Source organism: Lagenorhynchus albirostris, chromosome 15, assembly GCF_949774975.1.
Source record: "Lagenorhynchus albirostris chromosome 15, mLagAlb1.1, whole genome shotgun sequence".
In the NCBI taxonomy this organism is placed as follows: domain Eukaryota; kingdom Metazoa; phylum Chordata; class Mammalia; order Artiodactyla; family Delphinidae; genus Lagenorhynchus; species Lagenorhynchus albirostris.
The window spans coordinates 28,662,017-28,733,319 of record NC_083109.1 but is presented as its reverse complement, the minus strand read 5'-3'; the positions used below and the strand labels follow the sequence as shown (position 1 = coordinate 28,733,319).

Below are 71,303 nucleotides of genomic sequence, written 5' to 3'. Positions count from 1 at the left end.
AGACTTCTCCCATCCATCTGAGTTATCTTGGTGGGACACCAGTTAAGAAGGCAGAGCAGAAGTAGAGGACCTGCCAGTTCCTGGCAACAGCTTCTCCCACAGCAAATCTGGGTCATGTCTGAGGGAGGATGCTGATTGAGGCATCTGGCACCCGAGCTCTGAAAAAAGCACAACTGGGCAGCGTGTCAGAATCAGCCCTTGGCAGCACAGGGCAAGGTAGAGGTTAAGAGCAAGGGCCCTGGAGTCAGACAGACATGGTGCTTATGTGCTCAGGGAGTGGACAAAGTGACTTAAGCCCTCTGAGCCTTTGTTTCCTCTTCTGTATAAGGAGGTTAATACCTGTATCGTGGGTGTGGGTAGCACTGAGTGTAGTGTCTGACACTGAGTAAGTCCTCCACATGGTGAAGCAATTATTAAAATGAAAAAAGGGAAGGGAATGGACGCATACTGAGGGCCTGCTGTGTGTCAGGCACTTGCTCTATACCACGTCCTTTCATCTTCACAGCAGCTCAGGGCCTCCAAGTTACCAATAGAAACCCCTGGAGTGTGCAGTTCAGCAGCACAGAGGCAACCCTGTGAGGTGGAAATTCTCCTTCCCATTTTGTAGAGAAAGAAACATCAGTATAGCAGACACTTTCGGGGCCTCACCCGTATCCTTTTGTCCTCACCACCTCAGCAACTTCCGACAGCTGACACCTGCATTTCTTTGCCCAAGGATTTCCTGTTGCTGTCAGGCTGGGAGGACTGGGACGTTAACAATCCCCTTCCCAGCAGCTTTCAACCACTGACGACTGATGGGCGTTTGTGCAGAAATACCCTGTCTGCCATGACCCAGGGGGATAACCCTGAGGTGTCAGTGCTGCACTGTCTCTCAAAAATTCCCAATGGGATTAAGCTTCCTATCTAATAAGATATATTTATCCTTGTTACAAGTGAAGAAGTTCTCACCCTTTCCCCAAAGCGAGGAGAAGCGTGATCCCCATGTTCATGGTATCCATTGCTCGTTTGGTTTTTTTAAACTTTATATTGGAGTATAGTTGACTAAAAATGTTGTGTTAGTTTCAGGTGTACAGCAAAGTAATTCAGTTATACATGTATCAAGTTTTTTCCCATTTAGGTTATTACAGAATATTGAGCAGAGTTCCCTGTGTCCATTGCTAGTTATATTAATTGTTCTTCACAATCCCATGGAAAAGTCTGTTACCTAAAGACCGAATTGTAAAATTAAGGTTAAAATTTTACATAAGACAAAAATAAGAATAAAGTAGCATATAAAAATAAGCACAGGGACTTCCCTGGTGGCACAGTGGTTAAGAATCCGCTTGCCAGGGCTTCCCTGGTGGCGCAGTGGTTGAGAGTCTGCCTACTGATGCAGGAGACACGGGTTCGTGCCCCGGTCCAGGAAGATTCCACATGCCGCGGAGCGGCTGGGCCCGTGAGCCATGGCCGCTGAGCCTGCGCGTCCGGAGCCTGTGCTCCGCAACGGGAGAGGCCACAACAGTGAGGCCCGCGTACTGCAAAAAAAAAAAAAAAAAAAGAATCCGCCCGCCAATGCAGGGGACACGGGTTCGACCCCGGGTCTGGGAAGATTCCACATGCCACGGAGCAGCTAAGCCCATGCACCACAACTACTGAGCCTGCGCTCTAGAGCCCGTGAGCCACAACTACTGAGCCTTCATGCCACAACTACTGAAACCCGTGCGCCTAGAGCCCGTGCTCCGCAACAAGGGAAGCCACCACAATGAGAAGCCCACACACCACAACGAAGAATAGTCCCCACTGGCCGCAACTAGAGAAAACCTGCACGCAGCAACGAAGACCCAACACAACCAAAAATAAATGAATGAATAAATGAATTAATTAAATAAATTAAAAAAACAAAAAAATAAGCACATATATATAACAAGCAAAGAGAATATATGCAGAGTTTCATGTTACAGTCTTTGGCTGTAATTGGTCATGAGCTCACAGTTGATGTCTATGGCTTCCTTCTTTGCTACATATTCTTCATTTTCCTTGCTCTCAGACAGGACCTGAGCTAATTAAAATTCTTCATTTGATGGAGTGACCCAAACCATCCTTCTCAAAGGGTCTGAGTCCCCGGTTATTCTACTTTTTGTTTGTTCATTTGCTATAGTTTTACCTTAACATTGATGACCCAGAAAATCCACTGCATTCTAGACATAGTTCTTCTTGTCCCCATTTTTTAGCTGCAATCCAATTTCCTCTTGGTTATCAAGATCAATCATTCTATCCTGTAAATAACCCACTTCCTGCTGTTTGCTTCAGTGGCATAAGGAGCTCAAAACTGCCAGGTTGGGCTTCCCTGGTGGCGCAGTGGTTGAGAATCCACCTGCTACTGCAGGGGACACGGGTTCGAGCCCCGGTGTGGGAAGATCCCACATGCCGTGGAGCAACTAGGCCTGTGAGCCACAATTACTGAGCCTGCGTGTCTGGAGCCTGTGCTCCGCAACAAGAGAGGCCGCGATAGTGAGAGGCCCGCGCACCGCATTGAAGAGTGGCCCCCACTTGCCGCAACTAGAGAAAGACTTCACACAGAAATGAAGACCCAACACAGCCATAAATAAATTTAAAAAATTAAAAAAAAAACAACAAAAAAAAAGCTTGCCAGGTTAACAGTATCATTCAATGGAACTGTTCTTGTGTCCTCTGGTTGAAGTATTCCCACCCTGGAGACTAAGACCTCCAAACCACCAGAGTTCAAGGTTCCTGAGTTGGAAAGTATGTTATTGGGTATCATAGTGAGAGGAGACACTTCTACTTCTATCTCTTTATTATTTATGGTTCTTCATAACCAGGATCGGTGGTCTCTGATTCAAAGCACATACAGTATCCTGTAAGACAGAACCCATTCCTTTCAGGATGTCGACTTACAACTGGTGCAGTAACTGAGTCTCCAGCAAGCTATTCCTCCTTCCAATTAGTCCAGCCACTTCCAGGTGATAGGGTGTGTGGCAAGAGCAATTAATTCCATGGGCATGATTCCATTTCTGCACTTTCTTTGCTATGAAATGAGTTCCTTGATCAGAATTAATACTACAGGGAATGCCAAGATGGTAGCTAAAGCATTCAGTGAGTCCACAGATGATGATTCTGGCGGATGCATTATGGTCAGAGAAGGCAAATCGATATCCAGAACATGTACCTTTTCCCAAGAGGATGGATCTCAGCTCCTTCCAAGGTGGAAGAGATCCAATGTAGTCAACCTGCTACCAGGTGTTTGGCTAGTTTCCCCAAGGAATGGTGTCTATTGGGAACTCAGTTTGATCTCTTCTCTTGATAGATTAGGCACTCAGCAGTAGCTTTAGCCAAGTTGACCTTAAGGGGAAATTCATGTTGTTGATCCTATGCATAGCTTCCACTTCTGTCTCCATGACAACTTTGTTAATGGACTCATTAAGCATGCACTGGGGTGGCTTGGGAAAGGGGATGACTGACATTCACTGAATGCATCATTTGGTCTACCTGATTATTAAGAACCTCCTCTGCAGTGGATACCCTTTGTGGAGGCATTCATATGGGCACAAATATCCTCATGGTGTGCGCCCATTCTGAGGGGGTCCATTCATCTGCTTCTTCCCTAGACTGCTTTTTCACCAAACTTCCAATTATGTTTCTTCTAAGTTCATGACCGTATGGCCAAAATATATGGTCTGCCCATGGATTAATATAGATCCTTCTGGCCTTCTCTCACTCTAGACATAGTAGACAGCCAGATGTATTACTTGAATTTTTGCCCATTGGGAAGATTTTCCTTTATTATTGCCCTTCAGGATCACCCATGAATAGGGCTGTTGTGCAGCGGTTGTCCACATTGAGGTGGTACCAGAATTTTTTGCATACTCATCTGTAAAAGAGAATTGAGTTTTCTCTTCCCTAGTCAACTGGTTATAAAAAAAAAAGCACCCCAGGAAGCTAAAGGCATTGATTAAGAGAAGGGAGGTGATGCAATAGAAGTTGATGTCAAAGGAGTCTGAGCCACATCTGCTTGTGCAACCTACTTGTACCTTCTGGACCTGTGCGAGCTTGGCCTCTTATACACTGTTTCCATTTTATGACAGATTTATATTGCATGTGTGCAAGCTTATGTTTAGATGGGTCAGGCAGCACCCAGTTCATGATGAGAAGCTCAGGCCATATGTCCTGTGATTAGGTGTTCAGTCTCTACTGAGGCCCAGTGGCAAGTCAGAAGCTGTTTCTAAAAAGGAGAATAGAACAGAACAGATGTGGAAGAGGTCATAGATTTGCTCCAAAATCCTAGGGGTCTGTGCTGTGATTCTCCTATTGGTACTTTTCAGAGGCTCCACAGAGCATCCCTATTTGCCATAGGCACTTAAGATATCATTAGCTGTGCTAGATCATAAGGCCAAGCTGGTAGAGTGGCTTCTATCGCAGCCCAAACTTGCTGTAGAGCCTTCTCTTGCTCTGGTTTTCACTTGAAACTGACTTACAGATAACTCTTAGATGGGTCCAATCTCACACTTACATGTGATATGTATCATCTCCAAAGTCCAAAAAAGGCCTACTAAGTATTGTATCTATTTTCATTGTAAGTGGTGCAAGGTAGTGTAACCTGTTTTTCACCTTAGAGGAGATAATCTTGACATACTTCAGACCATTGAATCCCCAACACTTTATCCTCACCCTTTGTTCATATATGTCCTTCTAAGGTGTCTAAAATACTTGTTACTTTCTGTTCATCAGATCCAGTGAGCAAAGTGTCATCAATGCAGTGGCCCAGTGTGATGCTTTGTGGACTCTCAAGACAATCAAGATCTCTGTGGATTATGTTATGGCAGAGAACAGAAGAATTGATGTATTCTTGAGGCATGGCTGGGAAGGTAGACTGTTGTCCCTGATAGGTAAAAGCAAGCTGCTTCTGATTGTCCTTATACATTGGTATGGGGTGCAGGGAGGCATTAGGCATAAGTAGCTGCTTACTAAGTGCCGGGGCCGTGTTGATTGTTTCAGTAAAGATACTACACCTGAAACAGCAACTGCGGTGGGAATCACCACCTGATGAAGTTTATAATAGTTAGGATCTCATTTTTCAAGATCCATCTGACTTCTGCATAGGAGAAACTGGAAAGCTAAATGGGAGATATAATAAGTAACAGTATTCCTACTTTTTTCAAGATTTCAAAGGCATTCATCTTTGCAATTTCCCCAGTGATGTGGTGTTGCTTCAGATTCACCACAGCAGTAAGAGGGGAAGTTCCAAGTGTTTCTGCTTAGTCTTTCCTACCATAATGATCCTCATCCCATTGCTCAGGGAGCCAATATGGGGATTCTGCAAGTTGTCAAGTATGTCTATTTATATAACAAATTTAGAAACTGAGAACATAACCCACAGGGTAGATTTGTGGACAGACTGGGTCTACCATGAGTCTGACTTGAGCTGCAATGCTATCACTTGACACTACAACCCCCATTTTGGACCACAGTAGCATTTTGGGTCCCCAGGAATTAGCATCAGTTCAGGGCCCGTGGATAGTAATCTCTGAAAATTTCTTTTTCCTTCTAACACAGTCACTCTAGCAAATGGCTGCAGGTCCTTTGGGGGAATGCTTAGAGGAAGGTTCACTGTGTGTACCTGAGACAATAGTGCAGAGCCATTCTCCAGTAATACCCCACATCCCCTACAATAGAAGGGCTCTTTGTGTGTGAATTGACATAGGTTTCAAAACTGAGTGAGAGCCATGACTCTTCACAGTCGAGACTGCCAGATTTTTGGCTACCAGATCTAGAATTTTTCCTGTTACAGAAGTCAAACAGTTCTCTAGTAGGGTGCCCATCTATTTCATTCGTAGGACTCCATGATCAATTAAATATTATCAAAGACCTCTGTGGACCAAGACATTCTACTTACTGGGACATTCCCTACTGCCCTTTAAGATAGATGTGCCCACCTGGTCTTAGTTAAGTGCTGCCATTTGTCTTCTGCTACTTCAGGATCCCATCATTTTCATTGGAATCAGGGAGCCTGTATGAATGGTGACATTCCCTGTGGTTGAATCTGTCATTCAAAGAGATCAACCACAGAGCTTTCAGGGACACATGTGCTCCCCTCTTGAGGCCTTAGTCAAGGCAGTGTCTCCTGGGCCTTCTCATGGAACACAGTTGGTGGGTGGGTGTGCAGGCTGCACATGATAAATCCAGTCAAAACTTCTCATGTCCCTATGCCTTTGAATTTCCTCCTCCATATAATTCAGGCATATAAATCCAGCCTCTGGCATCCCAACCTCATTAGATGACACTCACTGCTGGTTCAAGTTTTAGTCAGTCACCAAGTAAGCAGTTAGAGACATCTCCAGGGGCATGAGGTGACACATTAGATCTGGAGTCTCTATTAAGATCAACAGTGTCAATGAATTTGCTCACTATGGTGCTTTTGGTCTCCTTATTCATGAACAGGGGCTGGTTGTCCCTCTGCAGCCATCACTCAGGACCCTGTTCACACCTTAGGTGTGTCTTTAAAAAACAATAATTAGGGACTTCCCTGGTGGTCCAGTGGTAAAGAATCCGCCTTCCAACGCAGGGGACGTGGGTTTCAATCCCTGGTCGGGGAACTAAGATCCCACATGCCGTGGGGCAACTAAGCCTGCGTGCCCCAACTACTGAGTTCATGTGCCTCCAAGAGAGAGCCTGCGTGCCACAAACTACAGAGCTCACACGCCCTGGAGGCTGCACTCCGCAACTGGAGAGAGAAAACCCACACGCCACAAATGGAGAGAAACACGAGCAGACAGCACGCCGTAACGATAAAATCCCGCATGCCTAAGATCCCGTGTGTCGCAACTAAAACCCGACTCAGTCAAAAAAAAAAAAAAGGAAAGAAAATGTTTTTATTGAGGTGTAACTGACATACAACATTATATTGTGTACAACATAATCATTCCCTATTTCTATGTATTGTGAAATGATCACCATTTCGATTCCACATATAAGTGAGATCATATGTGACTTTCTGTTCCACTGGGTCCCCAATGATGCCTCTGCCCACTCACCTGACTGTCCCTGTCTCCTTCCCCTTATGAATCTATGAGGGCATAAAATGTTCTAACTGGCAGGAATTGTAGGTATACATTTGGAAGTTGTCTATGTATACTTATGGCTCATATAAATGATACAAAGAGAGCAACGAGAATGATCCTGTAAGATGCCACCCTCTGCTGCCTCCCCTCCTAACTAGCTCTTGAGTCTGCCCACTTCTCTATCCTCACTTCCACATGCCAGCCCAGGCACCTTCATCTCTTATCTCTTACCTGTAAAGGTGTTCTAATTGTCCTCCAGCATAATCTATTCTCTCTCTGTAACAAATGTGTTGTTTTTAAAAGTTATTATTCATAAACAATAAAATTCACTGAACACTATATAGTGTTCAGTTCTGTGAATTTTGACAAACACACACAGTCAAGTAACCACCACTATAATCAAGATATAAAACAATTCTTTCACGCTAAAATATTCCCCCATGACCCTTGGCAGTCAACCCCACCAACTCCACTTACCCCCTGGCAGCCACTGATCTGTTTTCTATCCATGTAGTTATGGCTTTTCTGAAGTATCCTATAAATAAGATAATATAGTAGGTACTCTTTTGAGTCTGTTTCACTCAGCAACATTCTTATGAGATTCATCCATGTTGTTATGTGTATCAGCGACGTGTTTCTTTTTGCTGCTAAGGAGCACTGAAGGGATGTACAGGGTTTATTTACCCCCTGACCAGTCAGTGGGCATCTGGATTGTTTCATGATTTTACATAAAACCACTGCAAACGTTCATCTCCATTATTTTTTTGGTGTGTGTGAACATGTGTTTAATTTCACCTGGGGAAGTACCTAGAGGGATTGCTGGGCTGCACAGTAAGAGTATTTTTAACTTCATAACAAAGCTGCCAAACTGCTTTTCTTATTTGTTCGTTTGTTCATTTATTTAGATTGAGGCATAACTGACATACACCATTATATTAGTTTCCGGTGTACAACATAATGATTTTCAAAATAGTTGTAACCATTTGCACAGAGCTCTATGAGAGTTCCTGTTGCTCCACATCCTTACCAGCACTTGGTATGGTTTTTTTTGTTTTTTTTTTTTGCGGTACGCGGGCCTCTCCCATTGCAGAGCACAGGCTCCGGACGCACAGGCTCAGCAGCCATGGCTCACGGGCCCAGCTGCTCCGCGGCATTTTCCCGGACCGGGGCACGAACCCGTGTCCCCTGCATCAGCAGGCAGACTCTCAACCACTGCACCACCAGGGAAGCCCTTTTTTGTTTTTTTTAGTAAGAGGGTTCTTTGAAAAATTCTGATTTGATCACTTCACTCTCCCCCTTCACGCTCCTGCTGATCCTTTATTGCTTCTTATTGCTCAAAATTCTCAAGGTGGCCTTAAAGATTCTGTACTTTTGCTACAGTTTTTCCCACTAAGTTCAGACCTGCTCTCAGACCAGGTCCTCACCTGCCCTTAACCCCACACATCAGACTGGGTCCCTCTTATGTCATCATGTATCCATAACAGTTGTAATACGGTCATTAACTTTGTAACTAGACATGGAATATCTGTCTCCAGCTTTAAAATGTTAGCTACATGAGGGCAGGTCATGGTCTTGGTCATCACCGTATCTGCAGAGCCAGAACAGAGCCTGCACATAGTAGGTGCTTAGTAGGAATCCCTTGGGCAAGAGATCTCATTTAGTGTCTCAACAGCCTTGAATGGGGAAGATGATGATTTTCATTTTACAGAAAGGCTCAGAGAGGTGAGGTAAATTGCCCATGTCACTCGGCTGGAGCCCAGATTTGAGTCCTGGTCATTCTGAAGCTATTCCTCTCCTCTCAGTCATCTGGTCTGGAGGCCCTCTGCTCCCAGGTTTACAAATGGCTGGGAGGAACTGGAGCCTAGAGAGGAGGAAGCCACCTGCTGGGAGTCACCCAGAGCCTCGCCTATCTGTTGGTTTTCTCTTTACAGTAAATATATGTATGTTTCCAAAGCCAGTGAACTAAACTGCTAAATCAGCAGGGGACAGCCTTATGTCCCGGGGACATTTTCCTAAGGTCTTCCAGGAAGACAAAACAGGTAGGATGGGCCATAAGGTCTTGTCATTTCCGTAATTTCATTGCCTCCACACGACAACCCTGTATTTTCACCCATTTTACAATGGGGAAAAGTGACGCTCAGGGAAAGACCTGCCCAAGTCATAGCCACTCTGCCATGTTTATCCATCTTAGAGGAGTTACCATGAGGGGTGTTTTAGGAGGAAGGAGGGATGATTATGGTTCTCAGATTTCATCATGCATCAATGTCACCAGAGTGTCTGTAAAGCCCAGATCCATGGCCTCCACCCCCAGAGAGTCTGATTAGTGGGTCAGTGTGGGGCCTGAGAATCTGCATTTGTAACAAGGTGCTGGTAAAGCTGGGATGGGAGCACACTTTGAGGATCACAGCCTTATGGCATACTTGTTTCTTTAGGCTAGTGGGGCCTCTGATGGCCCCTGGAACCCTAATAATAATAATATCCAACATTTTGTTGAGCAGTTACTACATGCTCAACACTGTTCTTATGACCTCACACACAATGACTCACTTAAACCCACAATATCCACATTTTCCACATGGGGAAACTGAGGCACAGCCATGTTAGGTAACTTGCTCAAGTTTGTATCACCTGTAAGAACTGGAGCGGGGCTCTGAACGCAGGCAGTCTGGCTCCAAAGCCCGCACTCATGAGCACCACACTCTTGTCCCACACTCTTTAGTATCTGCCCTTCCACTAAGACTGAGGGGCTAGTCCTACTCAAGTACTCTTCAGGGCACAAGCCAGAGGACATATTCACCATTTGGTTTACAGCTACCCTCCCTGCCCCCAATTTAGTTCCTGGACTACATTTAAATGGAATGCAAACTTTCCTCAGTTCTCAAGGAAGTGACAGTTGACACCTCTGTGGGCATTTGGGGAGCCAATTTCCGGTGTAATGCTACTTGCTGACAACTCCTCAGCTAGATGCAGTCAGCAATTATATACTGTCAGAGGCTTATGAATAGCTCCCCCCTTGGAGTTAGTGGCTCTGGAAGGCAAAGGTGTCTTCAAGAGGATTCTGTAGAGACAAACTAGCGATGACACCAGAGGGTCAGGAGAACAAAGCTTTATGTTGAATAGTGGCCAAAAACAACACTTTTATACTGGGAGGAAGAGCCATTGGCACTCCATGATAGTGCAAAAAAAAAAAAAATGCAGATGTCAACTTTCTTGAGGGTGTCATGAATGGCTAAAAGTGGCACATTTAGCTACATAATCCCAGAGAACATCAGAGGGAAGAATAATGTCAGAACTGGAGAGAGCCCTAAGAATCTGTGAGTAGCCCCTTCCTATCCTGTAAGGAATATGAGGCCCAGTGAGGTCAGGTCCTGCTTAGGGTCACACAGCAAATCAGTTGTCTTGGCCTCCCATCCAGTAAATGGGCTCAGGGACCTGGGACATAAGATGCAGGTCTAGGCAAAGGCAGGCACACAGAAAAGATGGACTTACAGAAGAGACCGGTTTTGCCTTACTCTGTCCAACTTGCATAATCATCAGAGGGGATATTTCTTTCTTTCTTAAATTTATTTATTTTATTTATTTTTGGCTGTGTTGGGTCTTCATTGCTGCGCACGGGCTTTCTCTAGTTGTGGTGAGCAGGGGCTACTCTTCGTTGCAGTACGCGGGCTTCTCATTGCAGTGGCTTCTCTTGTTGTGGAGCACGGGCTGTAGGAGTGCGAGCTCAGTAGTTGTGGTGCATGGGCTTAGTTGCTCCGCGGCATGTGGGATCTTCCCAGACCAGGGGTTGAACCCGTGTTCCCTGCATTGGCAGATAGATTCTTAACCACTGTGCCACCAGGGACGTCCCGGAGGGGATATTTCTAATACACACATTTTTCAGGTTGTTTCCCTGTTTAAAAGCTTTCAATGCCTTCCTCTTGGACAGGATGAAGTCCAAACCCTTGTGGAATGGATAAAGTTCAGGCTCACACGGGGCAGTACAGGGCGTGAACTTTGGAGTCAGAGAGACCTAGGTTCAAGTCTTGACTTTGCCACTTATTAGCTGTATAACCTTCAGTAAGTTACTAAATCACATGCTTAGCTTTCTCAGCTGCAAATCAGGATAACTATAGCAACTAGTTTCACATATTTGAGAGGATGAGATAAGAGAATACAAGTAAAAGTACTTAGCAGAGAGCTTGTCTCATAGCATTCATTGCTACTAATATTACCATTAATTATTCTATCTATGGCGTTCAAGACCCTCCATGATTTGGTCCTAGCCTACCTTTCCAGGCTTATGTTTTTTCCCGCTTCGCTCTCACACTGTAGGAAGGGCTGTTACACCTCCTCAGCGCTAGGCTCTCTGTGCTTTCCATCTCGAAAGCTCTTTATTCTTCTGGCCTTTGAGACTCAGCTCAGGTGTCTCCTCCCCTGGGGAATATTTCCTGACTCCTAGTTGGTGTTATGAGACTTTTTTGTGAAGAAAAAGTCAATCACAGAACTGACCCCAGAGGTTAAGAACAGGAGCTTGGAGTTTTCAGCAGCCTGAGTCTGAGTCCTGATTCTGCCAGTTACTTGCTGTGCGCCTTGGAGCAGGCCTCTCTAAGCTCTGGTTCCTTATGGATATAATTACAATGATGATCTCAGGACTTTTGTGAGATGATCTCTGTAAAGAGCTTAGTACAGGCTCTGGTGCATAGTAAGTACTGAACTACAGTACTTATCAGTTATCATTAAGTAGCTGTTATTTTAACAAAGAGTGAGCTGTTAAGTACCTAACTGTACTTGGTTACACTTCACCCTGGGCTACTGCTTAACCTATAGGTTATATCTCAGGAGCTTTTAAGTGTAAAGCAAGTCTGTGCCTCTGTCCATTTATCTGCCGTCCATCCATCTCCTCACCATCCATTCATCTTTCAACTATCCAACTATTCATTCACCTACCATTCTTCCAGCCCCCATCTACCCATCCATCCACTCTACATCTATCTAGTCACCATCGTCCTTTCATCTACCTACCGTCCCTCCATCTCTCCTCTACTTTCCATTCATGCACCACCCATCCATCTCTCCACAATCTACCCACCATACACCATCTACCCACCCTTCCATCCTCTCCATCAGTATAGGATGCGCAGCCATTATGCTTCAGAACTTGTGAACAGGTAGAGAGAAATCAATGAAGACAGTGGGATGTCATAGAAACATTAGGAGCTTTGGCATCAGATAGACATGAATTCTACACCAGGCCAACTCCATGACCTCTAACGTTATTTTCCTACGAGAGTGTAGCAGGACACTTCTCAAAACACATTTGTCTGGGGCTTCCCTGGTGGCACAGTGGTTGAGAGTCCGCCTGCCGATGCAGGGGACACGGGTTCGTGCCCTGGTCCGGGAAGATCCCACGTGCCGCGGAGCGGCTGGGCCCGTGAGCCATGGCCGCTGAGCCTGCGCGTCCGGAGCCTGTGCTCCGCAACGGGAGAGGCCACAACAGTGAGAAGCCCGTGTACCGCAAAAAACCCCACATTTGTCTGTAACAAACGTCCTTATGTTCACCTGAGCATCCCCTTGGGCTTGATTCTAGGCTGATTCCCAGCCAGAGATGAATTAGTTCCCATTCTTGCCCTGTAGAGCTCACTCCGATGCCTGTACTGTGTGTATGAGCATCAGTGCTACCTTGAAACATATTTTATAGGGGACTCCTTTATAATTGTTTGCATTATTGTTTCGCTTCCCACTGCACTTTTCCCTCTCTCCCCACCTTGAGAGCAGGGACAATTTTCTTGGCCCTTTGTATCTACCTCCATACCTAACACCACATGCAGCTCTCCCTGATTGCTTGTCTACCTCTGTCACCCCGAACGGTCGGTAATAACAAGAATAATAATAGCTGTCATTTACTGAGGCCTTACTATGTACCAGGTTTTCCTCTTGCATTCATTATTTCACTTGAGCTTTACCACAATGTTATTAAGCAGGTACTTTTTCACTCCATTTTATTGATGAGGGAACTGAGGCTCAAAGAAGCAGAGTCACTGGCCCAAGATTACAAAGCTGCTAACTGGCAGAGCCAAGAGTGAATGCAGGAAGTCTGATGCCAGAGCCCATGCTTTTCCCCGTGACACTGCACCACCCCCTCTGCTATCAGACGAACGGATATGACTATATTTATCCCACTTGCGTCAAAGGATGGTCTGAACACAATAAAATGAAATAGCTGGAGAGTGCTTTAAAAAAAAAAAGAAGTTAGGAGTTCAAAGGAAAACATTGCCATTAAACCTTGGGAATTTTCAGAAGTTATTTAATAGTGCAGGTTCCCTGACATTATCATCCAGTACCATCTCACCTCTATTAATACCTCCCAAGGGAATGGTGTTGACGGGAAACTAGTGGTAAGTGGGAGGAAATTACCTGGAAATTACCTTCAAGATCTTCTGGAGAGAAACTTAAATCTCTGCCTTACAGATAAAGCCAGTTTCTGGGAAGTTCAATTCTGATGCCTCCATTTGATGCAATGACAGAGAAGTGAAAAGCATTGATCTTTGGGGGATCTGGGATTCTGGAGACCTGGATCTGCAGCTTGTCAGTCTCCCCTTCTAGACCCAAGTGTCTCCTGGGGCCAGGTCTGGGCTCTGTCCACTTCAGTATTTCTGGTTCATTGTAGGTATTCCAGATCGTGGTGGCAAAGGTTTCCCAGGAAGCACCCTGTGTAAGATGATGCTTATCCTTAAAGTAACCACTGTTGCTGGGAGGAAAGAGCTTTATCTGAACCTGGGTGGGTGGCTACCCCAGAGGCAGTAGGGGAAGCAGAGTTATTCCAATTCAAACCACATTGAATGGGTTCCCAGATGAAAAGGGCTTTCTATTAATCGAAGGACGTGGGGGGAGGGGCTCTACAACTACAGGTGTCCACCAGTCAAGCACCCAAATTCAACAGTTGGAGCAAGACTTCCTGCTGCTCCGTCACACAGCAGACAGCACAAACTGTGATCACCTTATCTTGTGCTAACAAGAAAATAGCAGCACTCATTAGCTGGGTGATAACTTTCCTGTCAAATCAAGAGAAACTCAAGACAATGGAATTATGTATCCATTAAAAAGAACGAGGCAGATGATAATGACAGTTGACATTTACTATGTCAGCAACTCTGATAAGCACTTTGCAGGCATCATCTCATTTAATTCAACAGGCTCATGAGGTAGGTTCTATTATTATCACCCTTTGACAGAGAAGGTGCTTGGAAAAGTTGAGTCACCTTCCCAAATGCATTGTGTAGCTCAGACTCCAGAGCCAACTCCCTTAACCACCAGCTTTTTATTTTGAAAAATTTCAAGGCTACTGAAGACTGGCAAGAAAAGTACAATAAACCCCCATACGTCCTTTACCCAGTTTCACCAATTGCTAATATTTTGCCATATTTGCACTACATTCAGGAAATTTGACATTAATACATTCATTAATACATTCTATACATTATATATGCAAAGTTACATTCTATATTCAAATTTCTCCAACTGTCCCCCAAAGTTCCTTTTTAGCTAGTGTCTTTCCAATCTAGAATTCCCCTACATTTAGTTGTCAAATCTCTTTAGTTACCTTCAATCTAGAACAGTTCATTTCCCCCCTCCCATAATATTGATCTTTTTGAAGAGTCTAGGAGGCTATCTCACATTCTGGATTTGTCTATTTCCTTCTGGTTAGATTCAAGATGTATGTTTTTAGTGGGAATGACTTGGAAGTAATGTTGCGTCCCTGTTAGTGCATCACATAAAAAGACGTGTGGTATCAGACTGGCCCTCATTCATGACGTCAAATTTGACCCTTTGGTTAGAGCAGTGTTCATCAGATTCATCATTGTACAGGAACCCCATCCCTCTGTAAATAAGTAACCTGTGCAGTGATACTTGGAGACTGTGTGACTATCCTACTCTTCATATACATGAAGACTTCATATATAAGTCTATTGCACATAAAGACTTATGTGTACAGACATGGGCTGTGTCCACAGTACATTATTAGATTAAGAAAGCAAGTGGCAGAACAGTGTGGGTAATTACAACCTTCCCTCCTTTGTAAGCGATTATACATGTAAACAATGCCTAGGAGAAAGGTGTTGACTGGGAAGGGCCTGATTGGTGGGGCTGTTTATTTGTGGGAAACCTCAGCTGTGAGTACCTGTGGGCCTTTTCTCTTAGGCTGCTCATTTTTCCCAGAGTAGAAACCTTCCAGTTGCCTGCCTGGTGGAGTAAAATCCTGACTCTCAGAGTAGAGAGGAGAATGAGGCCTCAGCCTTCAGATTATATCTCTTTCTTAACTCAGCCTCTTCCTGATTTCTGGATGGAACCCCCCAAGGCCAGAGTCTCTTGCTTCACGCCTGAAAGACACCCTCTAACATGCCTGACTAGGGGTCCTCACTCAGAGGTCTAATCACTTCTTTTACAGACTTTTTACAAACTTGTCATTTCCTGCCCTATCTGTACCCCATTTTAAGAGGCCCATGACACCTCCAATTCCTGAGCCTTTGGGGGGATCCAGAGCATAAAGCTGATGGCTTTTCTGCTTCTCCACTACCTTGCACAGGGTTCAGCTTTCTTAGGTTGGCTGAGTCAGTCACCGTTTGCCCATTTGTTGCATAATGTCTATGTTTTATTGCTGTTCTCTTCTCCCTCATTCTCTCCACCCTGTGGGCCACCTCTTTTATCTCTTTACTTTAATTGTAGTGGGAATTTGGGAGGGTGCAGAAGAAGTGCATGTGCTTCATTGGTTATGCTTAACCCCAACTCCATACGTTATATAGTTATGTATGGTTTCAATTTTTTATTTTATTTTTTTCTTTTGCTTTTTTGTTTCAATTTTTTAAAATGAGACTTTATTTTGTAAAACAAACTAAAATGTTATATACATAATATTAACATTTAGTGTGTATATGTGTGTGTGTGTATATATATACACTTTCTTTTTAAAAGACACATACAAGAGGCATAATAGTCAGAAGACTTGTGATTTCAAGTGAGAGAAATTCAACTCGAACCACTTTAAGTAAAAGGGAGGATTTATTGGCTAACATAACTGAAATCTCCAAGGTGAGGGCCTGGGAACTCTACAAGCACTGATGATGTCGTCAGGAAGCTCTCTTTCCATCTTTAAATTTCTCTTACGTCTTTGATTTCTTGTTACAGCCTTTCTCCACTGCTCTCCATCTGCATATTTTTCCACCTGCAAAATGGGGCTGTCAGGAAACATGAGTGATGGAAAGGGCTGCAAATTAATGCATTCAGCAAACATAGAAGGTTTCTGAAATCCTAACCAGTAATAAGCATAATTGCTTTTCAAAAATCTACACAAAGCCCCCGCCCCCAAGAACAGTCACACAATAAAGCAGTGGAGAATTTTCAGCTCTGCATCAGGAACTGCCTGCCCTGAAAAAATGGGAAGGATCTGTGTGGATGAGTCAGTCGTCAGCCTTGGTACAGGCTGATCCCTGCCCAGGCCCCAGGGAGCTGTGCCCCACTTGAGGGCTGCTCCAGGCTCCTTGTTCTCAAGGCGGGGCGTTGAGAGTGCTGGCGGAACCGGTCTCAAGGTCACGTTTTCCTACCTTTCATGCTGACTTGGCTGTGTGTCTGTGTCGGAACTCTCCAGCTTTTACAGGCTGAGTGCTGTTCTGCAGGTTGAAGGATGGGCTAGGGTCTATTTGTGCAGCAGATACCGGGAGAATTGGAGAATGTGGTGCCATCAGTGAGAAGCACAGGGAACAGCATGAGGGAAGGCACTGGAGCAGGAAGACGTGCTGCAAGTTCAGGGTCAGTAGGTAGTTCGTGTTGCCGTGGCAGCATCTTTTAGAGTTCCTGAGAGAGTGTGAGGGTAGGACAGCAAACAAATTATTGTATTTCTTTTAGCCTCGGCTTTCTCACCTATAAAATGAGGCAGCATTAGCCCCTGTCCTTATAGATGTTAAAAGCCTGGAAGAACATTTTTCTTTTCATTTTTTCCCCTGTTTTTTGTATGGAAATAAATACTTCGATAAGTCTGCGGAGGATGACAGACACATACTTGCCCTTATCAAGGCATGTTTAAACCACCTAAGGAGATTCCTATGCTGCTGTACAGACAGGGAGAGGAATGTATTCTGCTCCTGAGAGGGACAGAGAAAACAAGAACCAATGAGGTTGCCCAGAAGGTGCGCAGTAAGCCTCTTGCCTGCTTCCTGCGGCTCCCAAGTCTTTATTCATGTTGACAAAACTTAAAAGTGCTCTGTGTGAGTAAAGCTCTTGGACAAACAAGTGAAGAAGCAGAGTAGATTAGGGGATGAAACAAAGACTTTCCTGAAGGGGCTTCCCTGGTGTCTCCGTGGTTAAGAATTCGCCCGCCAATGCAGGGGACATGGGTTCCAGCCCTGGTCCGGGAAGATCCCACATGCCACGGAGCAACTAAGTCCGTGTGCCACAACTACTGAGCCTGCACTCTAGAGCCCACAAGCCACAACTACTGAGCCCACAAGCCACAACTACTGAGCCCACGTGCCACAACTACTGAAGCCCGCATGCCTAGAGCCCATGCTCCACAACAAGAGAAGCCACCGCAATGAGAAGCCCGCGCACCGCAACGAAAAGTAGCCCCTGCTCGCCTCAGCTAGAGAAAGCCTGCGCATAGCAATGAAGACCCAGTGCAGCCAAATAAATAAATAAATAAATAAATAAATAAATAAATAAAATTATATATAAAAAAAACCTAATCCAGTGTTATAAAATCAATAAAAAAAATATCCGCAAAGGTAGCCACCCAGATGTTGATTGTGATTTTCTCTGGGTGAGCAGGGTTGTGTTTTTGCTTATTGTCTTCTTTTTACTTGAATATTGCGGTAGTTTTTAGATATGCCTGCAAATTCTTTGATACCCTTGCCAGCAAAAGACGGGGTCTGTGTCCGCTCCCATTGAATCTGGAGTGACCCTAGTGACTGAATGCCCATTGGAGTGTGGTAGAAGTGATGCTATGTGACTTCCAGTGCTGGGTCAGAAAAGGCCATAAAGTTTTGGTCTAGTTTTTTGGGACACAAGCCTTGGTGCCTTGAGCTTCCATGTAAAAATTCTGAGGCAGCCATGCTATGAGGAAGCCCAGGCCACATGGACAGTCCATATATATGTGTTCCAGCCCCAGCTGAGGTTCCAGCCTACAGCCAGCATCAAAGGCCAGACATGTAAGTCCAGTTACCTCTAGATAATTCTGCCCCAGCAATCAAGTCAATCCCAACATTTGGTCTTCCCAGTTGAGGGTTCATGGTGGAGCAAATACATGCCATCCCCACTGTGCCTTTTCCAAATTCTTGACCCACAGAATGTGGGAGCTTAATAAAATTGTTATTTTAAGCTACTAAATTTTGGAATGTTCATTACACAGCAGTAGATAGTTGAAATATAGATATTTTCTGATTTTCTGTAATGATCAAGGGTTGTTTTATGTTAAAAAAAATGGAAAAGGTTACTCTTAAAATTTTCAGGCATAGAAGAAAATTCATAGCACCATCTGGGAACAGAAATTTGTCTTTCATCTACCTGTTCCTCCAGGTTAGAGGTGACAGACATCACTTGACTCCATATTCTACTGCTCACTGTGGTGGTGGAGGGGGTGGCAATATGATGGAATCAATCCTGGAGTCTTTGTGACCCCTGATATCCTGAATTCTTAGAAGCAGCTGTCTTATCTAATAAGTTACAAACAATTTCAGCCTAGTTGCAAATGTTGACAACTCTTTGAAAAACAGTTGGGACGCAGTGTAGTACATGAGTTAAGATGCTTTTGAAAGTAAGTTTGAAAATAAAAACAAACAACAAAAAATCCAATTTAAAGTGGCTTAGACAAGAAAGGGAATTTATTGACTTAACATAGCTCAAAACCTGAGTGGTAAGTTTCAGGTGCGGCTTAATCCAGCAGCAATGTGATCACCTCAGTTTCTTTTCCTGAATTTTGAAAATTCAGTGGATCTGAGTCTGGTTGGCCCTGATGGGCCTGGCTTTGATCATGTGACCATCCCTGAATCCATCAGTGTGTGTGGCAGTTGGTGGGTGGAGGCAGTAGGTTATCCTGATTGGATTAAACTAGAGATTTACTCAAGGGATTGAGGGTTGGGTCAATCCCATCTAAACTCTGTGAGTGACACATTCTGGGTCTTATTAGGAAGGGGGAAGAGAAAAGTGTGGAGTGAGACACATATGCCTATAACAAGAGACACATGACTCTTTATGCCCCTGTTCCAGTAGCCCTACTTCTAGGGAAATATTCTAAAACACAAGAAAAGTCATATTTATGGAGATGTTCACTGTTATTTTTAAGAGCAGAAAGCCAGAAGCATCCTCAATGTTCGGTCACTCATTTCTTCCACAGGTACTATAGCTCTTTTACAATGGGTAGGCCTTTGTATAGACTCGAGAGACACATGCCTATAATAAGACACAATATGGATGTAACGCTCAAGGTTCAGAGAGGAAGAGATAGTATATGCACAACTTCACCAAGGTAATAAGTGTGAATACTGTAGACACAAAGTGTGCTGCGGGAGTTCAGAGGAGATGCACCCAACTAGGAGTTATGGAATGACAGCAGGAAGTCTTCCCGGAGGAAGTGAGACTGAAAAGGCCAGTGAGAGTTAACCACTCAAGGGGAGTAGAAATGGTTATGGGTAGTGGCAGGGGTGGAGGTGGGGTGGGGATTAAGAAAAATACCAATGCCTGGGTCCTACCCCCACAGGTTTGGTTTCTGTTGGACTGGGGTGGGACCTGGAGAGCCCTGTCATTGTTTAAAAGAATAAGCTGGGACTTCCCTGGTGGCGCAGTGGTTAAGAATCCGCTTGCCAATGCAGGGGACAAGGGTTCGAGCCTTGGTCCGGGAAGATCCCACATGCCACGGAGCAACTAAGCCCATGCACCACAACTGCTGAGCCTGTGCTCTAGAGCCCGCAAGCCACAACTACTGAGCCCACGTGCCACAACTACTGAAGCCTGCATGTCTAGAGCCCGTGCTCCACAACAAGAGAAGCCACTGCAATGAGAAGCTCGCACACCGCAACGAAGAGTAGCCCCCACTAGCTGCAACTAGAGAAAAGCCCACACGCAGCAACAAAGACCCAACGCAGCCAAAAATAAATAAATTTATAAAAAAAGAATAAGCTGATAAGCTCCTTGGGTTGGATGGAACATGAGACCCTCCAGACCATGGCTTAGTGTCAGGAGGTGAGTGCTATGGTGTGGACACTGAGACAAGGAGAGGAGTACATTCTGGTTCTGAAGTGAATTAGGCATGGTGATGGGGTAGGGTGCTGCCAGGTGTTTGTGCATCCTCCCTCCCTCTCTCCCTCCCTCCTCCTGGAGTGCCTATGGGGTCAGGCAGTTCTCAGCTACCGCCCAGCCCTTCAGGACCCCTCCCCTCCCCATGAACTCAAGTTAGATTGTTCATCTGATTACTATTGTTACGAATCTTTTCTTCAACATAAGAGAAGAGCATGGATTCAATCCATAAACACTATGCAGCACTGTACCTCCTATGTATAAAATACCTGGCACTCAACAGTAACTAAGGATCAAAGAAGCAGTTTCCCTCTATCCTTAAGGTTGGGCCAGGGGGATCATCACAGTTAAGAAAAGGGTACCAGGAGGGTGCTAAAGGAATTCTGGGGTGGATCTGTGACCCTCTGGATCTGGGTTTGTTTTCTGAGTTCAAGGCCTGATTCCACCAGTTAGTAGAAGTGTGACCTTGGGCAAGTCTTTATGTCACACTTTTTTTCATCTGAAAAATGGGGAGATTGTGGGAAGGGGAATAATAATATCTCTCTGTAGTAGTAGTAGTAGGAGTAGGAGTAGGAGTAGTAGTAGTGAGTTACTACATATAAGCGCTTTTTGTCCCTGGCACATAATGAACACTGAAAAAGCTTTAGTTATGACGATAATGACGATGATTCTTGAGTGTTTACTCTGTGCCAGGCTTTACATTCATTGTCTTATTCCAGATTCACACAAACTCCAGAAGACAGAATATATATATATATATATATATATATATATATATATATATATATATATATATATTTACCCATAGAGGTGAGAGCTTGGGCTCAGAGACTTCAGATAACTTGCCAAGGTCACACAGCAAGTACATGATGAGGCTGGTATTTGAATCTCCATCTATTTGATTTCAGAATCTAAATCCTTAACCACCCACTATCCTTCCTCCTGTCAATCAGCAGCCCCACCAGACTTTGAATAACATGGGGGCGAAAAGCACGTCTTATTAACTTTCATACCCTCCAACGCTGCACTCCCATTCCCAAACACTCCTCCCAGAGTCGGTATCAGAAAATGTTTGCTGAATGAATTGCTCTCTCCTCCCACTCCTGGCACTTCCAGTCCTTCAAGGGCCTTCACCTCCACATCCTTGAACCAGCTTTGACTAAACACAAAAGAAGGAGTGATGAAAAAAAGTCTTTCTCACCAAGGATACAATTAATCAGAATGCTTCAGTTGCGCACATACCTCTGTATAAATACATATACTTGTATCTATATAAAGAGTAGCACTCACAAAGTTTGCTGGCTCGATGATGCGGTTGAATGGGAGACTGACAGTATGATTCATGGTTCAGGTCAAATTTAACTCTAACCTGTTTGTGCAAGACAGATTTACTTCCAGAGCCCTTTCTGCTGCATAATTGCCTTGAGTCCACCTTCTCCCCAGGGAGAGGATATATTCACATCAGCCCACAGCCTCTTGCTGCCGCACAGCCAAGTCAGATCTGGATTCTTTTGGCTACTTTCCCAGCAGTGTGGGCCCAGGTAAGATCCAACCAGGCAGTCTTTGCCAGCAAAGGAAGGAGGAGTAATCAAAAGCTGTAGCAGGAGGCAGCCTGCCATGAAACCTGGGAATATGAGATGAGAAGCCTCAGGGATAGTGGTCTAGAGAATGCCTCTCGTCCGTCCATCCATACATCCATCCATCGCATCTGGCTACTCATCTGTAAGATCCACCCATCTATCTGTTTATTCATTCATCCATCCATTACAGTCATCCATCCATTATATCCACCTATCCATCACATTCATTTGTCTATCCCTTCAGGCATAAAATGCTTACTGAGCACCTACTCTGTGCCAGACACTGTGCTGAAGGCTGGGGATAAATAGAGTGAATGAGTCAGATACTTTGCCTTCATGGAGCTTACATTCTAGCATGAGTTCAGACAATAAACAGATAATCATTCCAATATCTTTTTAGTCATAGACTCCAAGAAGTGCTATAGAAAAGGGGTAGGTGGTGTTAAGAGATCCTCGGGGATCTGGGGAAATTGACCTAGGAGCCACTGAATGGAGCAAAGTGACCTGAGTGCCACAAGGTGGGGAGAGTGACAGGAGACTGGGTTAGGGAGGCATTGAGAAGCTGGATCACGCAGTGTCTTGAAAAGATTCCATTTTTCCCAGTTGTTCCATTTTCTCTGAAGAAATGGGAGTTTCATAGCTTTTTGTAACAGAAAGATTGTGAACCGTGGAGAAAAGCACGGAGCTAAGCTGAACTCTTGGCTCTTCCATTCTACAGATGTATGACCTCAGGTTAGGCAAGCCATTTAACTTCTCTGAACCTCAGATTTTTCTCCTCTTTCTTCCTTTGTTCAATATTTTTAGATCACCTATTATGTGTCAGGTGATTTTCTGGACACTGGTGGTATTCCAATGACCAAAACAGAACAAACTCACTGAGTTGTTATAAAGATTAAATGAGATAATTCATGTAAAACATTTGGTGCCACGCCTAGTCTATTGTATCTGCTTATTAGATGGTGGATGTTTGATTTTTATTTAAAATTAATCAAGGAACACTTTCTTAATGTTGTTCAGTATATCTGGAACCCCAAGTAAATAGCGGGTAGAATTTTCCCCTTCAGTCCAAGCGTCCCCGTTCTCCTTTTCTACCAACTCAGAAACCTGAGAGGCGTCCTTCATTCCTCTCTCTTTCTCATAACTGATAGCCAGTCAGTCACCAAGTTCTGCCCTTCCTGTCTTCTATATCGCACAGATGTATCTGCTCACCTCCAGGTCCCATTCACTGACATAGTTTGGGGCTCTTAAACTCATACCTGTCTGACAGACATTGTTAATTGCTTATCCAACATACACATTTCTTCCTTCTTCCATTCTAAAAACATTATGATTTTGTTTGCATCTGTAATGTGTATAATCTCAGATTACTCACTTTCTGAGCCTCTTTTCCACTTAGAAGACACAGTTCTGACCAAGGAGATGAAAGCAAAAGTCTCCTGGAGGTAAAAGAAATAGAAGTAGAACCTTATATCTGTCCTGAGTTTCTCTTTCTTTGAACATGGATGTGATGTTTGGAGCTGTGGGAGCCATCTTGGACCATGAAGTGACAACCATGAAGATAAAAGCCAATGTAATAGAACAAAAAGACAAACAAAAACCGCCTGGATCCTTGGTGAAATAGTAACAGCAGTAACTGCTGACCTTTGTTTTTCTTGTGAGAAGAATAAACCCTTCTTTTGTGTAAGCCACCATTATTTGGATTTTCTGTTACTTAGAGTCAAACGGATTCCAAATTGTCTACCTGTTTTATTATAACAGCCTCCCAACTCACCTCCTCCAGGTTTAGCTCTCTAGTTCATCCTCTGCATGGCAGCCACAGGTATGTTGTGAAATACACAAATCTCATCACTCCTGTGCTGAAAACTTTTCAAAGTTTTCCCATCACCTACAATAGTCCCTGGGCATTGTGCTATTTTCTGGCTAATAAGGATTTTCAGACAGCATCTCAGCATCTGATCAGCTTTTTTTTTTTCCTGATGAATATTGAGATATTAATCATTCAACTCATGTGACACTGGTGTTATTGCAATAGTGTTTTAAATAAAAGTATAATTTAACTTTACCTGAATTTGAAGAAAAAACTGAAGTGAAATTGAAGTAACTGCTGACTTTTGAGTAATTTTTCTTCACCCAAGGGATATTATTTCTTAATGATCACTCTAAGGGAATTATTAGGGAGATATAACAATTATATTTATTTATTTATTTATTTAGGCTGCATTGGGTTTTCATTGCTGCGTGCAGGCTTTCTCTAGCGTGGCGATCGGGGGCTACTCTTTGTTGCGGTGTGCGGGCTTCTCATTGTAGTGGCTTCTCGTTGCGGAGTGTGGGCTCTACGCACACGGGCTTCAGTAGTTGTGGCACACGGGCTCAGCAGTTGTGGCTCGTAGGCTCTAGAGTGCAGGCTCAGTAGTTGTGGTGCATGGGCTTAGTTGCTCTGCGGCATGTGGGATCTTCCCAGACCAGGGCTCGAACCTGTGTCCCCCTGCATTGACAGGCAGATTCTTAACCACTGCGCCACCAGGGAAGTCCAGATAAAACAATTAAATGCAATATGGGATCCTGGATTGGATTCTGAACCAGAAAAAGGACATCAGTGGGAAAATTGGTGATATTTTAATAAAGTCTATAGTTCTATTAGTAGTGTTATATCAGTGCTGATTTAATGGTTTTGATCATTGTACTGTGGTCATGTAAACTAATGAAGGGCATACCACATTCTCTGTACTATTGTTTTCAACTTTTCTATAATTCTAAAATTGTTTCAAAATAAAAAGCTTTAAAATCACTTTAAGGTTAAGAAAAAAATTATAAAACACAAGAGATTAGTTTTTAGTTATGTTTTTATTCTAGAGAGTATGGAATTACTCCCTGTTATGAAACATGATGGCATTAGCACCCTTATAATTCTTTTTATTTTCTCTTCCCAAACTTACAAATTTTTGTTATTTTTATATTGTCAAGATTTAGAACGTTGATGTCTTTTTTGGCAATCAATCATAATTATTACTGGAGCTGTTTAATCTTAATTACATATTTAAATAATTTGTGCTCACCACTAGTTCTTTTGTTTCCTGAATTTTTAATTTTGATTTATCTCTTTGTTGGCTGGATTTCATAAATAAGTACTATTTTCAAGAATGTCTTATTGCTCCTGTGTTTCCTGGACTCACATTGATAATGTCTGGGTGTTGCCATTTCATTCATAAAAATGAACACGGCTGCATATAAAATTATGGGGTTTTGGTTTGGAATTTTGTAGACATTGCTCCACAGTTTTCTGTTATTGAGGCTTTAACAAATTTAGATAGAATGGCAATGACTTTTTTGATATACCGTTTTATGACATTTAATACCTGTAATTTTTATATAACCACAACCAGAATCAGAATACAGAACAGTTCCATCATCCCTCCCAAGTTTCCTCATGCTGCACCTTTATAGACAAACCTTCCCTCAAAACCAGAAAGCCCTGACAACCACGGATCTCTTCTTTGTCCCTGTAATTTTGCCACATAGATGTCACATAAATGAGATGATACAGTATGTAACCTTCTGATACTGACTTTTTTCATTCAGCATAATGCTTCTGAAATACATCCGTATTGTTATGTGTATCAACATTTCCGTCTTTTTTATTGCTTAGTGGTAGTATGATCCACAGTTTACTTATCAGTGGTTGAGGGACAGAGTGGCTGTACCATTTCCTTTCCACCAATAATGTATGAGAGTTTCAGTTGCTCTGAATCTTCATCAGTAGTTAATATTGTTGGGTTTTTCCTTCCTTCACTGTAGCTACTCTAATAGTGTATAATGGTATCTCAATACAGTTTTAATTTGCATTTCCATAGGAGCTATTGATGTTGGGCATCTTTTCATATGCTTATTTACTATTCATAGATCTTTTCTGGTAAAGTAGCTGTTAAAATATCTGGCCTATGTTTTTGTCTTCTTATTGTTTAATTTTGAGAGTTCTTTGTACATTTTGAATACAAGTGCTTTACAAAATATATGTTTTGCAATATTTTCTCCCCATATGTAGTTTGTTTTTCATTCTCTTGCCAGAGCAAACATTTAAAATTTTCATGAAGTCCAATTTATCAGTAATTTTTTTTAACATCTTTATTGGAGTATAATTGCTTTACAATGGTGTGCTAGTTTCTGCTTTTTAACAAAGTGAATCAGCTATACATGTACATATATCCCCATATCCACTCCCTCTTGCATCTCTCTCCCAACCTCCCTATCCCACCCCTCTGTGTGGTCACAAAGCACCGACCTGGTCTCCCTGAGCTATGCAGCTGCTTCCCACTAGCTATTTTACATTTGGTAGTGTATATATGTCCATGCCACTCTCTCACTTTGTCCCAGCTTACCCTTCCCACTCCCCGTGTCCTCAAGTCCTTTCTCTACATCTACGTCTTTATTCCTGTCCTGCCCTTAGGCTTTTCAGAGCCTTTTATTTTTTTTTTAGATTCCATATAAATGTGTTAGCGTATGGTATTTGTTTTTCTCTCTCTGACTTACTTCACCCTGTATGACAGACTCTAGGTCCATCCACCTCACTACAAATAACTCAATTTCATTTCTTTTTATGGCTGAGTAATATTCCATTGTATATATGTGCCACATCTTCTTTATCCATTCATCTGTTGATGGACACTTAGGTTTCTTCCATGTCCTGGCTATTGTAAGTAGAGCTGCAATGAACATTTTGGTACATGACTCTTTTTGAATTATGGTTTTCTCAGGGTATATGCCCAGTAGTGGGATTGCTGGGTCATATGGTAGTTCTATTTTTAGTTTTTTAAGGAACCTCCATACTGTTCTCCATAGTGGCTGTATCAATTTACATGCCCACCAACAGTGCAAGAGGGTTCCCTTTTCTCCACACCCTCTCCAGCATTTATTGTTTGTAGATTTTTTGATGATGGCCATTCTCACTGGTGTGAGGTGATACCTCATTGTAGTTTTGATTTGCATTTCTCTAATGATTAGTGATGTTGAGCATCCTTTCATGTGTTTGTTGATAATCTGTATATCTTCTTTGGAGAAATGTCTATTAAAGTCTTCTGCCCATTTTTGGATTGGGTTGTTTGTTTTTCTTGATATTGAGCTGCATGAGCTGCTTGTAAATTTTGGAGATTAATCCTTTGTCAGTTGCTTCATTTGCAAATGTTTTCTCCCGTTCTGAAGGTTGTCTTTTCGTCTTGTTTATGTTTTCCTTTGCTGTGCAAAAGCTTTGAAGTTTCATTAGGTTCCATTTGTTTATCTTTGTTTTTATTTCCATTTCCCTTGGAGGTGGGTCAAAAAGGATCTTGCTGTGATTTATGTCATAGAGTGTTCTGCCTATGTTTTCCTCTAAGAGTTTTATAGTGTCTGGCCTTACATTTAGGTCTTTAATCCATTTTGAGTTTATTTTTGTGCGTGGTGTTGGTGTTAGGGAGTGTTCTAATTTCATTCTTTTACATATAGCTGTCCAGTTTTCCCAGCACCATTTATTGAAGAGGATGTCTTTTCTCCATTGTATATTCTTGCCTCCTTTATCAAAAATAAGGTGACCATATGCGCATGGGTTTATCTCTGGGCTTTCTATCCTTATCAGTAATTTTTTTTTTTTTTTTTTCAGTATGCCAGGCCTCTCACTGTTGTGGCCTCTCCCGTTGCGGAGCACAGGCTCCGGACGCGCAGGCTCAGCGGCCATGGCTCACGGGCCCAGCCGCTCCGCGGCATGTGGGATCTTCCCGGACCGGGGCACGAACCCGTGTCCCCTGCATCGGCAGGCGGACTCTCAACCACTGCGCCACCAGGGAAGCCCCAATCCTTATCAGTAATTTTTAATGGATCATGCTTTTGGTGTCATATAAATGAACTCTTTGCTTAACTGAAGATGATGAACATTTCTCTTATGTTTTCTTTTCTTTTTATTTTTAATAAATTTATTTATTTTTGGCTGTGTTGGGTCTTTGTTGTTGTGCGCGGGCTTTCTCTAGTTGTGGCGATCGAGGGCTACTCTTCATTGCAGTGCACGGGCTTCTCATCACAGTGGCTTCTCCTGTTGCAGAGCATGCACTCTAGGCATGCAGGCTTCAGTAGTTGTGGCACGTGGGCTCAGAGGTTGTGGCTCATAGGCTCTAGAGCGCAGGCTCCGTAGTTGTGGTGCATGGGCCTAGTTGTTCCGCGGCATGTGAGATCTTCCTGGACCAGGGCTCAAACCTGTGTCTCCTGCATTGGCAGGCTGACGCTTAACCACTGTGCCACCAGGGAAGCCCCTCTTATGTTTTCTTTTAAATGTTTTTATGTTTTACATTCTTCTGTGATCATTTTGAGTTAATTTTTGTATAAGATGTATGGTACCAGTTGAGGATTATTTTTATTTATTTATTTATTTATTATTGGCTGCGTTGGGTTTTCATTGCTGTGTGCAGGCTTTCTCTAGTTGCATATTTATTTATTTTTGCATGTGAATGTCCAATTGTTCCAACACTGTTTGTTGAAAAGACTATCTGTTCCCCATTGAATTGCTTTTGTAACGTTGTTGAAAAGCAATTGACCATATTTATGTGGCTCCCTCTTCTATGCTCTCTATTCTGTTCTATTGATCTATGTGTCTGTGCTTTTGTTAATACCACTATATCTTTATTACTGTAGTTTTATAATAAATGTTAAAATTGGGTGAAGTGAGCACTCCAACATTGTTTTCTTCATCAAAATTGTTTTTACTATTCTAGTTCTTTTGCATACTCATATCAATTTTAGAATCATCTTGTCTTTAGCTACAGAAAAATTCCTGCTGCAGTTAGTTTGGGGATAATTGATAACTATGTTCTCTTTTAATCAGTGAACATGGTATATCTTTCCATTTATTTCAGTCTTCAGCATGGAATTTTCAGCATACAGATCCCGTACATGTTTTGTTAGGTTTATGCCTAAATATTTTACTTTTTAAGGATTTATTGTAAATAGTACTATTTTTAAAACTTCAGTTTCTAGTTGTTTATTGGTAGTATATAGAAATATGATTAATAATAATCTACATATTGGCCTTATATTTTGTGACCTTGCCAAACTCACCCATTAGTTCTAGAAGCTTTTTCTTTTTGTATATTCTTTGGAATTTCCTATATAGATAATCCTATTGTCTGTGGATAGTGATAGTTTTATCCCTTCCTTTCCAATTTATATGCCTTTTGTTTCTTTTACTTGCCTTTTTTCAAAGGCTAGGACTTACAGTACAATGTTGAATAGGAATAGTGAGAATGGACCTTCTTGCCTTGTTCCCAGTCTCAGGGAAAGCATTTAATCTTTCACCATTATGACATTTGCTGTAGTTTTTTGTAGATACCCTTTATCAAGTTAAGGAAGCTCCCTTCTAATCTTAGTTTGCTGAGAGTCTTAAAAAAGTCACAAGAGGATTTTGGGTGTGGCTTAAGTACTTTTTCTGCATTAGTTAATATGATCATGTGGTTTTTTCTTTACTATGTTAGTATTGTGGATTACATTGATTTTCAAATGTTGAATGAGCATTGTACTCCCAAGATAAACCTCACTTGGTGAAGATCTACTGTGTGGTTGTGTTTCTGTGTGTGTGTACACATATATTATATATAGATGTATATATGTGATTTGCTAATAGTTTTTGAAACCATATGAGCCTGGAGTCATATTGTTCAGAATGTTTTTAACTACTTATTTCATTTCTTAGACATAAGAGTATTAAGGTCATCTATTTCTTCTTGGGTGAGTTTTGGTAGTTTGTGGCTTTCAAGAAATTGGTCCATTTCAACTAAGTTGTTGAATTTAAGTGTATAGAGTTGTTCATAGTATTTTCTTATTATCCATTTATGCCTGTGGGGTCGGTAGTGCTATTCTCAGCTTCACTCTGGATATTGTTAATTGTCTCCTCCCTTTTATTCTTTGTTAGTCTGGCTAGAGATTTATCAATTTTATTGATATTTTTACAGAAGCATCTTTTGGTTTGATCAATTTTCTCTATTTTTCTTATTTTCAATTTCATTGATTTCTGGCCTTAATTATTATATTATTATATCCATCTTTATTTTTTATTATTCTTTATTTTTATTTCTACCTTTATTATTTCCTTCCCTCTGATTGCTTTGGGTTTATTTTGCTCCTCTTTTTTTTTTCTAGTTTCTTAAGGTGGAATCTTAGATTGTTGGCTTGACACCTTTTTTTTTCACATATATGCATTTAATAATGTACAGTTTCCCCCTTAACACTGTTTTAGTTGTATCCCATAAATTTTGAGATGTAGTTTCATTTTCCTTCATTTCAAAATTTTCTAATTTCCCTTGAGACTTCCTCTTTGACCAATGGATTATTTAGCAGTTATTTTTGTTTGTGTTTTGTTTTCTTTTGATCGTGCCACGCGGCTTGTGATTGAACCTGGGTGGTGAGAGCACAGAGTCCTAACCACTGTGAAACAGCAGGGAAGGGGGCAGGTCACAACCTTTGAAAGAATGACATAGCCCGAGGACATGACATAAACTGATTAGAACCAAATGGGTCCAAGATGGCGGCAATTAGACTTCCACCAGACCTTGAGCCTCAGTATACACCCCCCTCACTTTAACACATCAGCAAGCTTTCCAAGGCCAGCCATAAGGATCAAAAAGTGGATGGTGCGGGGCTTCCCTGGTGGGGCAGTGTTTGAGAGTCCGCCTGCCGATGCAGGGGACACTGGTTCGTGCCTCGGTCCGTGAAGATCCCACATGCCGCGGAGCGGCTGGGCCCGTGAGCCATGGACGCTGAACCTGCGCGTCCGGAGCCTGTGCTCCACAACGGGAGAGGCCACAACAGTGAGAGGCCCGCGTACAGAAAAAAAAAAAAAAAAAAGTGGGTGGTGGCCCAATTCCTGGAAATCCCCACCCCTTCCGGAAATAGCTGGAATACTCTTCCCACTCATTAGTCTGTGAAATTACCCAACCCTATAAAAACTGACAACCCCACACGCTGGTGCCTTTCTCACCTCCTGAGATGGCCCACAGTCTGTCTGTGGAGTGTGTTTCTCTCTATATAAATCCACTTCTTACCTATCACTTTGTCTCTCACTGAATTCTTTCTGTGATGAGACATCAAGAAACTGAGCTTCATTAAGTCCTGAAACCAGGTGTGTGCTCTTTTGAATACTTTTTAGTGTTCCATTTAAATTTTTCCATTTTTATTTTACTATGTCTCTTTGTATAGGGTTTTTAGTAGTTGTTCTAGGGATTACAATATACCTACATACTTTTAACAGTTTGCTAGGATCAAGACGATGTGGTGATTGATTCAATGTGGGGGTGGGGAAAGGAAGGAGTTAAGTATGACACTGAAGTTTCTGGATTAGGTAACTTGGTATAAGGTGATGTCATTCACTACCAGGGTGAATTTAAATGGAGGAGAAGATCTAGGGGAACTGAGTATTGTTTGGAACATGTAGAGTTTGGGATACTTGTGAAACATTCAAGTGGAGATGTCAGAAGGCAATTTGTCACATGGGTCTAAAGTTAAGAGAAGGGTCTTGGGCTTAAGGATAGATTTGGAAGTCTTCAGTTGTATTTGGCATCTGTTGTTTTTGCCACTCAACATTTGTTTACTTCTGGCAACCCATCCCCAACTCTGGACCTCATGAGAGGCACTAACCCACTTTCAACTCTACAAGTGGGCCCTGGGTAAACTCAACTAATTATCGTTCCATTCCTCCTGGCCACAGGGATTCAATGTTCAGGGTTAGATTTGTAACTGAATTTAGCCAATGAGAATGAGGTCCATCCAATACTTCTGTCCCATCATCTTGGGGAGACACACTTTCTTTCTAATTGGAGCTAATCTAATAGGAAGTAAGATCTGAAGATGCTGCTGCCATCTTCCTTCCCTGAAGAAATAGCTACCTGAAAATATGTCAGCAAGAGAGGAAGCAGAACTGAGGGATGTTGGGAATGAGTGGGTCCAGGGGAAATTAAGCCCCTGGGCAATCTGTTCTCAGTCTCTGGACTTTTCAATCGTGTGAACCAATACTTCCCATAGTTCCTAGATATGTTTGATCAGTCTTTCTACATCTTTCAAATGAGAGTTCTGACTGATGCATAAGCATCTAGTGGGTATAGAAGCTGTGGTGGTGAATGAGAGCGTGTCAAGAGAGAGAAGAAAAGAGGGAGCCCATTTAAGGAAAAGGGGCCCATGAAGGAGCATGAGAGGAGTGCTCAGAGAGACAGAGGAGAGTCCTTTGTCTTGGAAGGTCCAGAAAGTGAGTGATTGAAGAAATAGAGAGTAATTAGCAGTGTAAAATACTTATGGGGTATCAGTCAAGATAAGGACTGAAAAGGGCCCTTTGGATCTATCAACAAGGAGGCTGTTGACAAAACAGTTGTAGTTGCCAAGCAGGAAGGATCCTCTGAAATCATTACTTTATACCCTCTTCTGAAGATGAGGAAATTGAGGCAATACCATACTTAGATTTTTTTTTTAAACAGCTACAAGATTACAAGTAGCGATCAGGGCTTTAAGGGTCCTTAAAGATCACATTATCCAATACTTAAATCTCTTGCACAACATCTCTCTGAAGCCTGTGCTTAAATATAACTATTGAGAAAGAACTCATTACTTCACAGGTCTAATGAGAAACCTTAAATCTGTTCTCTTTATACCACAGAGCAGACACATGACAGGAGAATGTATGCATCCTGAGTTGATCCCTGGAAAAGCTGGTTGTATTTGGGGAACTCAAAAGATTAAGCCAGACTTTGAGTTTTTAGGAGGCCTCTACCCCATCGAATAATCCAGTCACTGTTCCAGATGAGCCCAGCCTTTGAGTCACCTCAGCCCAGAACTATGTGAGTGAATAATAACTTCCAGGTTATACCAACCTCCAGCCATTTAGGTTTTCCCATTTGAGACCCCAGATTTCATGCAGCAGGAACAGGTCATATGTGCTATGTCCTGTCTGAATTCCAGACCTCCTAAGAATCTGTGAGTATAATAAAATGGTTGTTTTATTATGCCACAAAGTGTTAACTTGTTTTTTTCTTTATACAGGAGCAGATAGCTGGAAAAGTAAGTATTGTTATTATTATCCCATTTTACAGATGAGGTAACTGAGTTTCAGAAAGATTAAACAACTTGATCCAGGTCCCATAGGCGGCCAATGGCAGAGCCAGTATCTGAACCCAGGTCTGGCTAATTGCATAGCTTGTTGTCTTCCAGTTATCCTAGATACCTCCTACTGAGTTAGACCCCTTGACAAAACCTCCCAAGCCTCCCATTACTGTTCTTCAATCTGGAGACCATCCTTGACAAATCTAGAGTTCAGTGACTAAGATGTGGTTAGAAAAACAGCCTTTATGAAACATCTGATTCACATTCTTTTCAAATAATTGAAAAATATTCACTCTGCAATCAGTTCTTTCCTTATTTTATTTTCTCCTCCACACCCCCAGGCAGGAGCCAGATACATCTGCCAAGTCTGACAGATCTGCTCCTCCTCTCCCCACACCACCCAGTGCACAAATACCCACTGGCCCCCATTAAATCCCAATCAGGCTTGGAGAGAGCTGATTCATCCCCCTCCCCTGCCTCCTGGAAAGAGTTAGGGATGAGCAAATCACTTATTGGAGTAATTCTGGGAGCTGAGGCAGAGCCGTGGCTGGAAGCCACCCACTAGCTAGAAACCCAGGACATCAATCAACCAAACTGATTTTTCCGCTGCCGCAGCCATTTAAACAGTTATCTTTGCTTGGGGCTTTGTCCAAAGTTACTCAGCTAGTGGGTTCCTGGGTGATAAGTCACCGCAGCCTCATTCCACTGTCTCTGTGTCCTGGGGCTGCCTCTTTACTCACTTCTCAAGAGGGGTTGAAGTTCATTTGTTGCACTCTAAAAAGAATAGAGCCTGCACGGCTTGCGCACAAGTTCTGGTTATAGCAGGAAGATGAAAAAGGAGCCAGAAGTCTGTTGGGATATTAATACAGTACTTCTCGTTTGACGCCCTGCTGAGGCACGGGGAGGACGTTTCAAATTCATTTCATAACGCCCCCTGCTGGTATCCTTTCTCAACTACTGCAGATGCCTGATCCCGTTTGGGGGTGGGGGGGTGCAGGGAGAGGGGAGCCCTTAGTCCACACCAACCTCCTTCCCTCATTTTACATATGGGGAAACTAATGCCAGAAAGAAAAACGGGATTTACTCAAGGTTGGGATTTACTCAAAGTCTATGTTAAGGTAAGAACTAGTCTCTCTGTGGCTAGAACTTTTTTGTAGGACCCAAGAATGCCCAGCACATAGTAAGTGCCTCTGATTGGCAGTTTAGCGTGAAATCTGGAAGCCCTGGTTTCTAATCCAAGCTGTGCCACTTAATAGCTGTCACGAGAAGGTAGTTTTCCCAGCCTCAGATTTCTCATCTGTAAAATAAGGGTAAAAAGACAAAGAGTAAAATGGGATTTTATAAGAATTCCTTCACACATCCATTCAAAAACTACTGAGTATCTGCCATATACCTTGCTGGGCACTTGGAATGTAACAGTGCATAGGACATTGCAGTAACTGTTCTCTTTGAGGGTGGTAGTCTAGTGAGAAAATTAGATGACATATGTGAACGCACATATGTGAAATTCAATTGTTGGAAAAGAAAACATTTTCCCTTTGATTCTTCCCACTTTTCAAGTATCAGAAGGCTTGGGGCCTTGCCCCAGCTGTATCAGTCTAGGAATGTTGATGACCTGAAGAGATTAAGTTATCTGAAGGTCAAGACCACATAAATCTTTGTATTCTCCAGTGTGCCTGGCCCCAGGATGTGCTCAGTCAATATTTGTTTGGCTCCATGTATGCCCCAAATTCTGGCTCACTCTGCCTCCCGGCTGCCAGCAGATTGCTGTCCGTGGTACTGAAAAGCAAATTCCTGCTTCTCAATATGAGGCAGCGCAGGTGCTGAGGCAGAAAATGGAGCCCAGGGGAAGTGAGTAGAGAGGGGAAGAATGAGCCAACTTTTCACTGGCTAATAGTGACATCTTCATTTTGCCATATCTTGGAATTCAAAGCTGATGTTTCTTTTTCCAGCTGTCCCCACTTGCATTTCTTGCTAGCTGGAAACACTGCAGGTATAGGTTAATAACCACACAGGGTGATAATCTCTACAATGCTGGGAGGTACTGGGAGCCCATAGCCCTATAAAGTCCTATTTTAAAGTGTTGTTGAAAATTGGTGGGCCCCTTTTCCAGCTTATTCCTGGGCTAGGAAAAAGCATCAGTCATAGATGCCTCCCCCAGCTGATTTCATCCATGTCTGTCACCCAAGAATGTGGGCAGATCTGAGTCAGAACTGGCTATGGGGAAACCAGAGACGTAGGGCCTGAGATTCACAGTCTGGAGTTGGGTGAGTTCCAAGAGTTCATTTTGACCAGTATTTCATGTGATAATATGTTTGTTCATTCATTCATTCTATAAATATTTATTGAGTGCCTACCATGGTCTGGCACTGTTATAGGAACTCCAGATACAGTCAAGTACAAGAAAGACAATGTAACTGACTTCCCAGAACTTACATTCCAGTGGGGGAGACATACAATAAACAAATGTACAAATGAGTGTGTAGTATAATTCCAGGCAAAGGATAGATAATAATAGGAAATGCTCTCTTAGATAAGATGATTATGAGAGACCTCTTTAAGGAGTGACATTTGAACATAAATGTGAACTAACTGATATAATGAGACATATAAATATTGGGGAAAGGCAGTGTTCCAGGCAGAGGGCACAAGAAGACCAAAAAGATGTGGGAAGAAGATAGCATGTCCAAGGAACAGCAAAGAGGCCAATGCAGATGGAGCAGATTTATCAAAGAGGACATTAGAAAAGGATGGGTAAATACACAGAGACCAGATCTGTGTCTTGAGGAGGACAAAACAAGATGCTCAGAATAAAAGAAACACTTACAAAATGACAGTGACTGCTGCACCTGCCATGGATAAACCACAAGAGTCTGGATGCCACCAGGGACACAAGGATAATTAGAGCTCCTGATTTATAGATCTCACCGTGTCTAAAGATCTAATTAATGGAGGCTAGTGGGAGTTAGTGATGTACTATTTATTCAGCCAACATTTTCTGGGTACGTACTATGTACCCAAAGATCATTGTTTTTTTTGTTTGTTTGTTTTGTTTTTTTTTCACAGAACGTCCAGACTGAGTTTATCACAGAGTTAGTTATGTAAGAAAAAAATTTTGATAAGGAAAAACACGACATTTTGTTCTTCTTAAAATAACAAGGACTTCTAATATCACAGCTTTGGTTTTGCTTCAATAATGCGATTCCTTGTTTTATCGTTACAGCTTGGGAATTTTTTTTTTAACATCTTTATTGGAGTATAATTTCTTTACAATGGTGTGTTAGTTTCCGCTTTATAACAAAGTGAATCAGTTAGACATATACATATGTCCCCATATCTCTTCCCTCTTGCGTCTCCCTCCCTCCCACCCTCCCTATCCCACCTCTCTAGGTGGTCACAAAGCACCGAGCTGATCTCCCCAAAGATCATTGTTTAATACTAGTCTTTGCTCTAGGAGCTGAGGAGAAGAGGGAAGGAGTCAATTGATGGAACCAGAATGTTTAAAGGCAAGTAAGAAGCTCCAGATAGCAGAAGCTCAGGCAAAGCCACTTGCCTCTGATTTCTATCTGCTCTCCAATAGGGCCTCTTGAGAGACAGGAACAACACTGGTCTAGAGTAGGCTGCGCCTTAGAAATAGGTACTTTAGAAAAGCACGCCCACCACTGAGGTTCAGTAACAGGAGTGAAGCAGTGTGGGCTACTTTCTGCCAGACGGCACAGGGAAAGGAATGCACATTCCAGGCATCTTTGCTAAGAATATGAAGTAGTTGGAATTTCCTTATCATGCCCATAAGAAGACTACCAAGTCCCCAGCAAAATCCTACCAGATGAGAAGAGTCCCTCCCTCACTGGTCCTAGGTTGCAAGGAATTTTATACCCCTGACCTTGTTGCTGCACAATCATCAGCATCTTTGAGATTTTGGCAGAATAATGTTTATTCATCTGACAAATAAGAAACTAAAGCTTGGAAAGTTTAAGCAACTTACACAGGGTCACAGAGTGCTTAAGGAATAAAATAGGACTCAGTCTCAAATCTTTCTGACCCCAAAGCCACTTGCAGTACAATTTTTTCTTGGATCTCAAACATAAAGTTCATGTTTGGCTTTTTAAAAAATGACCAGTCCCCCACAGAGCTAACTTTGATAATGGTAGCGCCTGATATCTCTGCTTCTTCCACGGCACAGTCTTATTTTTAATCTCTCTTAATCCTCCCAGCAATGTTGGAAGGTAGCAGTGATAAGAATACTAGCAAGCACTTATTGAACACTGAGTCTGTAATAGGCACTGTCCTAAGCATTTTACATGTATTAATTTATACTTGCAAAAACCCTGTGAGGTAAGTGTCATTATTATTCCTATTTCAAAGGTAAGAAAATTAAAGCCCCGAGAGATTAAGTAATTTGCCAAAGATCACACAGCTAGTCAGGGGCTGAGCGAGGCAGTCTGACTCTGTAGCCCTTGCTCTTAATCACTGTACTTTGTTGACAAAGTAGCTGTTACTCAGAGAGGTACGCTACATAGTCCAGAAATGGTGATCAGACTCGAGCCCAGGATCAAACCCCAGCATGTTTCCACTACTCCACACTGTTTTTCTCAATGGTAAAGCAGAAGAAAGGAGAGAAGCTGCTTTGAGACACCTCCATAGAGGCACAGAGTGATTTAACACTGCCTAGGAGCCCTGCGGGGATTTTACTTAAATGATGATCTGCACTGCACTGCTGTCTGATATTCCCTCCCACTTACTTTTCTCAAATGTGGAAACTGCATTTCTCCATGCACCCTCCCTGGCACGTGAATGCTTCACCAAGGGAGCTGAACTCTTCTGTACGGATTTGGGGTGTTCAGAAAACTCTTTTTTTTTTAAATATATAAATTTATTTACTTATTTATTTATTTTTGGCCGCACTGGGTCTTCATTGCTGCGCGCGGGCTTTCTCCAGTTGCGGAGAGCGAGGGCTATTCTTCCTTGTGGTGCGAGAGCTTCTCACTGCGGTGGCTTCTCTTGTTGCAGAGCACGGGCTCTAGGCGTGCAGGCTTCAGTAGTTGTGGCGCAAGGGCTTAGTTGCTCCGTGACATGTGGGATCTTCCCACACCAGGGCTCAAACCTGTGTCCCCTGCACTGGCAGGTGGATTCTTAACCACTGTGCCATCAGGGAAGCCCGAAAGCTCCGTTCTTAAATGCCATTATTCCAGGGACTTGTAAGGATGACTCAGAGAGAGAGAGGCTATAATGGAAAATTAATTATTTTATCTGAGCTGGATCCCAGGCTGAAGACTAGGAATTAGACTGATAAAGGCCCTTCTACAAGGGCTGTGGGGAGCCCTGAGCTGTCGCTGACCAGTTATTCAAAGGGAAGTCAGAAACAGGGCCTCCCAGCTGCCCTTCCTGCAACTTTCAATATTCCTGGATGTGCCACAGAACTGGGGGCGTGAGGTGTGCCTCAGAGGGTTTATTCGCTCGTGTGCTGCTGTGGTGACTGTGTGTGTGTGTCTGTGTGTGTATGAGAGAGAGAGAGAGAGAGAGAGTGTGTCTGGAAGTGCTGGCTGGTGAAAACAATCTGTGTACGTGATTGTTAGTTTGTGTGTCTAACTATCTGTCCATTCCTCTGTGTGTGTGTGTACATCAGTGTGTGTTTGGTGTGACTATGCGTGTGGGCCTGAGGATACTTGTGGGTCTCTGGGTGTATATTTCTGAGGACCTTTATGAGGGGAGGAATCTCGATGTGTAGTTGGAAAATGATTAAGTGTCGGTGGGCTAGGATGATGCAAGCAGTTACAGGGCAGGTGTTTTGATGCTGCTGTGATGTAGGAGAAGAAAAAGAAATGAAGGTTAAACCACTTAAAACCTTTACAATTTTTTCCTCTTGAACTGGGGAAGATTATCTACTATTAATAATAATAATAGCAGTTTATAAATGAATAAGAGTATTGTAGAACTAGTCATACTAGCTCCATTAGAGAGTACTTACTCTATGTCCTCTTACATATATTAGCTGGGTTCTCATCACAGCTCTGTGCTACCACTATGCCCCGGCTCATAGAAGAGGCAGCTGGGCTCAAGTAACTTGCCTGGGGCCATGCAGCTGGGAGGAGCAGAGCCAGGAAGACAGCTCCGGTCTGACTCCAGAGGCTGAGCTTTTCCCACCTGCCTCAGCTCCAGCCAAGCCCCAGCCCTGGCAGGGCGAGCCCCAGAATGTGAAGCGGACTGATGTGGTGGCAACAGCTGAGTTCTAGGCCCGGCTGGCCCTTCCGTGGTTGAGCAGCCTTACGACAGTAGCTCCTCCTCTCTGGACCTCAGTATCCCCATCACTAAAATCACAGTTTGGATTCATTAGTCTGGTGGGTTCTACCCACTCTGACAGCGTGGGCCACGGGGCAGCAGTTTTGTGGGCGGCTCCCACGCCACCTGGGGAGTGTTGACCTGCAAAAAGGCTCAAGGCAGGGGGTGTGGGGAGGGGGAAGTGGGGGCAGGGGCGGAAGAGATATGTGTCCGTCGGGCCTATGGCACTTTTCTTCTTTCCTTCCTCTATGCGGCGGATGTGCCTGCTCGGTCCTCAGCTCCCAATCCCACCTCCTTCTGCTTCTTTATTGTGTACCTTCCTGGACTGCAGAAGTGAAAACTATTTTCCCTAGACTCCTGTGCAGCTAGGGTTCTGGGTGCAAATTAACGTTCTGCCAATAGCTAGACTTGTGTGCGACCGACGTGATGGAATGAAATGGAGGCCGTCTTGCCGCTGCTTTGGCCACTTCGTCCAGCCAGAGTAGTCATGGGGGTGTGGGGGTCCTGCAACAGCATCTCAGGGCCCAGTGCCTACCCCCGGGAGTGCTGAGAGGCTGGCCCCAGCTTCCAGACCCCTGGGTCATAAGGTGGTGGTGGGTTCGTGAACGCACGACAGGCAGGGGTTGCGTCCTGTTGGTCTACTTTCTGGCTGTGTGGCTGGAGGCCCTGCAGTGCTCTGGAAGCGCTCCCGGAGGCCCAGTCTACTCCTCCAGCAGTTCCATACCCACCTCTCCCCCAGCCAACACCGATGAAAGTTTCCCAGTTCCCTATGTTGAATCTCTTTTTGCTTATAAAAGCCAGGGATGTCTCCTGCTTCTGCAGTGCACCTGACCCATCACCACGGCACACTCCTACCCAGTCTCCCAAACCCAGCCTCGGTCTCCAGCTCCAGGATGATTTCCCTGATCCACCAGGCTGACCTGGGAACCTGTCCTCTGTGATTCCACAGTCACCCTTATCTCAGACTTTCCTACGTGCTGCTGAAATTACCTGTTTACTTTCTGTCGTCCCCTCCAGACTGCGGCCCCCGGAGGCAGGGACTGGGTCTTCTCAGCCATGCATCTCAGTGTTGAGCAGAGAACCTGGCCTCTGACAGCTACTCTCTGGGAGCGTTTTTTGTGGAATGAATGCAGAAAAGGTAGCAACCTGTCAGTTCAAGAGGATTTAGGAGAAACTGTGAGATTCATAGATTAAGAAGAAAAGAAATTTAACCTTCCCTTTTGGCAAAAAGAAACTCCCTTCTTAAGAGCTGATATTAGGAACCATGTGTCTGGTGGAGCTTGTGGGTGATGAGGGGCAGCTCTCAGATCAAGGGTCTCGTTTCAGGTCTAATCTCTGGGATCCCCTGGTGGACCTCTCCTCCTGCTGGTGCCCAGGCTTCTCTGGAGGAATTTCAGAACTGATGGTTTTGCAGAGGCAGCTTGATGAGGGAAAACAGCTCTGGCTTTTGAGGCAGACGCTCCTGGCTCTACCACTTACTGGCTGTGCGACCTCAGGCAAGTGACTGCACTGCCCTGAGCTCAGTTCCCCATTTGCAAAGTGGAGTTAATGACACCTACGTCATAGGGCTGTTGTGAGGGATAAATGAGGTGTTTTAGGGAAAGTACAATACCTAGCACCCAGCAGGAACCTGATACACGGTGGCTGTGATAAGGTTTCAGTGATTTGAGATTTAAGGCTTTTCCCTTTTTCGTTTGGGCAGAAACATTTCCCATCACTGACCTCTTGTTGCACTGTGGCTGAGGTCAAGAGGGGGCCCCGTGTGTGGTCGTGAACGTGAGGCCTGTAGTTCAGGATTCAGAACACAGTAAACAGGTGTCCATTCTTGCCAAATGCTGGTTGGATTCTGGTTCAGGACCTGTTCCCAGGTGGCTGGAAGTGACAGAGGAGCATCATGGGAGATGTGACACAGCAGAGAGGGGCTCACACTTTGGAGTGAGACAGACCTCGGTGCAAGTCCTGGCTTCACCCCTAATGTGCTGTGCTACGTGGGAGCTCACTTTACCTCACTGGGCCTCAGTTTCTTTACCTGCAAAGTGGAACTTACAGTGCTTCCCTCAGAGGGCTGCTGAGAGCTTATTAAAGACCATTTGTTCCTGGCATCGTGCCTGGCACAGTGAATAATGGCATTTATGCACGTGTTGCTCTTGGGCATCAGTGAGGTAGGAGTTCACAGCATGGGCTTTGGCATCAGATTAACTTGAGCTTGGGTTCTTTTCCATTTGAGGGCTGTGTGCCCTTAGCTGAGTCACTGCATCTCTGAGTGTAGTGTCTTCCTCTGACGGAAGAAGGCAATAACACACCCACCATGGGGGTTTGCTATAAGGATGAGATGACGTAACACATGGAGGTGACTCAGCAGGGTGAGGGCCGTCAAGCAGATGTGCGAAAGCTATTAGCCACAGTGATGAAGTTCTGCTGCCAGCCGAGGCGAAACAGGAGAGGACGGGAGGTTTGGCCCATTGGGAAAGGGAAGTTCTCTCCAATTGCAGTTCATCAGCTCAGCTGTTGGTATCTGTCTGCACTCTTGGCTGAGAAAAGGAAACACAGCTTTTCCTCTGCCTTCTCGTTGCTACTGGAGAGCTTTCCTCCACCAGGAAAACAGGCACCTGCTTCCCCAAGGCCTTTCCTGCCCCCTCCATCTTCACCATTTTTAAGTGTAAAATTTAGTATCATTAAGTACATTCATAATGCTGTGCAGCCATCATGGTCTCCATTTCCAGAACTTTCTCATCATCCCAAACAAAAACTCTGTGCCTTTTAAGCAATAACTCACTATTTCTACTTCCTCCCAGCCCGTAGTAACTTATTTTCTACTTTCTGTCACTATGAATTTGACATAATGTTTCGAGGTTCATCCATGTTGTAGCAAGTGTCAGAACTTTATTCCTTTTTAGGGCTGAATAATAGTCCATTGTACGTAGAGTACATTTTGTTTATCCATTTATCTGTTGACAGACGCTGGTTTGTTTTACTCTTTTGGCTATTGTGAATAATGCTGCTAAGAACATTGTTGGACAAATATCTGCTTGAGTCCCTATTTTCAATTCTTTTGGGTATACACCTAGGTGCAGAATTGTCGGGCCATATGGTTGTTCTATATTTAACATTTTGAGGAACCACCCAACATTTTTTCCACAGCAGCTGTACCGTTCTACGGCCCCCATCACAATGTGCCTGCCCTCATAGTTTACACTCCACCAGGGCGTACAGGTGATAATCAGACAAACGGATGTATCATATCAGCCAGGGACAAATGCTGTGAAGATAAGTAGAGCTGGGCAAGGGATCAGGACTGCTGGGGCAAAGGGTGGGCAGGGGGTCTGCTTGAGGAAGTGACATCGAAGCCAAAACCTAAATGAAGTGATGGACTGAACAGGAAGGCAAGGGGTGTTCCAGATGGAAGGCACAGCACGTGCAAAGTCTCTGCAGTAGGAACGTGTTCGGTGCGTCTGAGGAGCAGCAGGGAGCCAGGATGGCTGCAGAGCAGTTAGTGGGCGGGAAGCAGAGGTGGGCAGAGAACGGGACCTGCAGGTGAGGGCTGCGGATCTTATTCCAAGTGGGATGAAAACCACTGGAGTGTTTTAAACAGGGGTGTAGTATAATCTGAGTTAACATTTTTGAAAGAACCTCTCTGGCTGCTGAGGACACAGGGCTGGGGTAGTCATCCAGGAGAGAAGTGATGGGGGCCAGCCCCGGGCGACGGAGCCACAAACAGTGAAGATGTGTGCTGACTTGGATGTGGGGCCAGAGAAAGAGGGCGGTCAACGATGACTTCTCCTCAACTCTCCTTGCTGCCAGGCCTTTGCCTGAGCTGTTCCCTCTGCCCAGAATGCCCTTCCCTCCTTTTGCCTGGACAATTGCTACTCCTGCATCAGTTCACCTGGCTCTCACCTCCCTGACTCTGCTCCTCCCCAGGCCCCCACTGGGCTGAGTTGGGAGCCCTTCTTCTGTGTTCCCACAGTGATCCCAGTCTCCTTCCAGTCCTGTACTCGTCATAACTCTAGGAATGGCCTGTTACTACATCTGCCCCCCAACCTGGACTGAGTATGAGAGGGAGAGAGAGGGAAAGAGAGAGAGAGAGAGAGAGAGACTGAGCATTGCTACATCTTAAGCACAGCTTCTGACTTCCTCTGTCCCGTGGGGGCCACACACAGACGCGGCTCCCATAGCCAGCAGCTGGTGCAGGTCCTCTGAGAGCTGCACTGGGCACACTGTGGCGTGAAGACTGGAAGCTGAACAGAGGGTGGGGACTAAATTCCTAACTTCCACTGGAATCCTCCCGAGTGAACCACATCAGCTGTCCCCACCTTCCAGTGCAACAGGTGGATAAAGGAAATACACAGATCTTTGTGAATGAGACGGAACCAGGGTGGGGAGAAGCTGGGAAGCAATACAGCTCAGGTTGGGGCACAGCCTGGAGTCCATGGGCTCTGCCGTTTTCTAGCTGCACCACTTCGTACCTTCACGCAGCCTCTGTCCTTATCTGTAAAGCGGGGTGGGAACCGCATCTAATTGCAGGGTAGTTGGGAAAATCAAGTGTGTTAATAACCGTGAATGGTTGACAACAGGGCCTGGCATGTAGGGCGGCCTTAAGAAAAGCCGGCTTTATTTTTTCACTTGTCTATCTTCTGCCAAGTTCTTCCTTACTCCTACCCAACAGAACGGTTTGAGGGCTGGTGGTTTCAAATACCTCCTTCTCTTCAGCCTTTGCTTTTGGTTCACATCAAGATCTCAATCAGAGACGTGTGCCCTGAGGACACGGCAGAGCTCAGGTTAGTCCTGACCCTGCATTAGGCGGGTGCCGTCCCCCTGTCTCCAGATGACTCGGGGGCTCAGGGAGGCCAGGAATCCACCAGTCACTACCAGGTAGTCGGCGGGGGCATTGGGATTCGAGCCCAAGTGAGCTTGTTCCAGTTCTGTGGTTTCCTATCCCACGTGCTGCTGCCGTGGGGCCTGCGACGTGACAGAGCATCGCCAAGCCTGGCGGGGGTGAGCTTCAGGATGAACTCCTCTAGGACTAGGGGAGAAGGCTGTTCCTGGCCTTGTCCTGCGTGTGTGTAAAGGACGTTGCAGAAGGAAAGGAAAAGCAAGTGAATGAGCGATTTGCTCTTGCAGCTGACAATAGACTCAGGGGTGAAGGATATGAAACATTAATGACTTAAAGCAGGATTTTCTGCAGCATCTCTACGCTTGCTGTTTTTACTTCTCTTTATGATGAATAATAGTCAAGAGAGGCCCTACGCCTCTATTCTTCCAGTGCCTGCTGGCTTCCGGGAATGGGTACCCCATATCTTAGGGCCTTTCTCTATTCGAGGTTATTACCAAGAGCTTATAGAGGTAGAGGGGAAGAGGAGGTGAACAGTAAGGAGGACAGAGAGCCACTGGGGTGAGGATTTCGCTTTGGGGGTTAAGAAGCTACCCCAGTTCCCAGATCCCCAGGTGGCAGTGAACATTCTCTAGCCAAGCCCTCTGGGTCGCCAGGAAGGGAGGTGGCCTGAGGTACGGCCAGGCACTCCCTGAACTGGGGCCACGGCCACGGCCACAGCCATGGCCTGGTACTTGGGGTCTTTGCCTCTGCCTGTCAGACCCTACATGCTGCCTGGGAAATGGGACAAGGAAGGAAAGGGGGACAAGATCAGATTCCAAAGAGTCCTCTCTGGAAGGGAGGAGGGAGACCTCATCTCAAAGCTGGAGGGGGATGTGTGGGAGTCGAGCTTTGGGGCCCAAAGGGCTGGGTTCAACTCCTTCTCCCTCTCTGTGTGTCTGGGGCCTCCCTGAACTTCAGCTGCCTAATCGGTTTGAGGATGCATTGCGGTATGCAGACCACCTGTTGCTTGTTGTGAGTATACAGTGAACCGTGCAGAAGTGTCTGAAACGTAGTAGGTGCCCAGTGAACGGCCCCTCGCATATTCCAGCTTGTAATGAACCAGGTGTAGAGAGAGGACGATGCCCCGGAGAAGTGTGGTGCATCAGAGCGGGAATGACATCACTGATCATCAAGACCAATGGTCATGGAACATTCATCACGTGCTGTGTCGCACGTCCTCTTGTTTCAGCCTCACGAGATCTAGATACTGTTATCTCCATTTTACAGATAAGCAAACTGGAGCTGAGGCTGGAAACTTGTCTATGGTCTCTCCCCTGGTGAGCGAGAGCTGGGAATCAAATCCACATCCTAAATAGTGCAGCCTCTGCTATACTGGGCAGGTGGAGGAACATTCCCAGAGAAGGAAGGGTGAGGGAGTGAGCAGGGTCAGATGAACCTGGGTTTGGATCCTCGCTTGGTGACTTACTTGCTGTGTGTCTTTAAGCAAGTTTCTCAGCCCTCTAGCCTCTTTTTCCTCATCCGCAAAATGTGAATAATATTCACTACCTGGCCAGGTCACGGAGATTAAACCCAGCAAGGTTGGCTACCTGCCCAATGCAGCATAGGTACCCACGAAATGGGCAGCCCCTGCCTGACTTGTGAAACAGCCGTGCCGCCCACCATAAACTGCTTATCTGCTGTTGATTGAGGGGAGAAGCATGTTCTCTTCCAAACTCAGAGACCCCCCCCTATGTTCTGGAAGGTATTTGTAGCCATGAAGAGTGCAGCCTTCAAGCTGCTGCTGGCATGGGGCCAAGGTGCACACGAGGGGGGTTTGCCTCCCCGCCTGGAGTGCGTGCAAACGCACGTCGTGGCCCAGATTTTGAGGAGGATTTCATGATATTCATTCTGTGTTGCCGCCAGAGAAAAGTAAACCGCAGCTCCTGGCTGCTGGGGAAGGGCTGTGCTTTTGCCAGGGCTGGTTGTGCCTGGCACCAGCTCAGGCATGTACTGGAGTCGACTGTCGGTTGCAGGCAAATGTACACACAAAAACATTCCAGCACACGCATGCACCAGCCATGCACGCGGCTGCCACAGCACACAACACAGGGCCACGCACGCCCCTGCTGGCTTCCTCTGCCTCTTGTCTTTCTTCTCACAGGACTCTTGCAGCCTCTGTCTCTGCATCTGTTTGTCGTGTGGCTTCTGAGTTTGTCTTGTGTCCTGGCTTCCTTATCCCTCTTCCTCTGTCTCTCTGTTTCTACCTGTCTCTTTGGGCTTCCTCATTTCTGAGAGCTGACACTCTCCTTGTGTCTCTGTGTTTTTCTGACTCGTTCTCCCCTGCTTTGTCCGTATCCCTCCCTGTCATCTGACACAGTCTCTCTGTTACTGATTCTCTCTGAACCTTTCTGTTTTGCTCTCTGTTTCTTTGACTCTCTCTCCCTCTGTCTGTGTCCATCCGTCTCTCTGTCTGTCTGTCTCTCTCTGACTCTCTCATCTCGTTCTGTCTCCATCTGTCTCTATGTCTAGTTGTCTGTCTGTTTATCTCTATCTGTGTCTCTATATCTGTCTGTCTGTCTCTCTCTCTCTGAGTCTCTCTCTGTGTCTCTAACTCTTCCTCGCTCTGTCCTTCCCCACGTCTCTCTTTTTCTGTGACACTCTCCTGGAAATGCATCAAAGACTGAAGTGGCCGGATTTCAAGTGACAAACAGCACTACACCCAGAAACCACCCCCTCCCAGCGCGGCTGCCTGCCTCCTCCACACGCTCGGTCACGAAGAGAAGCCTATTGTGTTGGGCCCAGGGAGTTCGAGTTGAAGGGCCCAGGGGTCTGCGTCTCTGACTGCTCTGAGCTACTTTCCCATTGGCTCTGAGCAGCCTGTGCTGAGCAAGGACTGAGCGACAGGGGGAGGTTCTAGTCCATAAAAGTGGGGCTGAGGCACCAGAACTGCCATTCTAAGGGGCTTTGGCTGTGCTCACAGCCACCCCTTTGGCACCTCCTTCTGGACCAGAGTCAGGACCATCCTTGGGTCTTCCGGCCACCTGCAGCCACCACCCTCGCACCTGCTCGGCCAGAAGCTGCCCAGGGACAAAGGGGAGCACAGGTAATATCCAGAGGGTGTTGGAACCCTCTCTCTTGGTTTTATTTATTTTTCCTGATTCTCTGAACCTGGAGAGGGTGGGAGCTTGGGCTGGGGAATTTCCGGTTTGGGTCTGATTATCCGGCAGAGGTAATAAGAGTTATGAGGCTAGTTTACAAAAGCCGTATCAGTTTGAGATGGACTGCTCTTTGGAATTCCCCTCTCCGTACAGCCTTGTCTTAAACAGACGGGTCGCTCCCTCCCAAGAGGACCACTCCTCGGTTTCGGCCGGGGGTGGGGGTCTTCGTTCCCTGGCAGGCTGCCTCCCCATGGTGGTGCCCATGCGAGAACGGGATGCCCTGGGTGGAAGAAGGGAGAGGTTTAGCTAATCAGAGTAATTTTAAAGGTCAGTGATTCTCGCTGGACTTAAGAACAAGAGCTTGGGGACATTAATGAGACGTCAGGGCTCTGGCATTTACCATGTATCGTGTACATCAAGGTACAGCCGGGTTCAGCCTTTTCATTCTTTTTGGATCGTGTTTAATTGCTGACAGGGTGCTGCCTTGAGTGGCTTCCTATGATGTAATTTTACACAGAAATGAAGTTTGGGGTTGTTTTGCTGGGAGGGGAATGGGGAGAGAAAGTGACAACATGCCAGGAGACCCAGGCTTAGCAGGATTTTTCTTGTCAATTTTACTTTGAGAGGACTTGTTGCTTTCATGTAAATTACAGCCAGAGGAGTCAAGGTTAAGCAGGGAGGAAACTCAGATGCCAAAGGCATTTTCTCACCGGTAAAGGTATCGGCATTCAAAGAAAGTAGTATAGAATCTCAAAGTTTGATTTGCAAGAAAGGCTGGTGAGCTTCAGGGAAAAAAGCCTGCTGTGACTCCAAGATTGAATAGTAAATTCTGTGACCTCGTACTTTTTCCTGGGTATCTTTTACCTAGAATCTCTCCAAACTTTACAAACATTCCTTATTAAGCCTCCAAGCTTCCCAAGGAAACGACCTCTTCAGGTTATTGGATCTGATTTCAGTTCCCCTCCCACAGACAGAAAGTCTTCATTAACGTCTTTCTTCCAAGGGTTGGGAAAATATACCAAGGCTTGTCTTTCTAATTTGACAGGCTTTCCAGTTACGATCTGTTGCAAAAACGTTTCAGAATGTCAATCTGCTTCTCTTTATTTTTTTCCCCTGCTCCCCCTCCCATCGCTGCACCTTCTATCTCTTTTCCCCTCACCTTCTCCCCTCCCTCCCCCCCCCTTCCCACTCCACCTTGCCTTTTGTTCTATTTTTGCAGGTCATTTATCTCCAGGCTTTGAGATCTGCGTGGGGGAGCTGCTGCAGCAGCCCAAGCAGGGCGAGCTGTGCTGCTGGGGGAGGTTGCTGAAGGGATCTCAAGCCCACGGCTTTGCCCCAGATGAGCTAGAGGGTGGCAGGCGAATCCCATGTTTCCGCTACAGCTGGAAGAGGGATACTTCAGAGTCTTCTTAGCAGTACCCAGCACGTTCTAGCAGAGTGGGCAAAGGGACCAGCTCTGGAACTGTTCGAGAAATTTGCCATCCCCTAGGCACGCGGAGAGGGTTTAGGCTCTTGAGGAGTGGGGAATTTTTCATATAACCTCTAAATGTGTGTCTCATAACACCCGAGACAGTGCTGGGTTCAGGTCCCCGGTCCTACCACTCATTTGCTGTGTGACTGGGGACAGTAGCGCTCCCTGAGCAGTAAGGACAATAATATTCACCTCCTGAGGTTACTGGAGGGTCCCATGGGATACAGTAATAGGCCTGGCATTTAGTAGGTACTCAGGAAATGCTAGCGTGACCGCTCAGGTTTTCACTGTCCAAAGCGGCAGAACTGGAGCCCTCCCCTTCCCCCAACCTATGATAGCATCCTTGATCATCCCACTCCATCATGCTGTGTGCTACGTCCAGGAAATATGATCTAAGGTCTAACATTTCTGTTTGGGGGGCTGGCCCTCCTCTCCCAACCCCACCCCCTTCTCTCCACACCAACAGAAGATTTTATGTCTTCAGCTGCCACCGCAGGATCTCGAAGTCTCTTCTCGATCGATCCTTCCTAACTTCCCTGCCCACGGCCCACCTCTTGGGTCATTCTTGCACAATTATTGTATTTATTAGATGTCTTCCATCTTCTGAGTGGGATCAATAGTTGGTGGCTTGATTCCAACGCATGTCTGAGAAAGTGCAGTCAGCTAGCTGATTATCTCTCACCGTTTTCCCTCATCCCAGCCCATAAATGTTGGTTAATCTCACTGGGTCCGAAAAAGGGCTAAAACGATTTCAGCGAGACAGAGCTGGCCATCATTGTGGCAGGCAGTAAACGTTGCTGGAGACACCCAGGTAAGCCCAGGATCAGGCCCTGGAGATGGAGAGGTGTCCCTGGGTCCTATGAAGTTAGACGTCATTAATCACTCCAGCCGGAGCTCAGATGGAAGCTCCTGGCAGCAGGGTAAAGGCCCAAGGCCACGAGGTACATCTCCTGGCTCTGGAGTCCTCTCCCTGAATCCTTCCAGACATTCTCTTGGCCAGAGTGGTCACTGCAGGCCGCAGGCGTGTTCACCAGGGGGCAATGTGCCCATAGGCATTTGGCCCCTTGGCCTATTACTGGACAGTTTGATTTAACCTGACAAGAGGTTACAAAGCAGTTATTATGTGGTTGGGCCACTGGTCCACCGGCCACTAGAAACACAGGGCAGATCAGAGGGTCGTGGGAGGAGGGAATTGGTGTTTGTGAGTCACATAGTACGTCAACCTCCTGATCAAGATCCACTTCCTCTCTGCCTTCTCTCCATCCCTCTTCTTTTCCCCTCTCCTCCCCCTTCCCCTTCCTTATACCTTCTCCCTCTCATTCCCATTCGCCCCCTCCCCATCTCTGCTTCTCATGTGTATTTTCTTTTCCCACATGGGCTGTCATCTCACTCTCTGCTTTTCTAGGCGTCTTTATCTCTTTCTCTCCATATGCAACTCTCTGCCATTCTCTTTCCCACTCATCCTCTCTCTCTCTCTCTCTCTGTCTTTTCACCTCCATCTCTCTGTCCACTGCTTTTCTCCCCATCTCTTAATCGCATCCCATAACAAAGGGTGGGAGTTCCATAGGAATCTTGCTCTCAAATAACATTCTTTCAAAAATACACTTAATGAACACCGTGACCGTGAATTGCAGGGTGGTCCCCCCCCCCCCCGTCCCCCCAGATTGATCATCCATTCTTTGTTAATGACTCTAAAGGCCTAACAAAAACACTTTTTTCCAGTTTGGGGGGACTCTGTTGGCCAGCCCACTGGAAACCCACAAAGGTGAACTTTATATATTTTCCAGGGGGGTTTAAGTCCCAGAACAGCCTTGTCTTCAGGACCGTGAACTGGAGTGGGGGGAGCCCAGTGCCTAGAGCTCAGGCTGGTTTGTGGACTAGTCTCAGGCAGACCCTAAGCCTGCTCCCTGTGGCCCGGCCTCTTGGCCCAGTCATCTTGCTTTTCCAAGTCTCTGTTTCCCCATCGAGTAAATGGCTTAGTGCTCAACCTACCGGATCCTCCTGAGGGGAGGAGGAAGCAGTCATTGAGATACAGGCCCGTCACTGTGCCCTAAACTGGGGCTGTGGCGGACTCAGAATCCCATCTCTGCCACACAGGTGCTCAGGGCCTGGGGCGCTCTGTCACGTGGTCCCCACTCTTCCACCTGGAAGCTGCCCTGAAGGGTCCACGGGAGGCCCTGGGCCTGGCACAGATCAGCAGCACAGCGCTTGCTGGGGTCACGGCCAGGGTGTGGGAGGTCCCAGTTCTGTCTCCATTTCCCTCCTGCCTCATGATGTGACCTTAAACCAGTGACTTCATTTCTACCTTTTCCCATTTCCTCTTCTATCAAATAGGGATAATCATATGCGATAAAGTGCTCAGAGAGGTAATTGCGATGTTAAATCAAGCCATTATTATTCCATGCTGGGTTTTTAAATAAAGATGCTGGCCGCTCCTCAGAGCCCTCCGACTACAATGTAGAAATATCAGGAGGAGGTAAGAGGGCCAGCAGGCCTTTCCCTTTCAAGGAACTCTGGGCCCCTGGTGAAGAAAGGGTCTACAGTGTGTTGGCCTTTAAATGGTGCCGTCCAGTGGTGTCTTAAGGAACCGCGGCCGGGAGGTGATACAAACCCACTGACAGGTGAGAAGACTGAGGCTAGGAGAGGGGGGTGATCCCGCTCTGATTTCCCCAAGAAAATCGGCTTCCACACTGTTAGAGTAATTAGAATGATAAAATGGTTATAAACGTAACAAAAGGGGTCAGCAAACTTTTTCTGTAAAGGACCAGATAGTAAATATTTGGGGTGTTCCGGGCCCTGTGGTCCCCGTTTCAACACTCAGCTGTGCTCTTGTCGCGTGAAAGCAGCCGAGACACTATGTAAACACATGGGACGGGTGTTGTATGAATCAGGGTTCTGCAGAGAAACAGAAACAATGGGATGTGTACCTATAAAGACTGGATCTAAGGATTGGATCATGGAGGCTGGGGAGTCCAAAATGCTCTTTCCCCTGAGGGGAGAAGCACCCTCCCCTCCTCCCGCACCAGCCTCTCTCACTGGGCTGTCACGATGTGCCTCTAGGTAGTGGCTGAGGAAACGCTTCCTAAACCTGCAAGTGGAGAGGTTTTTCTCTGGGGGTGGGGGGAGCTTAGGAGGCTCCTTCACCGTAGGCCTCACAAGCCCCCTACCCTGGCCCCTCCCCGGGGTTTGCGCACTGACTCACTGCCCCTGGAGCTCACCCAGCAAGCTCCCTTCCGCGTCCTACACAGAGATCAACAGCAAAGTTCCTTTTCTCCTGGCTCCTGCCAAGTCAGGGACCATGAGCCAGCAGGGCTATCTCTCGTGTACAACTTCCAAGCTAATCCCCACAGCAAAGGCGAAAACTCTCCCCCCAACCCCCACCCCGGGGCTCATCTGACGTTGCTCAATAATTTGTTTATCCTACGCAAGGAAGGAAACAGGATGGCTTAGGAAAACCGCAGGGCTGATGTGTCTCTGTTAGAGACCGGGTAGATCCATTTGGAGGCCTAACTCTCCCACTTAACAAGCCAAGTGGACTTGAGCAAGCAACTTCTCCTCTCCCAGCCTCAGTCTTGTCCCTGTACAATGGGTATGAAAACATTCACCTCTGGGTGTCTGTTGTTGTGAGGGTTAGAATAATACGTGTAAAGCGGTAACGGACAGCCTGGCACGGAGGAGGCTCTGTTATTGGATTGATGTGACCATGGATACAGAGCTCTCAGCCCCAGCCTGCAGTAGGCCGTCCACACAGTTAATTCGTTCAACTCCTTTTGCTTCCCCTCGGTTGCAGGCCCTGTATTATCACTCCATTTCGCCTCTTTCTTTTCCCATCTCCTGTAGCCCAAGTAAGGTTGGAATGGAGCCCCCATGCTCCTGTCTGTTTCCTTCTCTCTGCCCACCCCCACCCCCCGCCCCAATGCCTTCGCTCTTTCTGTGTCTCCCCCCTTCATGGCCCTCCCGCGCTCACTTTCTCTCCTCTGCCTCTGTGTCTCCACTTTAGTCTCTCTTCCTCCCTCTCTCCCTCTGCCTCTCGCTTTTCTGTCTTTGACTGGTTTTCACTTCCTCCCTGTCCCTCTCCCCCCACCACCCCCTTATTTCACTCTCTAGGTCTGGTTTTCCCCTCCCTCCTGTCTCCCCTTTCCTATCTGCCTCTTCTCTTTCCTCCCCTCACCCACTCCATGGTTTCGTTAACATTTGCCAATTTCTTTAGCAGGTGTTGGTTTTAGATGCCCTGCAGACCTGTGAGATTTCTCTGGGGGCACAAAAGTATGAGCCAGAAAAATTCAAAGGGGCTTCCTGAGAGGTCCAGGGTTGCCTGGTTATTCACTCAACACATGCGTGTGGAGCTCTTGTTCCTGTTCTAACCTTGCATTCGGTGCTAGGGACACCATTCGTTCAGTCATTCATTCATCAATCACTCAAACTTCCTTAGTTTTCCCATCACTCTAGAATGAAATGCAAGCTCCACCTTGGCCTGCAAGGGCTGACACCATCCGGCCTCTGCCCATGTCTCCTCTCTTGTGCTCCCTCATCCCTCTGGCCTACTGGTCATCTTTAAACACACATACTCTTTCACCTCAGGGACTCTGCACTTACCAAGTCCGAGCCGGCAGGAGCCTCAGAAAGCGGCAATTATGTGATAGACAGAGAGCTGTGCGCGCTCAAAAGAGGAGCCTAATCCAGACAGGATTCCTGAAGGAGGCCACCGAGACTGAGTTTTGAAGAACAATGAGGGTTAGCCAGGCCAGAGGGAGAGTGGAGAGGATGGGCGGCATGAGAAAGGCGCTCCATGTGCCAAAGTTTGGGCCAATGGGGCACAGGGGGCATTCGTTGTAGAACTGCAGGAGGTTTGGTCAGGTCCAGGTCAGACGGAGCTCACATCCAGTCTGGGTGCTGTGCCCTTGCTGGGATTCCTTGTTCAGATGATGTAACCTCTCTGTGCCTCCATTTCCTCACTGCAGAGTGGGGAGAATATCAGTCCCAGCCTTCGGGCGTTGCTACGAGGACCCCTTACATTGAGATATGAACAGGTCTCAACACAGGGCCGTGCACACAGTGAGCCAGGTCGATGGCAGCTCTCCTCGGCAGGAAAGCCCTGGAGGGCCTGGCTCGGGGGGATGGAGAACTCGGACACAGGGCAGGGTGCAGTCACACTGTCATTCAGAACTGTCCTCTGGCTGCTTGTGTGGAGGGTGTCTCAGGGGTAAAATTGGAGGCGGCTCTGGAGCCAGGAGGGAGGAGCTGGAGGCTGGGGAGGAGGTGCATTGAAGGGACTGGGGCTGTACCGGATGGTTAGAAAGGTGGGCTTTGGGGCTCTGGAGCCAGACTGCCTGGGGGCAAATCTCAGCTTTGCTGCTTACTAGCTCTAGAGTCTTTGCAGGTGTCTTATCTCAGTTTCCTCATCTGTGAAGTGGGCATGACAACAGTACCCACTCCACACAGTTGCCGTGAGTATAAATGAGTTCGTTCATGAGAATCACTCAGGACAGCCTGAGTGCTCACCAACCATCAGATCAGCTAGAACTATCATTATTAAATATAAAGGAAATGGATGAAAAGAAAGGATGCTGACACTGTATTTGCCTGGGACAATGAGATCTCAAATCGAGCTTCCTACTGTAGCAGCCAAGCTGGGCAGGAAGCTTTAGGCCAGGAGTTAGAGGGTGGTGATGCTGCCCCTCCCCAGTGGATGAGCAAGACCTTGCTAACCTTGTACCAGGCCAGCCCAGCCATCGCTGATAGGAGAGAAAACATGAGCTGCCGGCTTTGTATCTGCACATAAATGGCACAGCTCACTGGCCTGGAACCCAAATCCGCTCAGCAGTTGACAGAGCGTGAGAGAAACTTGAGGAAGGAGAGAGGCGTGGGATGGATACAGGTCCAGCTCCCCGAGGTTTCTTCTCTGAGCTTCTCTGCTTAGGGGAGCAGACCTAGCCCAGCCTCAAGAGAGGCAGAAGAGCCTTTAACTGCTGTGTGACCTCAGGAGATTCACCAGTCCTCTCTGAGCACCAGCTTTCTCATCTACCAAGTGGGGATAATGATGCCCACCTCTCACAGATGGCAGGTGGGTTGAGAATAATATACAAGTAACAGCTCTGTGCATGGGGCCTTCTGGGCCTCACGGAGGGTTCAGCTGCTAGAGAATCAAAGTGGTTCTAGAAATTGTAGTCATGTATGGGCACATGTGTGGGGAGTCCAACAGATTGTGCTGCACACCAGCTTCACCACTCGTGGGGGTGCATGGGGAATTCACTGAACCGAAAGTGTCCTCCTCAACGGGGAGGAATGAATGAGATGACAGACACGGGGGCTCAGTCAAGGCCTGAAGCACAGTAGGGGCTCCGTCAATGGTGCCTGGGCTCCTGTCAGGCACGCTTTGGAGGGGAACCTACTGTGTGCTCTGAGACTAGCTCTGGGCTATGGCATGGGGCCCTGGGGCCATGGGTGGAGTCTTCTAACCCCCCTCATCACCTGAGGAAACAGGGCAGTGTGCAGGAAGGGGAACTAGGAGAGGGGAGGGAGGACAGCCGTACCTGAGAGCAGCGATGGAGGCTGCAGACTACAGGGACCAGGGTGGGGAGAGAGTGGCAGCCATGCCCGGGGTGGTGTCTCGGGGAAACTGCCCATTCCCAGTTGGGAGTTCTTCACTGTGCCCCCATTTGACAGCATCTTGATATTTGGATTATGAGGAGCTAGCTATGAAAGGGACAGCTTTTAATAGACTCTTTGTGAAGCATTAATTCATCTGCCTAGGATTTATTGAGGGCCTACTATATGCTGGTCAGGTTTGTGGGTGCTGGTTACAGTGGGACTATGCCAGTTAGGGTCTGTGCTCACAGGGAGCTAATATTCTAGTGGGGAGACGATAATAAACAACAACAACGACAAGCATCAAACGGTAGGACAGTCTGAGATGGTGAGTGTTCTGATGCAAAGAAAGCACGGGGATGCGAGAGAGACCCAGTAAGCTGTGCTAAACGCAGGGGTCAGCAAATACCTCCCTGGTGATGGGACACTGAATTCGTTCAGTTACAAGAAGGAGTGAGCCATGTGGAAATCTGAGGCCACAGTACCACAGATGGAGAAACAGGAAGTGCAAAGGTCCTGAGGTAGGGGCAAGCCTGGCATGTTTGAGGAACACAGAGAAAGTATTTCAGAGATGAAAACAAGACACAGCTCCTGCCTTCATGAAACCAAAGTCTGAAGACTCACATAGGTAACTACCAAGTAGTGGACTATTTTAATGGAGGAGGCACTAGTTTCTGGGATAATACCAAGGGGGGACATCATTTCCAGCCTAGGAGATCAGGGAAAGCTGCCTGGAGGAGGTGATATCTACTCTAGGACCTAAACAATAGGTAACAGAAGAGGAGAGCAGGGTTTTCCAGGAAGAGGGACTAGCATGCAAAGGGCCAGAGGTGGGACAGGCGCTGATCCATTCATTAGGGGAATTACAGGTAGCTGGATGTGGTCGGAACCCAGAGCTGAAGACTTGGGTGTAGGGATGGAATTGAGGGTGTCCCTGACATTTAGGAGAAGGGCCAGACCTGACCCAGCCCAATGGGTCTGATCCCAGCATTGATATGCTGAGAAAGGCATTTCAAGGTGGGCCGGAGGGACCAGAGAAGGAGCTGGAGGCAGGGGGCCAGCATGGAGACAGGTGAAGGTGGAGCTGTGGCTGGAGTAAGGAGAAGTGCTGGGGTGGGAAAGGTCCACAGCAGAAAGGACTGAGCTGGGGACAGCTTGGGGAGCAGGGGAAAAGGGAAGGGGATGGAAGCCTCAGAGAACACAGAAAAGCAGATAGCCACGTGTCTACTGGCAGGTGCATGGGCAGAGTGGGTTGATGCCTGATAGATCTTTGTCTACTTCCTAGCTGTGGTAGCAATCACTTCCCCTCTCTGAGCCTCAACTTTCCCATCTGTTTAATAGCACAGCCCACATTAAGAGTTGTTGTGCAGATTGAATGTGAACACATAGGAAAGCTCCTAGCACGTTGCAGGGACTCTGCCAGCAGGAGCTCGCTTTGCAGGCTCAGGACACACCCCACAGAGTAGGCAATCACAGATTTCATTTCCTCTTTCTCCCTCTCCGGCAGGAAGAGCCAAGACAGAATGGCGTGGCAGGGGCTGGTGCTGGCTGCCTGCCTCCTTGCGCTCCCCTCCGCCACAGCAGACTGCCTGTCCCGGTGCTCCTTGTGTGTTGTGAAGACCCAGGATGGGCCCAAACCCATCAACTCCCTGGTGAGTTTCAGGGACTCCTGTGAGTTTCCACAGATGGAAGGGACCATCTGTGTGTGGAGCCCAGAGAGGGAAGGTAGCAGGCCTGGGCAGCTGTGAGCCTGTCCTATAGACTCATCCCACCTGTGCAAGGCATGTCCTGCCGTGGTCAGCCTGGGTGCCTGCCAGGGACTTTGTTTTCCAGCCTCCTGTCCCCACCCCAAATCTTACCACCATGGGTTCACTCAGGTTTGGGACTCAGGTTTCCAGGGAGCCTGTTGCCTGGTAAGAAGGAGTGTCATTTATGAGGTGGTGCTGACTTTGGGAGTCAGCAGCCCTAGATGAACTTTTCAGAGCTTCTCACCACCAGGCCGATAGGCACCTCCAGATCTAGTCACTCGCAGGGAAGGAGCTCTTTTCACCACCCCTAGATGCCAGGATCTGGTTGTCAGGATCCAAGCCTGACTCCTCTCCTGTGGCTTCAGCATCTCTCGGCTGGCCTTGCTGGCTTTAATGTGAGTCAAACTTCTCCCTGTGCCTCTCCCATGACAGCAGACAAGCTAGAGTAGAGGTACATGGGTGTGGTGGACAGAATGTGAGCTTTGGTTCTGCCAATTTCTAGTTCCATGACCCTGGAACCCCCTCTCTGAGCCTTAGTTTCCTCATCTGCAAAATGGGGGTGATTCCATGAACTGAGGATGCAAAGTATTGAATATACAATTCTAGCCACTCTTTACTAGGATGCATACAGTGCACCAGGTGCTGCCCATATATGATCTCAAAAGAGCCCAGTGGTTAAACATGGTGATTCGTGGCATTAGAACCTGGGTCCAAGTTCCAGTACTGTCTAGTATCGTCCTTATGGTCATTGTTATCATCATCATCATCATCACGTTTAACTCCTCCCTACTGCTATGAAGTAGATACTATCATCCCTCCAGGTTTGATGAACCCTTAAACATCCCCTCATATGTGTTCTTTCCACCATTCTGCATTGCTTCTGATCCCCTCTATAAGGTGTTTGCAGCAAACTTCACACCTAGGAAAGGTTGGGAGAACCAACTATTCCCTCTGGAGTGAGAAGTGGAAGATTATGGGTGAGCACGGCAGAGTGCTATGGGAGGATCTTATCTCCAGTTTTGGCAATGTCACCTGTAGCCAGGTGCCCTTGGGAAAGCTGTTTCACCTCTCCACGTCTGTTTCTTCATCCTCCACGTGAGCGCAAAGTCACCTACCTCTATGTACCACTGGGAGCATTAAAGTGGGCAGCCCGGGGCTTAGTAATGGTTTTTTAATTTTCTCAGACCTGGACAGGGGACTCTCTGGGGCAGGGGCTTGTAGTTTGACGGTTTGATGGTGGTGGTATTACCACTGTGGTCTTTTGGGGTCTTTTTCAGATTTGCTCCCTGGAATGCCAGGCTGCCCTGCAGCCCGCTGAGGAGTGGGAGAGGTGCCAGGGCCTTCTGTCTTCCCTCACTCCCTTCACCCTCGGGCTTAATGGCAAGGGAGACTCGGAGAGCAAGGCAGCTTTGGAAGAGCCCTACAGTGAGCTGGCGAAGCACGCGGGGCCCTCCTGGAAGGAGCTGGAGAAAAACAGGCTCCTTCTCAGAACCCCAGCGGAGGAGAATGATCTAAGCAGCAGCCTGGCGGAGAAGCTCAGGGGTCTCTCTGGCAGGTTGGGGGAGGAAGCAGAGTCTGAGCTGACTGGGGGGACCCAGCCGAACGATGGTGCCATGGAGGCTGGAACACTGGATTCCGATGAGGAGGACCCCAAGGAGCAGGTCAAACGTTACGGGGGCTTTTTGCGCAAATACCCCAAAAGGAGCTCAGAGGTGGCTGGAGATGGGGATAAGGTGGGCCATGAGGACCTGTACAAGCGCTATGGGGGATTCTTACGACGCATCCGTCCCAAGCTCAAGTGGGACAACCAGAAGCGCTATGGCGGTTTTCTCCGGCGCCAGTTCAAGGTGGTTACTCGGTCTCAGGAAGACCCCAATGCCTATTACGAAGAGCTTTTTGATGTGTAAACACCTCTCCATCGTGGAGTTGAGTCAGGAGCTTCCCGTAATGCCCTTCCAGATTGGAGTGAACGCATTCATCTGCCCCTATAGCCCCCATCCCTACGCTCAGTTCAGCATTGTCTATAAGACATCCAAACCTAGCCTGCCTCTCTTCTGCCTGGGTGCAGTGTTTGTCTGGGTCAGTGAGGCGGGAGGATGGAGGTTCCCCTCTCCAATAGGCTTAGCGCTTGGCTCCAGCCCTACAACTCTAAAACTACCACCAGCAGCAGCTTTTGGTATCAATCCCATTCACGTGACTCTCCAACTCCAGGAATCCAGACTGACCTCTTGATCTCTCTGGATCTATGATCAGGCATTCTGACCAATGCCCCTCTCAGAAGAAAAACGAGCATTCCCCCTCTCATGCAGATATATTCATTGATATAGTATATGCGTGTATCATAAAACATACAAAAGGTAGAAATTTAAAACAAGATAGATAAATAAAAATCCTAACATTTTATTCTCAGACCTCAAAAGATCTCCCTACAATGGAGACCATGCTTTAGGTAAAAAGCTTAAACATTGCCTTTTATTGGAGCAGGTATTCCTACACTAGAGAGTTCGGGCTCCCAGTGGGTTAAATGTTCAGTTATTGTACTCTGAGTTCACATTGTTTAGAAACACACCTTTTGAGAACCCAGTTCCTGAACTCCAGTCCATGTTGGTACGCTGGACAGCGTCCAACTTCTCACAGGAGAGGAAGGGAGTGAAAATCCCTTTCGGAAAATGTTAATGAGAGCAGCTCGCCTTCTGAATGCTGAAATGATCAAGGGGGGGAGCGAGGCAAACCAATTTGTTCTGCGCAACATACTCAAAATGTGGACCAGTTCCCTCATCCCTCATTAAACAAATTAAACTGATCGGTATCACACTCCAACCCCAGGATGAACCGACGCTGAGTCAAGTTGATGAGGTTAAGCACAGCCGTGTTCTTGAGGAGCTGAATCAGCCTCCAAGAGTCCAAGCCATCTGGACAAACATATGCATTGGGCCTTGGGTCAGGGAATCCAGAAGCAACAGCTAGAAAGAGGAAGAGGCCCTCTTTAGCTCCCCTGGTGATTCTTTCCTCTTAATGCCTCGGCATAAAACTAGAAAGAGGAATGAAATGATTAAATGCTTGAGGACAAATGAGTTCCCTTGATTCAAATAACCCGGAAGCAGAGGCAGGGACCTTAATCTAAGTCCTCTTCTCTGTCTCTCTGCCTTTCTCTGTCTCTGTCTGTCTCTCAAATCTCTCAATCTCTCTCTCCCTCGCTCCCTCCCTCCCTTTCTCTCTTTTTCTCTCTCTTGTCCCCAGGCACTGTGGTTTGGTTTGTGGATCCAGGAAGCTGGTCTGGATGGGGAGGAAATGAACATGAGTTTGGTTATTTTGTATAAGATGCTGCTGAGCACACCTCTTCATGCACAACCCTCACCTCTCATGATGTTCTGAAATGTATAGATTGTTTTCGAGTTACTTTGTGTGCTTCTCAACAACCCATTTTTGCAATCTACTTGGAATTTCCTTAGTCCTTAGCAAGCCTGTGTTATTTCCAACTCCTCCAGTACAATAAATAAAAGAAAGACGCTGATGTGTGTGTGTGCGTGTGTGTGTGTGTGCGCGTGCGCACGTGCACCTTAGTGCCCAAGAGTGATAAGACCTTTTGCAGACAAGAGAGCTGGGGAATGAAAAAATATACACATACACACACATTCAAGTCAGAAAACTAAATGTAGGATAACAGAAAGAGCACAAACTTAGGGTGCCATAGCCCTAAAGTTTGTTGAAAAGTTGAAAATCTGTTTGACCTTGAGTAAGTCATTTGACCTCTCTGAGCCTTTGTTCCCTCCTCTGTAGAATAAAGGTGAACAATACCAATTTTTTAAGGTGGCTGTGAGGGTTAGGTGCGATCAAATATGCAAAGCTCCTAGGACATAGTGAGCACTCAGTAAACGAGAGTTTTCTTTCTTACATTGTCTTAAGGAACAGTGATGAAGCGCAAGCATCCAGCAACACAGTGGGGATAGGAAAGAGGGGTGCTGTCTCCTATGCGGGCTGACCAGGCAGGAGGGACAAGTGTTTCCAGACAAGGGGGAGTGTGCTAGGGATGAAGAATACTCTAGAGAATGGGTGGCACAGTGTCCTTTACTAAAATGACATCTTTCTTTAAATGGCATAGATGTCTTTAAGTAGAGCTAGAAGATTCAGTGGCTACAGACCTCATGGCTTCCACTTGGACACTGGCTTTCTTAGTGACTTCATAGAAAATACAGAGTCAGGGAGACCTCATTCATTCCCTCATTCATTCAACAAAGTAATTGATTCAACAAAGTAATTTTGCCAGGTGCTGGAGGTACAGGAAAATAAGATGGATAAGGTCTCAGCACTTATGGAATTTACAGCCTAGTGGGGGAGACAGAAAAGAAACAAGTAAACAAATATAAATATAAAATTAAAAATAAATTTAAATGAAAGTTAAAATATTGGTAATTATTGTAAAGGAAACAATTGGGATTTGGTAATAATGGATAACATGGGTAGGGGAGGAATCTCCCTAAGGTATTCAGGAAATCCTTCTCAAGGAATATTCCATCCTTGATAGTCATAGGATCAAGTTGGAAGGAACCTAAGGTTGGGATTATCTCCTCCAACGACCTACCCTGTGCCAAAATTGACACATTGATAAGAAATTTCAGTCTGCTTGAACACTTTCATTGACTTGGACTTTACAACATATTGCTACTGCTTAATGATTCCATACTGGAAATTTCCATCTTTATCTTGGGTTAAAATTTAGGTTTCTGTCAGTTTTACCCATTGGGTCCTGATCCTGCTGTCTGCTAGCCCAGGAGATTCTCTAAGGAAGGCTTTTCTATTACTTGCAAACACAGGGCTCCTAACCATCTCAAATAGGTTAAAGAAGCAAAGGAAAAACAAAAAAGGGGAATTTGTCGGCTCACACAAAAGAAAGAGACAGGATCTTTAGCTTCAGGTAGAGCTTGATCCAGGGGCTCCATAAGGACACTAGCACCTCTACTCTCCTCTATGTTGGACATGCTTTTAAGATGGCTGACAGCAGCTCCAGGCTATACCAGGCAGGTTCAAGTCTAGCATGCTATTCTCACAGCAAATCCCAACTAGAGTTTCACTGCACCTCATGGGCTCTAAATGGGTCAAATGTCCAATTCTGAGCTAATGTCCATCATTATGCACAGATTACTATGATGCTCTGATTGGTCAGAAATGAACCACATGATCACCGCCCGAGCCAGAGTTGGATTCAACCAAACTCAAAGGAGCTGGACGAGGAGTGGGAAAGGGGGTGCTTCTTGAGAGGAAAATTGGAGCATGGTTCCCAGTAGGAGAACGAATGAATGCCAGTCCACCAAACAGGACGGTCACCACCCTATTGAGTGAGGGTGGCTGGGTGTGGGCTAGGGAAAACTGGAGGGTGTGTACCAGGGGAATGTGGGCCTAGAGTAGCCAGATTTGATTTTTAAGACTGTAGAAATTTAGGTTGCAGGTTTTTTTTCGATGTAGGCAAGTAATTTTTTTTTTAAGTACTGAGCAGAACAAACAATAATGTGTTCAGGATGAGACACGTTACTCTCAGAGACCACTACTTTGCGACCTTTTTTTTTTTTTTTACAAGAAACACTCCTCTTTTTGGTTTTAACATTTTCTCCATATGCTATGGATTCTAGAACGCTATTGTTCTGGACTCCCTTTTTTGGACAAATTTCTCTTGGTCAAGGAGGGTTGTCCACATAAGGTGGAAAGAGTGTGGCCAGGGAGGGGTCACAGAGACCTGGGCTCAGATCCTACTTACCTGGGTGGCTCTGGGCAGGCCACTGTGCTTCACTGAGCCTCAGTTTTCAATCTGTCAAATGGGGAGAAAAATATTGACTTCTCTGAACAGAGGTGAGGAGTTAGTAATGTAAAGTCTGTGACACATCTGACACACAGGGGTGTGTGACACTTGTTGCTGCCCCCTCTTGAGGGGCGGTGCCTCTGATTATGTTATTCCAGATGTCACCTGAGCAAGGCGCACTCCTTGCTCAGAAAGGACAAAATTCTCCTGGTGGTAAGAAAAGGACATTAAAATTTAAAAAAAAAAAATCAAGTTATAGCCTCCCTGCTGTAAAGTGTACTTAATCTTAAGTGTGCAGCTCAGTGGATTCTTACATATGTACACACTCATGTGACCACCATTCAGATTGCAATATAGAACATTTCTAGCATCCCAGAGGGGTGATCTTTTTTTATGAGCTGTTTGTGACGATGGAGAGCAAGCCAGAGGAAGAATTGGAATAAAGACATCACAGGCCCTGTGGAGTTCTTGTTCTTTGTTCGTGTCACCAAGGCCACTGGGCAGTGATCACAGAACAGGCGTTGGTTAAGTGATGCCAACATCCCGGTAACCTTAAATGAGCGTGTTATTAATAAGCACCCGGTCTCCACGACAACGCCTTATGCCATCTCCAGTGAGGAAAGTCTTGTCGTAATGATCATGACAATCCTCATGGTCCCTCGCATGTGGATCACCCCTCCCCCACCCCAACTCCAAGCCCTTCACACAACGAGCCCAGTGATGAGGCTTATTAATTAAAGGCCCCAAAACTGAAGACAACAAAATCCCCACGACAGTGTCAGGAACAATGGTGCCCTAATAGGTGTCACTTCGGCATCTCTGATTCATGTGCTGGGTCCCTGTCGTCTCCCATTATAGCAGTGGAGATTGATAACAAAGATTTGTAATTACTCTAATAATATGTAAATTTGCACACGAGTTGCACTCCCACCCTCTTTGTCTTGTCTCTAACTTAAGCCAAGCCCCATTATTCTTTGTCCCCGGGGCTCCCCTCCTCCTTAATCATCTTTGAGTTTTGCCATCTGAAAATACCCTCTTGTCTCACTCTTAACTCCCCACTACCCCAGGGTGGCTCCTGAGGGACCTGCCGTGGTGCTGGGAGACTCAGGAGCGCTCTCCTGTCACGGGTAAGATCCATGCGGTGTGTGAATTTGGAGAAGGAGCCCTGGGCTGAGAGTCTGGGGACCTGGGGTCTGAGTGTGGTCCCAGCTGTGCTAACTGGCTGTGGGAGATGGGTTTTGAATTCTCCAGGACACAGATTTCTCATCTGTAAAACCATGTGATGGTATCATCAGGGCTTTTGTCCCCTCGAGAACTGACACGTAATACCTGCCCCGCTTCAGGCACTGAGTCAATAACTGATGAGCAAAGCAAAGGACCCTTAGCTTCCTTACCTGAAAATGGGGGTGATGAGTCCTACCCTGGCAGGTAGTGGGGGGGGGTCACATGAGAAGATGCAGGGACCATGGCCCAAAGTTGTGGTGTAATTAGTGCTAAAATGCCCTCCTCACTCGAATGCATCCCATAACCTGATGAGTGTTTATTGAACACCTGCTGTATACCCTGCCCTGGGGTAAAGGCAGGGCATTCAGTGGTGAATAGGCAGAGTCCCTATTTCGTGGGGCTTACGTTCTACTGGGAAAGACCAATCGCCTTTATAAACGAAGGAATGCGTCAATGTTTCTGGTGGGTATGGGGGCTGTGCAGGAAAATAAAAGGGTAGGGGGATGCCAGTGATGATGGGCAGGAGGTGTTACTCAGAGGGGTCACAAAGGCCTGTCTGAAGGGGGGACAGTTGACCAGAGTTGTGTGGGAGGTAGGGGGAGTGTTGCTGGTATGAGTGGTCAGGGCAGCATTCCAGGCAGGGGAACAGCAAGTGCGAAGGCCCAAGGGAGGGTTGTGGTTGTGTAAAGAAGAGTCAGGAAGTGAAGGGGACAAGTGAATGCAAAGCGTAGGAAACAGGCTGCAGAAGCAGACAGGCACCAATCGCGTAGGGCCTCCCGGATCTCAGCACAGGGTCCTGTGTTACACCGTTACCCTGTGGGATTAGCAGAGCCCCCTTGGTTCTCGGAGTGCCCGGGTTTGGGCAGTATGTGATATTCTTGTCCACTCATGGGCCATGGGAAGGACCCCGACTTTTTGCCTTGGATGAGGGGACACACTGGAGGGTTATAAGTGCAAGACAGACATTATCTGACATGGATTTAGGGGGGTCAGCCTGGCTACCACGTGGAGAGCAGGCTGCAGGGAGCATGAGGGAATTTTCCGTGATCCTGTTGGCAAATGGTACCCTCCAAAGTGAACGTGAGGGATGCATGGTATCAGGAATGACATGGGAGCTTTTCTTTCCTGGAAGGCCCCAGGCCCAGCATTCTCTCCTTAACGGACAGAGATGGGCATCAGGCCCACAGTCAGGCAGCAGCAAGCTCTCAGGACTCTCAGTGGTGGTGGGTTGCACTTAAGGAATCAGTCTGCAGAAGCCAGCTCGCAGCAAACACTCCCCACCCCCGACCCATCTCAACCTTTAAAAATGTAGGCTCAGGAGTTTGAGCTTTGAACTTTAGGGGAGAAAAGTCGTTGAACTTGCTTTACATAAAAGATGGGTCATTGGAAAGTGTATAAATCAAATTTTTGCAAATCGGATTACATTTTAATGCACTAGGGAGTACTGCCATTCGATTGTCTTATCGACTTTACAGATTACAACAGTGTCTCTTGCCCACTTAGGAACATTTGAAAAACTCAGCAAAGCATCAGTGTTCAGATATCAAGTGTTTACTGAGCCCCAGGGCCAAGGCCCGGTGGGGATCCAAACATGGATAATCTTTGCCCTCAGCAGGGAAGACCTTGTAGAGCAAGTAACTATGAAAAATGAATGAAGAGTTACTCTGGGGATGAGTGTGTAACAAAGGGAGCTGCAGGGCTGGAGAACAGGGGCCTGAAGATGCCACTTTGAAACTGAGATCTGGAAGAGCAGGGGTTGGCCAGGTGGGAATGTCGGTGGGTGCAGGGAGGGTTTCCAGTGGAAGGAGCAGCTTGGGCAGAGGTGAGAGGAGCACTGTGCACAGGAGAGTCTAGAGGAAAGCCAGGGCGCTGAGCAGGGACATGGAGAGGAAGCTTGATCATGCAAGACCTGAAGGTCATGCCGTGGTGGGTAGGCTTTATTTTAAGAACAAGTGAGTAAGTAGAGGATTTTAAGCAAAGAAGTGATATGTTCAGATATGCTGAATCAGAGTTTTCTGGAACAAGGTCAGGAATACGTATTTCTACACAAACCTCCAACAAAGAAAAAAATATCACCTTTGATTCCATCTCTTAGGGATAGCTGTGATCACTTATAGCATATTTCCTCCCAGGCTGGGTTCTCTGCTTGTCTCTGAACGCTGAACGATATGCTTTTCTCATTTAGCATTATATGTCTTAAGCATTTTTTACACATTCTTCGTAAGTGTCATTTATAAATCTATATAATCATAATAGTTCACAAATTGGATACACTGTAATTTACTCAAGTATTTCCTGATGGGAGAGGGACTGAACATCACGTCTGGGATATTCCTGAGCTTGTGCCTTTGCTCCATTGTTATTAATAGCACCTCTTTCACTTTTTTTTTTTTTGATATTTATTTATTTACTTATTTTTGGCTGTGTTGGGTCTTCGTTGCTGTGTGCGGGCTTTCTCTAGTTGCAGTGAATGGGGGCTACTCTTCGTTGCAGTGTGCGGGCTTCTCATTGCAGTGGCTTCTCTTGTTGCGGAGCATGGGCTCTAGGCACGCGGGCTCCGTAGTTGTGGCACGTGGGCTCAGTAGATGTGGTTCGCGGGCTCTAGAGCGCAGGCTCAGTAGTTGTGGCGCATGGGCTTAGTTGCTCCACGGCATGTGAGATCTTCCCAGACCAGGGCTCGAACCTGTGTCCCCTGCATTGTCAGGCGGATTCTTAACCACTGCACCACCAGGGAAGTCTCACCTCTTTCACTCTTAAAAGAGTCCTGGATGAACAATTATATGGCCATCCTTCCTATGGGATGAACATTTGAGTTGCTTACATTATTATTAATATTATTGTTATTACTGTTGTGAATAACCCAGTGATGGATATATTTCAGCCAATCAGCTTAAACAAACCATATAATCACAATCAGTCTTTGTTAAAAGGATGCTCAGAATTTACCTGGTTGTGTTTCTCAAACTTCAGATAGCCATATGCTGCCTGCCCAGCTACTCATTGCCAACACTGTCCTGTACTTAACATTTTCCTTCAGTTCAACTTAGGTTTTTTTTTTTTTTTTTTTTTTTTTGCGGTACGCGGGCCTTTCACTGTTGTGGCCTCTCCCGTTGCGGAGCACAGGCTCCGGACGCGCAGGCTCAGCGGCCATGGCTCACGGACCCAGCCGCTCCGCGGCATGTGGGATCTTCCCGGACCGGGGCACGAACCCGTGTCCCCTGCATCGGCAGGCGGACTCTCAACCACTGCGCCACCAGGGAAGCCCTCAACTTAGTTTTTAAAAACTTCTGTGAATGAATTGATTAAAGAAGGAAATGTTATATTACTACCATGAGTGGAAAGCCAGTATGGTATTCTATTAATAGAAGTGGTATAGCAATGGTTCAAAGAACAATATTGTGAGGGACCAGCACAGGGCCAAGACTGGTAGAGAAAAGGAAGATTTGCAGGCATGGAGGGATGTTAAAGACGAGCGTCTGAAGGAGTCTTTCCCTTTAATAGAATCAGAAGGTTTCAAAGCATGTTATAAACTTTCTCCTTTGGGTTCCTGGTGGCAAAGCTGGGGCCATCATCGCTGAGGGAGTGGTTTTCATTGAGGGCTGAGGTAGCCTGAGATCATGGCTTTGTGCGCTTGGCAGTGAGTCTGGAATTTACTCTGAGGGTTTTAAGCGTTGGAGCAGTGCTGCTATGCCTTTCCATGGGACGGATGCTGCCTTGTGCTGTCAGTTGACTCGCTCAGTCATTGTTCTTCATGGGGACTAAAGGCCAGCTTCTTGTTCTTCTGGGGTTCATGCTCTAGAGGATGAGACCATGACAGTAAAACCCCATTTTAACTATACAAGTGCTGTCAATGCTTTAATTTTTAAAAAATTAATACATTTTACTTTTTTAGTTTTAGGTTTACAGAGGAAAATGAATGAAAGTACAGAGTTTCCATATACCCCTTCATCTCCCCCAATACACACAGTTTTCTGTTATTAACGTCTTGCAATAGTGTGATACCTTTGTTACAACTGATGAACCCATACTGATACATTATTATTTGGGTTCACTCCTTGTGCTGTATTTTCTATGGGTTTTTACAAATGTATAATAATGCGTATCTACTACTCCAGTATCATAGAGAATAATATTGATAGTTTCACTCCCTAACCACCACTGATCTTTTATTGTCTCCACAGTTTTACCTTTTCCAGAATGTTATGTAGTTGGACTTACACAGTGTGTAGTCTTTTCAGACTGGCTTTTTTCACTTAGTCATATGCATTTAAGATTCCTTCATGTCTTTTCATGGCTTGATAGCTCATTTCCTTTTAGTGTTGAATAATATTCCATTGTCAGATGTACTGCAGTTTATTTTTTCATTCACCTACCAAGGGACATCTTGGTTTTGGCAGTTATGGATAAAGCTGCTATAAATATCTGTGTGCAGGTTGTTGTGTGCACATGTTTTCAACTAAGAGCTTTAATTTTTATTAAAGTTATAATTTAATTATTAAGGTTATTTTTCTTACCTCTGATGGGTTGGGATAAGATGGGACGGGCTGGCTCTTTTGACAACACGATCAGGGAAGACCTAAAATAAGGCCTGAAGGGTGGGGAAGGAGCCAGCCATGGAAGAGCTGAGGGGAGAATATCCCTGGCAGAAGGAACAGCAAGGGCAAAGGCCCTGAGGTAGGAACACACAGGGGCTTGAGGAAGAGGGTGAGCCCAGCGTGTGGTGTGTGCAATGGTGGAGGTGGAGAGCCAGCCAGACCTCCAGGCCGCAGCGAGCACTGAGATTTTATTTCCAGCGCTCAGGAATGTCATTCGGGGACTTAAAGCACAGCGTGAAGGGGCTGAGAACTGCAAGGTGTTTGCAGACGTTTTCTCAGGGATCTCCCAGCAACCCCATGAGGTCTGATCCAGTCTCTGTTTACAGATCAGGAAACTGAGGCTCAGTGCAGGAGAAGGCACACCGCCCTGTCTAACTCAACTTCAGGGATGATGTAGCAGACAGCACGGAAAGAGAGAGATGCAGAATCCAAAGGGCAGCCTCTGAATATCTATCTGAGCTAAGCCTGGGCAGACAGCAAGGGTAAGAATTTAATTAGGCTGTAAGGAGATTAGCGGAGGAAGTCAGCTTTGACCTCCTGGGCAAGGCGGGGAGTTTGGAGTGGGGGGTTGTAGTTTCAGATCAGCCAGAATTAGGTAATGGGTATGGCCAGAATCTAATTGTCCAAGAGACAATTTCCTCTTCAGAGGAAATGGAGTCCCTTTTTGTCATGGCAACCAATTCAAAAAAGGCTCAGCCTGTCGGTCAGCAGCCAGAGGGAGTCACCCTGGACGCTGCGGTGTCACGTCCCAGTGTAAACCTCTAGTCCACAGGTGCATCAGGACCCAGCTCACCTGAGACCCATGACAAGAATGGTTTCAACAAGAACAAAGTTTCTTTCTCATGAAAAGGTCAGAGGTGGGCAGCCTAGGGCTGTTTTATTCAGCCTTTTCTGCATAAACAAAGGGCCCTAAAAGTTAGTGGCTGAAAACAATGCCAGTTTATTTCTTCTATTCTGGGCACTGGAGGAGCTCCTCCCCCGGGCTTCTCCTGGGCTCAGCTGGAGGGCAGCCTGGGCTGGGAGGTCCCACTCAGCCTTACTCTCATCCCTGCAGCTCGGAGATCCCGCCTGGGACCCTCATCCTCTCGTGGGGTCTTGGGTCAGCACTTCAAGAGGGCAAATGTGGAAACTGTGTGTTGCCCCTATGGCCTCACCTTAGAAGTCACCCAATGCCAATTCTACCACATGTTACTGATCAAAGCAAGTCACAGGACCAGTACAGATTCAGGGGAGGGAAATAGACTTTGTCTCTTGATGGGAAGAGGGCAAAGTCACATTGCCCAGGGGCAGCAGGGATCTTCCTAACAATCTACAACAGGCTGAAATGGACGTTCTGCTCCATGAAGTCCTCCTATCCCAGGATACTCCCAGCTCACCACTCCACCATCCTTAGGGGGGGGTCCTGGTCCTTTGGGTCCAAGAGTAGCTGGACTCCAACCATCACACCCACCGTCCAGGTGGCAAGATTCAGGAATGGACAAAAGAGAGGGGGAAGGACACACACATCAGTTGCCTTTTCAGAAAGGTTTCCTGAAGTTGGCACTTAACATTTCTGCTTCTCTCACTGGCCGGATCTTAGTCACATGGTTGCACTTAGCTGCAAGGGAGGCTGGGAAATACTGTCTTCATTTCAGGTGGCCGAATGCCGGTTTGGAAACTAAAGTTGTATTTCTAAGGAGGAAGGAGAGCATGGATATTGGGACCCAGCAGTTTCTGCCACAATATGAAACCTTTGCTCCTGAGATGGCACAGTACCCTGAAGGAAGTCACCCCAGTTCATTGAGGAGGGAGACTGTCCCATCACTAGGCAAATGCCTGTAACCCAGCAAAGGTTTAGAAGTCTAACCCATACCATTATGTATTTGGTATTCAAAGTGTTCATAACATTGAAGAGACTTCTTTTGGCATATTAGAGTATGAACAAATTAGCCTTTGACTTCAATTTAAAAATGTGTAATTGATTTTAGACTCATGACTCTTCTGTGGAGAAGCATACAAATCTTCTTACACTAAATTTATAAATGGTATCAGAATGTGTAAGAGATCTTGAGATTCACTGTATGTATAAGTTTTTAAATTAGATTTTCCAAAGTAGTTTAAGTACTCTGGAAATTTATGCTTGTCAGGTCAGGCAATGGAAGTGTTTAAAAAAGGAAATTGAATGTGTTAAATTAGTAAGTCGTATGTAAAGTGTTGAATATAATTTGATTAACCAAGTTTGCAAATAGGATGGATCATTTAACTGAGTGTGAGTGGATTGGTCATTAATCAAAAGCCCCTTAAAAGTGACTGCATAGAAATAGAATAATGGTTTGTAAATTGAACTTAAATGCTTAAGAATGATTACTTTTCTTTTTTTAAGGCTACTGTAATACAATGAATATTAATTAAATAACAAGTACTCACAGGGAACTTTTTCTGTGTACAAAAAAATCTCCCCAACACTGAAATTCCCAAGCCTACTCAGGAGCTCAGTTGAGGTTTCTCAGGTAACACCAAAGTCCCTGCTTGCTACCCAGTGATGCCATCTGGGTGCGGAGCATTAAGAGGATGGAATGGGTAGGACATGGCAACTGACTGGATGGGGAGAGAGCGAGAGCAAAGGAATCAACTGCCTACAGGTCAGCACAGGTGTGTGAGCTCA

The 71,303-nt window shown here is 45.9% G+C and overlaps 1 protein-coding gene and 2 long non-coding RNA genes across 7 annotated transcripts in view; 2 read left to right on the top strand and 1 right to left on the bottom strand.

Moving 5' to 3' along the window:
* LOC132505120 (uncharacterized) overlaps positions 1-4,786 on the top strand; it is a 12,129-nt gene extending 7,343 nt beyond the window's left edge. The window contains exon 3 of the long non-coding RNA XR_009535249.1: positions 4,726-4,786. This is a non-coding gene — a long non-coding RNA (uncharacterized LOC132505120). The remainder of the gene's footprint in view (positions 1-4,725) is intronic.
* An 11,359-nt stretch (positions 4,787-16,145) lies between these two features.
* LOC132505073 (uncharacterized) lies at positions 16,146-21,200 on the bottom strand. The gene is made up of 3 exons (XR_009535229.1): positions 21,118-21,200; positions 16,634-16,883; positions 16,146-16,267 (listed from the first exon to the last, which is right to left on the bottom strand). It is a non-coding gene; the product is annotated as an uncharacterized LOC132505073 (long non-coding RNA).
* Positions 21,201-30,890: 9,690 nt separating this feature from the next.
* Positions 30,891-60,554, top strand: PDYN (prodynorphin). Of its 5 annotated transcripts, none has more exons than XM_060124104.1 (6): positions 30,891-31,025; positions 32,653-32,730; positions 32,933-32,950; positions 36,447-36,498; positions 56,806-56,950; positions 58,324-60,554. In XM_060124104.1, exons 5-6 carry the CDS (start codon positions 56,822-56,824, stop codon positions 58,951-58,953), a joined length of 759 nt encoding a protein of 252 aa, XP_059980087.1. In that variant the 5' UTR covers positions 30,891-31,025; positions 32,653-32,730; positions 32,933-32,950; positions 36,447-36,498; positions 56,806-56,821; the 3' UTR covers positions 58,954-60,554. The 5 variants fall into 5 exon arrangements, with proteins under 5 accessions (XP_059980087.1, XP_059980088.1, XP_059980086.1 ...); XM_060124105.1 differs by having other exon boundaries at positions 32,550-32,730; XM_060124103.1 differs by lacking the exon at positions 32,653-32,730.
* Positions 60,555-71,303: the final 10,749 nt, after the last annotated feature.

Coding starts and splice junctions, on each gene's coding strand:
- PDYN (XM_060124103.1), top strand. CDS start 56,822: ATGGCGTGGCAGGGGCTGGTGCTGGCTGCCTGCCTCCTTGCGCTCCCC. Junction 56,951..58,323: donor CCAAACCCATCAACTCCCTG/GTGAGTTTCAGG, acceptor GGTCTTTTTCAG/ATTTGCTCCCTGGAATGCCA.